At 60.1% G+C, this 68,048-nt stretch overlaps 1 protein-coding gene, 1 non-coding gene and 1 pseudogene across 2 annotated transcripts; 2 read left to right on the forward strand and 1 right to left on the reverse strand.

Moving 5' to 3' along the window:
* Window positions 1-18,703: 18,703 nt before the first annotated feature.
* LOC137442646 (ubiquitin carboxyl-terminal hydrolase 36-like) lies at window positions 18,704-23,944 on the reverse strand. The gene is made up of 12 exons (XM_068141645.1): window positions 23,695-23,944; window positions 23,403-23,624; window positions 22,594-22,704; window positions 22,175-22,277; window positions 21,516-21,583; window positions 21,282-21,352; window positions 20,836-20,918; window positions 20,412-20,523; window positions 19,971-20,111; window positions 19,565-19,668; window positions 19,190-19,277; window positions 18,704-18,760 (listed from the first exon to the last, which is right to left on the reverse strand). Exons 1-12 carry the CDS (start codon window positions 23,942-23,944, stop codon window positions 18,704-18,706), a joined length of 1,410 nt encoding a protein of 469 aa, XP_067997746.1.
* Window positions 23,945-24,876: 932 nt separating this feature from the next.
* LOC137442647 (kinesin-like protein KIF18B) lies at window positions 24,877-38,504 on the forward strand (annotated as a pseudogene).
* A 5,819-nt stretch (window positions 38,505-44,323) lies between these two features.
* On the forward strand, window positions 44,324-44,514 carry LOC137442696 (U2 spliceosomal RNA). Its single transcript, XR_010987749.1, has one exon. It is a non-coding gene; the product is annotated as a U2 spliceosomal RNA (small nuclear RNA).
* Window positions 44,515-68,048: the final 23,534 nt, after the last annotated feature.

Consider the following 68,048-nt stretch of genomic DNA (forward strand, 5'->3'; position numbering starts at 1 on the left):
TGGACACCACTACTAAGAGCCCAGCACCATTCTCTTGCCCCATCCTCTTGCCCCCAACCTTGCATCTCTTGCTGGGCACTGATAGATCCTCTGGGGCTGCTCTTCTCCAGGCTCTCAGCCCCAGGGCTCTCAGCCTTTCCTCCTCAGAGAGCTGCTCCAGGCCCCCTCCAGCATCTTTGTAGCCTCCCTGGGACTCTCTGCAGTAGGTCCCTGGCTCTCCTGAGCTGGGGAGCCAGCACTGGACACACTCTTGTGGGGGCAGTGGAGGTTCTTAGTACTGAACTGACAACAACTGGGGCTGGCAGGGAAGGCAGAGAGCTCACAACTTGTATCTGCTTGTCCCAGGGCCCAAGCAGGGCTTTGGAGCTCCAGGGACAAAGCAGGACTCGAGGTCATGGGCTGCAGGAAATGTCTCAGCACAAGAGGAGTTCCAGCCACCTACACTCATGCCTCTAGGAGCCTCCTAAGGCCAGGGGTGCTGGGCAGAGGAGACAAGCAAGCAGGATGCAGCAGAGAGCCTGCAGGAGCCTAAGGCTGGCTTTGAGTATGCACAGCCAGCCAGCAACCTCCAGGCTCCTGCTGCCCCTGCTACAGTGCCAAGGTGCTCAGGGGCCTGGAGCAGCTCTGTGAGGAGCTGAGAGCCCTGGGGCTGTTGATCCTGGAGAAGAGCAGCCCCAGAGGGGATCTGATCAATGCTCAGCAAGAGCTAAAGGGTGGGGGACAAGAGCTTGGGGCCACTCTCCTCAGTGGTGCCACACCAACAAGAGCAAAGCAGTGCTGCTGAGGCTGTTGCCAGCCCCAGGGCAGCCAAGAATGAGCTCAGTGCTGACAGCAAAAGCTTGGTCCTGCTGCAGTCAACAGCCAAAGCCCTGGGGACTCAGAGCAGCTCTCTTCCCTCCCCCTTCGAAGCCAAGCACAGCCACAGCTTCCAGCCAGCAGATCCAGGGCCAGGATGCCAGCCAGACACTCACCTGCTCCACCTGGAAAGTGATTGCTGTGGAGGACATCTGCAGGGCAGGAGCAATGCATTGGCAGCTGAGCTCCACCTGCAGGGTCTGGGTGCTCCTGGCCTCGCTGCCCACCGCGGCCTGGCACAGCAGCTGCTCCCTCACCGCCTGCAGGAGAAGCCACAGGGCACATGGGGGCTGCCAGCAGGGTGGCCAGAGGACAGCCTGCATCTGCCAGCCACCAGCCACGGCCCTGCCACTGCCCCCCTCACTGCTGGTTTCCCCTTGCCCTCCACAGCTTGTGCTGCATCCCCTTTCTCCTGCACTCCAGTGGCCATCAGGCTGCAGCCAACAGCCACAAACAGCTCTGGGGAGGCTTGTGCTGCCAGGGACAATCCCTGCCCCAAAGGGTTCTTCCTTTGATGTGCCCCAGTGCTGAGCACAGTGCTACAGAAAGCTGGAGGAGCTGATGGAATGAAGATGGAGATGGAACTGGGCAGAAAAACAGGAGACAGAAAGGCCAAGGGCAGTCAGCTCTGCCTTGGAAGCTCAGTGGAAATGATTCCTGAGGAGGAACAACCCCTGCCCCAGCACAGCTGAGGCCTTGGCCTGCTGGGAGCTTGCAGCTCTGCAGACAGGGACCTGGGAGTGCTGCTGGAGAGCAAGTTGCCCACGAGCCAGCAAGCTGCCCTTGTGTCCAAGGAGGCCAAGAGGATTCCTGAAGGAGACTGTGGCCAGCAGGCTCTCCTCCCCCTCCATCCTGCCCTGCTGAGGCCACAGCTGGGTCCAGTTTGGGGCTGCCCAGTTCAAAGTAGTCAGGGAACTACTGAAGAGAGCCCAGTGAAGACTACAAAGATGCTGAGGAGCCTGGAGCACCTCTCTGAGGAGGAAAGGCTGAGACCTGGAGCTGCTGAGCCTGGAGCATCACAGAATCACACAGAAGCACAGAAGGCTCTGAGCTGGAAGGGACCTCCACAGGTCTTCTAGTCCAACCCCCTCAAAAAGAAGAGCAGCCCCAGAGCAGATCTTCTTCATGCTCAGCAAGAGCTAAAGGGTGAGGGGCAAGAGGATGGAGCCTGTGACAGGACAAGGGGCACAAACTGGAGCCCAGGAAGCTCCATCTGAGCAGGAAGAGAAAATTCTTCTCAGCGAGGGTGCTGAGGCCTGGAGCAGCCTGCCCAGAGAGGTTGTGGAGTCTCCTTCTCTGCAGAGACTCCAAACACCCCCTGGACACTGGGAACCTGGCCAACCTGCTGTGGGTGCCCCTGCTTTAGCAGGGGGATTGGGCTGGATGATCCCCAGAGGTCCCTTCCAACCTCCCCCATGCTGGGATTCTGTGACCCACAGGAACCCCCCCCCAGGCAGATGCCTTCAGGTCAAGGAGGGATCACTCCCCACTAGGATGCCTCCTGCCCTCCTTCCCAGAGCTGCTTTGAAAAGAGACCTCCCCAGGACAGAGCTGCCTTGCATGTCCCAGCAGAGTCCTCTCTCAAGCTGGATGGGCTCACAGCCAAGCCTTGCTCTGGACAGCTCCTGGGATCACTTCTCCACTGCTCGCTCTTTCCTCTGCTGCAGCACCACAACCCAACTCCTCCCAGAGCTCTTGGCTCTGACTGCAGGGCCAGGCAGGCACAGCTGGCTGCACAGAGCCCCTGCCAGCTTTCCAGGGAGACATTCTCACCACTGCACTCAACATCTTGGTGCCTTTTGCTCCTCCTCAGCAAAACCTTTGGGCTCAGAACTGCATGGGGACAGCCCCAATACAGCCACCCAGGTGAGCAACGAAGTCTTCTTCAAGCCACTCTTGAGGCAAGCCTTTAGAACACCCTTCAAAACATGAACATCAGCAGGAGCTTCCTCTAGAGCTGTTCCACAGAGAATCATCTCATGGCTTGCCTTGGCTTGGCAGGGACCATTCAAGGTCATCCAGTCCAAGCCCTCTCCACTTCAACCTCTGTGGTCCTGGAGCTCAGCAATGCACATCAGGGTGCAGCTCCTCTGCAGAGCTGCATTCCCCTGGCAGAAGGCTCCAGGCAGGAGGAGGCCCAGTGACCCATCCAAGGGTGCTGGCAAGACCTGGCTGCCCTTGGCACAGCAGGGCTGGCTGGGAGCCTGGGGCAAGTGTCACTGTTCCCAGGAAAGCAAGTTAAGCTGCCAGTTGCAGTGGTGCCATGGGGATGAACACCCCTGATCAGCAGAGCTGGCACTGGGCTCCTTCCTCTCCTCCAGCACTTGGTGCCAGACAAGGCCTCTGCCCATCTTTGTCTGCAGAGGAGAAATGCTGCAGCTCCAGCCACTGCCTCCCCTGGTGGCTTCCCCCAGACACAGGAAACCTGCCCTCCTGCCTTCCTTTCTGCCTCTGCTCCCAGGCTGTGAGTCACTTCTTCTCTCTGCCCTTCCCTCCTGCCTCAGCACCTGGCACCTTGGCACCTGCCACAGCAGCAGCTGCCTTCAGCCCCTGCTTTGGTAGCAGCAAGTGCTGCAGGATGGAACACAGAGCAGCCCCAGCCACTGATGGTGGCCAGCAAGGAAAGCAGAGGGCTCTGGCAGGGGGAACCTGTGGCCTTCAAACAGTCTCTTGCTCACATTCTCAGGCCAGTGCCAGGGGGGGCTGCAGGACAAGTCCCAGGGGAGGTGATCTGATGGGGAAGGCTCAGCCCTTGTGAGGGACCTCACCTGGGGAGTGCTGGAGAAGCCTTCCAGCATCACCTCCATCGTTTGGCCTGGCCTCAGCTCCATCCTCTTGGGCCGAAGCTGAAACACAGGGCAGGCAGCAGGGGGGCTCTGGGAGGAAGCTTTGCCCTTGGTGCTGCTGAGGGAAGGCAGCCAACGGCGCTGGCCAGGCGGGGAGCAACCTCCCACGGTCCAGCGGAGCCGCTGGGTGCGGCGGCCTCGGTTGGTGACCCTGAGGCTGTAACAGCAGGGAGCCAGGCTGCAAGAGGAGCAGAGATGGAAAAGATCAGGAGAGCTGCTACTGCCCAGCACTCACCCAGCTGCTGCTGCTGCTGTCTGACCACACAGCTGGCAATGGAACCACCTCTGAACTGCTGCCCTAGCTCAAACCTTCAGCAGGAGCCAGCCCGTGCCTACCCCTGAGCTTCTCCCCACCCAGCAGCAGCTCTGGTTGTGCCCAGCCAGGGAAAGCTTCCTGAAGCACATCCTCTCAGCTGCTGTGGGCAGAGCAGCACCAGCCCCTGCTGCTTCACACTCAGCAGTGTTGTAGCAAAGGGCTGCCTGAGGCTCAGACTGGATCAGACCCTGAGCTGGCCTGACCTGGCTGCAAGCTCCTATGACAAGAGGGATCTGGAGGTGCTGGAAGGTGTCCAGGGAAGGGCCACAAGGATGAGCAGAGGGCTGGAGCACCTCTCCTATGAGGACAGACTGAAGGAGTTGGGGCTGTTCAGTCTGCAGAAGAGAAGGCTCCAAGGTGACCTCATTGTGGCCTTCCAGTATCTGAAGGGGGCTACAGGAAGGCTGGGGAGGGACTGCTCAGGATCTCAGGTAGTGATAGGACTAGGGGGAATGGAATGAAGCTGGAGGTGGGGAGATTCAGGCTGGATGTGAGGAGGAAGTTCTTCCCCATGAGAGTGGTGAAGCCCTGGAATGGGTTGTCCAGGGAGGTGGTTGGGGCCCTGTCCCTGGAGGTGTTTAAGCCCAGGCTGGATGAGGCTCTGTCCAGCCTGATCTAGTGTGGGGTGTCCCTGCCCATGGCAGGGGGTTGGAACTAGATGATCCTTGTGGTCCCTTCCTCGTGTCCAACCTAAACCTCCCCTGGAGCAACCTGAGGCCATCTTCTCTCCTCCTATCCCTTGTTCCTTGGGAGAAGAGACCAACCCCCACCTGGCTCCAGCCTCCTTCCAGGCTCTTGTAGACAGCACTGAGGTCTCCCCTCAGCCTCCTCTTCACCCCCAGTTCCCTCAGCTGCTCCTCCCCAGCCCTGTTCTCCAGACCCTTCCCCAGCTTTCTTGCCCTTCCCTGTGCACACTCCAGCCCCTCACTGCCCTTCCTGGAGCGAGGAGCCCAAACCTGAGCCCAGGGCTCCGACTGTATCCTCGGCGGTGCCCAGCACAGGGCACAAGCCCTGCCCTGCTCCTGCTGGGCTTCAGCCTGAAGAAGCCCTGGGGCTGCCCTGGAAGAGCCAGGAGCTTCTCCTGGCTGAGCCCCCGGCAGCAGCAGGAGCTGAGGGACACCTACCTGAAGCGAGTGCCCAGGCTGAGCTGCGCAGCCAAGGGCCTGTCCAGGACGATGCTGCTGCCGACGCCGAGCGCCCGCACGGGGATGCCGGAGCCACGGCTGTGCTCCCCCAGCAGCTGCACCTCGGCCTGCAACTGCCCCTGTGACAGACACAGACACCTGGCCCTCGGGGGGGATCGCTCCTCGGCTGGGCTCGACCCTCCAGCACCAGCCTCTGCCAGACTGCAAGGCAAGGCAGAGCCCAGCTGAGGCCAGGAGCCACAGCCCTCGGTCTCTTGTGGGCTGGAGGAGCAAGGATGTGAGGGCAACAAACCAGAAGGGCTTCCTTTGCCTGCAGCTGAGCTAGGGGGGCTGCAAGCAGCACCTCTGCAGGAGCTGACACCCCCCCTGTGCCACCCTCCTCTCACAGACTCCCCTCATTAGCCACCACCTCACCAGCCCCAGAGACACTCGGCCTCAAGAGAAGGTTGTTTCCTCCTCCAGCCTCCTTGCAGGGAGTGCTCCCTGGCCAGCAGGACATGCACTGGCATGCAGATCTGCAGCTCCCAAGGCTCCAGCGTGGGGGCAGTGGGACGTGCTCCACATTTCAGGGCTGTGCTTGGGACAACAGGCCCTGCTCAGCCCAAACCCTGCAGCATCCCTGGAGAGGTTTTTCCCTTTGGAACAGGAGGCAGCAATGTGCTGGCAGGCTGGGCACGAGCCAAGCACATTGCATTGGGCAGGAGCCAGGGGAAGGCAGCTGGAGTTTCCAGCCTGGCAGCCCTGAGCTCTCACAGGACAGCTGCTAGAAATCTCCCTCTCTGAGTTTCAAACTATCCCTCTTGGCCTCTCACGACAAGTCCTAGTCAACAGTCTGTCCCCAGCTTTCTTAGAGGCCTCTTTAAGTACTGACAAGCTGCAAGAAGTTGACTTTCCTCCAGCAAATCCCAGGGAGAAGATCAGAGAGTCACAGAATGCTTTGGCTTGGAAGGGACCTTCAACTAGTTCCAAGCTCCTGACCTGGGCAGGGACAGCTTCAACTAAACCAGCTTGCTCAAAGCCCTGTCCTCAGTTCAAAGCTGAGGGACCTGGCATTGCTTAGCCTGGAGAAAAGGAGGCTGAGGGGAGACCTTCTGGCTCTCTACACCTCCCTGAAAGGAGGCTGGAGCCAGGTGGGGTTCAGTCTCTCCTCCCAGGTACAAGCGACAGGACAAGAGGCAATGGCCTCCAGTTGCACCAGGGCAGGTTGAGGGTGGCCATGAGGAACAATTCCTTCCCTTGAGGGCTGCCAAGGCCTGGCCCAGGCTGCCCTAGGCAGGGGTGGAGTCCCCATCCCTGGAGGGATTTCAAAGCCTTGGAGCTGTGGTGCTGAGGGCCACGGTTCAGTGCTGAGCTGGCAGTGCTGGGCTAAGGCTTGGCCTGGAGGATCTGAAAGGTCTTTTCCAACCCAAGGCATTCTGTGATCCCAGAGCTCCAAACCCATGACTCCCACAGCCAGAGACCTTCCCCAAAGGAAAGGGAGAGCTTGGAAACAGGCTCCAGGCTCACTGCTGCTCAAACATCTCCTCAAGCTCTGGGCTCCTGAGGGCTGCCCCAGCTGAACCTGCCCCCACAGCCAGGCTCCTCTGGCCACCTTCTGATGGAAGATCTTGCTTGCTCTCTCAGGCAGCCAGCTGGAAAGGCTCCAGAGGAGAACTGAGCCCCGGGTGGCCACAGAGCAGCCATTGCCACTGGAAGCCTCTCCAGATACTCACCACCTCTGCCTGGAAGGCTGCAGGGATGGGGCTCTGATTGCAGAGCTGCAGACACCGGGAGGCCTCCTGCAGAACTTGGATGCTGCCAAAATCGAGCTGGCTGGGCTGCACAGAGACACCTGGGCCCTCTCCAGTGCTCACCAAAGAGACCTTCTGCTCCAGGGAGGAGAGAGGAAAACCACAATGGGGAAAGCTGGCAAGGGTCAGACAGCTCTGAGGCTGCTCCTGGATGGGGGAGAGCTCTGCCTGCTGGCAGTTGGCAGTGTTGGAAGCCTGAAGCAGGAGGCCTGCAGCAAGGGTGGGCTCTGGAGGGAGCCCAGCTGAAAGCCACAAGCTGCTGTTGTCAGGGGGAAAGAAAGCAGCCTGCCCAGGCTGCAGTCTCTCCAGCAGCTCTCCTTCCTCTGCCCTGTGCCTGCTCCCAGCCCTGCTGCTGCTCAGCCTTGCCCCAAACCACTCTCCCTGGCTTCTGCTGCTGCACAGCCAGGCTTGGGCAGCAGCTTTTGGAACACTCCCAAAGCTACCCCTTGACCAGCAGCCCTAGCTGGCACCAAGCTGGCTCTGCAGAGGAGAGATCATGGAAGCTGCTGCCCTGCTTTGTGCTCTGGGGTAATCCTGGCACCACCTGAAGAACAGAGCTGATGGCAGCACTCCAGCAGCCTTTTCATCTCTTGAGCCAAAGCAGTGTTCTTGCAGAAGCAGCAAAGAGCACTGGAGGTGGCAGCTGGATGCCTTTGCTGCAGCACCTTCTCACTCATTCCAGAGCCAGCCTTTGCTTCAGCAGCACTCTGGGCTGTCCCTGGGTGCTCCTCCCCAGGACCCCCAAGGAAGCAGCAGTTGCTGTTCCTCTCCTAAGAGCAGAGGAGGAGAGGCAGGGACAGTGCTGGCTCCTTCCCCCATCTGCCCTGTCCCCAGTGCACTGCTGTGGCACACACTCTGATCACCCTCCCAGAGGGCACCACGCTGCCTCTCCTCTCACCCTCACCCAGTGCCAGGGATCCCTGTGGTCCAAGCCCCCTGTGCCCTGCAAGAAGCCCTGTACACCTCAGGCTCCAGCAAGCCCTGTGGCACGGAGCAGGCCCCTCCAGCACTCACCAGGGGGTGTCCTGCACGCCCAAAGACGGCCACACGGGCAGGAGTGTGCTGCTCTCCTGGCACCTGGGCCTCCAGGGTCAGTGGCACCTCCACGGAGCTGTGAGGCTGAATGATCCCACAGGGCACGGGGCTGGAGTACAGCACAGCAGCATCCTCCTGGTGCTTCTGGAAGGGGCAGGGGCACAGAAGGGGCTGGGCTGAAAGGGATCTTTCAAGCTCCTCCAGTCCAAGCCCCCTGCACTGAGCAGGGACAGCTGCAGCTGGAGCAGACTGCTCAGCACCCCTGAGAGCCTGGCCTGGAAAGGTTCCAGGGAGGGGCATCTCTCACCTCTCTGGGCACCCTGGGCAGGCTCTCACCACCTTCAGAGTGAAAAAATGTCTTCCTCTTATCCAGTCTACATCTCCCTCTCCCAGTTCAAGCCATCCCCTCTCCCAACAGGCTCTGCTCAAAATCTGTCCCCAGCTTAAGCACTGAAAAGCCACCAGAAGCTCTCCCTGGAGCCTTCTCCTCTCCAGGCTGAGCAGCCCCAACTCACTCAGCCTGGCCTCACAGCAGAGGGCTCCCAGGCCTCCCAGCATTGCTGTGGCCTCCTCCAGCCCCACTCCAACAGGTCCCTGGCTGTGCTGAGGACTCCAGAGCTGCCCCAGCACTGCAGGGGGGGTCTCAGCAGAGCACAGCAGAGGGGCAGAATCTCCTCCCTGCCCCTGCTGCCCACTGCTGGGGACCAGCCCAGGGCACAGCTGGCTCTGGGCTGGTGCTGCACAATGCCAGCTCAGGAGCAGCTTTGCAGCCCTCAGTATCCTCAGGGGCTTCTCCATAGGGCTGCTCTCCAGCCTGGGTTGATCCTGGCAATCAAAGGTCACTGCAGAGGGAACTTGTAGAAAAATGTCAACCCTTAAGGTGTGCACAGCAGCAACTCTCAGAGAGTTTGAAATCCCTGGCAGGAAGGCACAGAATGAAAGGCAAGACTTGGATGGCCTCAGCATCCTCAGGGGGTCCCAAAGCTGCTGCACTCACAAATCTCAGTGCTTGGGCTGGCAGAGCAGCTTCTCACCACCCTCTGAGTTCTCCTGCATGACAGCACCCCAGAGCCAGAGCGCAAACTGCTTCCCAAAGAGCTGAAATTGCTGCCTAAAGTTGATCCTCAGGAAGGTTCCCATTCCCCTGCTTCCTGAGCTTACATTTGGGTGGCTGAGAGAGACTGAATCTTGTCTCTCTTGATGGGACTCAACAAAGGTAAAATCACCTTTGCTGCTTGCCCAGGCAATAGCTGATGTGTATTGGGAGCAGCCACTGGGATGCCTCTCAGGAAGGTGCAGAGATAAGCAGACTGCAGCTGTCCTGGAAAGGGGCAGAGGCCACTGCTATCCATACTCTCTGGAACACACACCTCTGAAAAGCTGTACAAAAGATCTGAGCAACTACTGGCTCAGGAGAAGGCCAAGACTGGAGAAGGCCAAGACAGGAGAAGGCAAAGACAGGAGAAGGCAAAGACAGGAGAAGGCAAAGACAGGAGAAGGCCAAGACAGGAGAAGGCCAAGGCAGGAGAAGGCCAAGACAGGAGAAGGCCAAGACAGGAGAAGGCCAAGACAGGAGAAGGCAAAGACAGGAGAAGGCAAAGACAGGAGAAGGCAAAGACAGGAGAAGGCCAACACAGGAGCAGGCCAACACAGGAGAAGGCAAACACAGCAGGCAGGACAATGCTGCTCTGAAGGAAAATGGAGAGCATACCAGGAGAGGAAAAATGACAGAGACCCTGGAAGAAGCAGACCAAAAGGAACCCTCTCTCCATGTCCTAAGTTCTGCCTGCTACAACTCATGGAGCTGAAGAGGCTGCTCAGAGGACAGCAATGACCTCTCCTCTCCAGCCAAAGCTGCAGCACCCTTCCTCCACAGACCCAAACTGTCTTGGGGGGTGAGGGGGGTGCTAATAGAATTCCTCTTCTCTCTCTCCCTCTCTGTTTTCTCTCTCTCTCCCCTTCTGATCCATCCACTTTATTTGTGTACTACATAGTCTAGCTGTTGATATTTTGGCCTCCTCTGTGCCTCTAATTTCATAAGACAGGAATATTCAAAGGAACTGAGGCTCTTTCCCTCTGCAGACCAAGACAGTGGGTTCCTGTTCCCAGCAAACCTGTAGGATGGACTGGAAAGCATCAAGGTCTCTCTCTCCCAAAGCCCTTTTCTCCCCAGCACAGCCTGGCTGAGCCCTGGGGGCAGGAGGTGGGTGGGGGTGATGCCAACCTGAGGCAGCAGTGCATAGCAGCCTGGCAGGTCGCTGTCCTTCCCCAGGGGCAGCAGCTGCTGGGCAGGGAGCTGCAGGTAGCAGCGGCCGAAGGTCACCACGGGCTTGGGCACTCGCAGAGCAGGAACCACACAGCTGGGCAGAGAGAGGGCCAGAGGCAATGGAGACACTGGCAGAGGAGAGGCTGCTTGACCCCTCATGTAGCATGGAAGGGAGCAGAACACAGCTGCCCAGAGCAGAGTGGCTGCAAAGTGCCACCAGCATCCTGGCACTTCAGCACCCCCACAGCTGCTCTCCTGCCATTCCCAGGCCATGGGAAGCAAGGGAGGACTTGGCCCTGGTGCTGCTCCATCTGCAGAGCACAGGCCCTGGCAGCACCACAAGGCTGCTGGCAAGAGCTGCTTGCAGAAGTGCCTGTGGCAGTTGCCAGGCCATGTGTGAGAGGAATGCAGGCCCCAGCAGGCTGCCACTCAGCACTGCATGGCCAGGGAACAGCAGCAGGGCAGGGCAGAGCTGCTGCCTCCAGCAGAACCACTCCAGCTGTGCAGGGGGAAGCTGCTGCAGAAGCTTGGCCCAGCAGAAGCTGCTCAGCTCACAGCCACCACAGCTTCTGCAGTCCCCCTGCAGAGCACTGCAGGGAATCCAACTCATCCTGCCCACAGCACAGGAGGGAGAAGAGCAGGCAGAGAAGCTAACTGCTTCCTACAGCCACATCTCTCCCTGCAGAGCCTCCTGCTGCCCTCAGCCTTCCTCTGCCCAGCTGCAGGCCAAGGAATCAGCCTAAGCAGCTCTGAAAGCCTCAGCAGTGGCTTCTGGCCTGGAGCCTGGGGGGCAGGAGCTGCAGCTTCTGCCTGCAGGCTCCAAAGGCTGCTCCTTCAGGCAAGTCCCAGAGCAGCACAGCTCCCAACAGCCCAGCCCTGCTGCAGGGCTCTGCCTGGCCTCCCCCTCCCAGCCAGCCAGCAGCACTGAAGCCCTCTCCCAGAGCAGGGCAGCCCCAGCTGCTGAAGCCCCTCTGGCCCCACTGCTCCCTACCTGGATGTCCTGGAAGCTCAGGGCAGGGATGGTGCCTCTGCCAGGGCTGATGGTGAACTCACAGGGCCTGAGGCACCTCCTGGCTCTCTTCTTCCAGGAGGGCAGAGAGGTGTCCAGCCCCTGGGCAGCGCTGGGCACGCTGGGCTCTGCCGCGCCGGCCCCGGGCAGGCGGAGGGCGAGGGCTAGGGGCAGCGGGGAGGGTTTGGGGAGGCCACAGGACAGGCTGTGAGGGAAGCCTAGGGGAAAGGACACAGCTCTGCACCTCTGCCTCCTGCTGCCCAGAGCTCTGTGCTGGCACTGCTGGGGGACAACAAGTTCCCCATCGGGCAGCCAGGGGCCCTCCTGGCCAAGAAGGCCAAGGCTGCTCTCAGCAGAGGGTGGCCAGCAGGGCACAGCAAGCACCAGGAGCCTTCTCCAGGCCAGCAGCTCCTCTTGGAGCCCAGGCTGCTGCCTGCTGGCATCCCTCTGGCTTTGTCTGCTCACAAGGAAGCCAAGAGACAGGGCAGGGATGGAGGGAGGGGAGGCTGCAGCTCAGCAAAGGCCAGCACTTCTCTTAGCCAAGTCCCTCAGCAGGAGGAAAACAGAGAGGCATCCTGGCCAGGCTGAGCAGAACTGGCTTCCCAGGCAGAGCTGAGAGCCCCTCAGGGAAAAGCCTTCTGGGAGCCTGAGCTGAAGCAGCAGAACCTGCAGCTCAGTGCTCAGGCAGCAGAGCTGGGCCTCTGCTGGGCAAGGAGAAGGAGCCCAGGGCTCTGAGCACACCAGGGCCTGAGGCAGAGCTGTTTCTTGGCCACATTCCCTGGCAGTGACAGCCAGTGCCCTCCCAGCACCAAGCAACATCTCACCCTGCAGCTCAGGGGGGAAATGGTCTCCAAGCCTGGCAACATTGACCCACAGCAGCTATGGGCTAGGCCAGAGCTTCAACTCCCTGCTCCTGCAGTCCCAGCCCCTGGGCCCTGCTGGGGCTCTCACAGCCATCCTGCTGCCAAGGACTGGCAGCCTGGGGCTGATCAGACCATCAGGGACCCCACAAGACCCTGCTCTGCCAGTCCTTTGGGCCTCTGTGCCCTCAGGATGGCAAAGCCCTGCCCAGGCAGCCTGCAGCCCTGCTTGAACCTGCTGAAGGCTGCTCTGGAGGGCCACCAGTGCTGGAGGCTCTGAGGCTGCACTCTGGGGCTGCAGAGCCCTCAGGCTGTGCTCCAAGGCCAGGCCACACTCACCCCAGGAGCCGTCCCCAAAGCGCAGGCAAGGGACATCCAAGTGCAGAGGGGGTGCAGAGACACAGCCCCTGGGGGGACACAGCAGAGGAGGCCTTGGCTTGGCTGCAGAGCACTGCAGAGCCTGCAGCTTGCACTGCTGCTGGCAGGCTGCAAAGCTGCTCTCACAGCACAGGGGGCTGCACTCAGCCTCTCACCTGACAGCCAAGGGCCCAGGCTCAGGGGATCCTTCCACACTGCACCTCAACTCCTCTCTCAAGTGCCCCAGGACAGGGGGACAGAAGCAGACCTGCAGGAGTTGGAACTCCTCTGGCCAAAGGAGGCCCTGGCAGGGGCAGGAGCTGAAGCAGGAGCCCAGAGCTGCAGCTGCAGGAGGCATGGATGGCTCCTGTCTTGTGCAGGATCACCTGCAAGACATCCCATGGCAAGCCCTGAGGAACCTTCTTTCCTTCCAGGAGGCTGATTTGTGTCCTGCCCAAGCACCTCCCTGCAGGGTTACACCCCCCTTGATGGGGGCTGAAAAGAGCCCAGCCCCAGCTGCTCTGGCTGGGCAGAGAGAGACTTGGCTTTCCCCCTCCCAGGAGGAGGGGTCCCCTGGCTCCAAGGGGCTCTGTGCCACTGCCCCTCCCTGCCCAGCAAGCCTTGCTAGGCAGGGCAGAGCTCTGCTCCTGCTCTCTCTTTCCCCTGCACAGCCACTGCTGCACAGAAGGCTCCCCAGGGCTGCTGCATCCCCCCCCTGCTGCTCCCTGCTGCATCCACACCCCCTGAAGAGCTGCAGCCACTGGCACCAAGGGAATCCAGTGCCAGCTGGGGCTGCCTTTGGATGCTTTGCCACCTGCCCTTCACCCTATCCCTTTGGAACCTGCCCTGGGACTGAGATCTACACAAAGAGAGTGGAACAAGGACCTTTTCTTCTGCCCAACAGATTCCAGACCATTTGCTGTCCTGATCCTACCTCTCCTTTCTCCTGCCTGATTTGCTTGACCTTCCCAGCCAAGGGAGAGGGGGAGGGAATCTCCATTAGCTTCCATTTGGGCTTTTGGCCTGCAGGTCCAGCCCAGAGCAGCACAAGCTGACAGCTGGCAAAGGCAGAGGATGCTGCCTGCTGCTGCTTGGCAGAAGCCAAAGGGAAGTTCAGCCTTTGGGGGTTTGATGCCAAGCAGCCAGGACTTCATAGAATGGCTCCTGGAGTGGCTTGGTTGGAAGGGACCTTCCAGCTCATCCAGTTCCAACCCCCCCACCAGAGGCAGAGACCCCTCCCACCAGCCCAGGCTGCTCCAGGCCTCATCCAGCCTGGCCCTCAGCACCTGCAGGGAGGAGGCAGCCACAGCCTCCCTGGGCAGCCTGTGCCAGGCTCTCCCTCCTCTCACTCTAAAGACTCTTCCTAAGCTCCAGGCTCAAGCTGCCCTCCCCAAGCTTCACCCCATTCCCTCTCCTCCTCTCCCCCAGCCCTTGGCCAAAGTCCCTCCCCAGCTCTCCTGGAGCTCCCCACAGCTCCTGCAAGGCTGCTCTGAGCTCTCCCTGGAGCCTTCTCTTCCCCAGCCTGAACAGCCCCAGCTCCCACAGCCTGTCTCCACAGTGGGACTTCCCCCCAGGCCCTGCCAGCCCCTGCTGCTCACCTCAGAGCTGTTGCTGGAGCCAACCAACAGCTGCCCAGGGTCCAGCTGCTCAAGGCTGAAGCAGAGCCAGGGCCCTCGGCCGTCCCCTTGGATGTGCAGAGGCAGCCTGGCCTCACAGCCTGGGGGGAGAGTTCCATTGCACTGACTCCTTGAGGCCTTGAGGTGGGAAGGGAGCTTCCAAGGGCAGCCAGCCCAAGCAGCAGCACTCAGCAGAAGAGCTGCAGGCAGAGCAGGTGGCTCTGAGCCCCAGGCAACCTGACCTGAAGTGGTGCCAGCAGTGGGGCACCTACCCCTCCCCGGGCAACTGGGGCCAGGCTCTCACCACCCTCAGTGTCAAACATGCTGGAGGTCTGAGGAGGTCAGCCAAGGGGCTTGGAGGAATCAAGGAGCAAGAGGAACTGACTGCCCACTTAAACATCCTGGGCTTCCTCTTCAAGCTCACAGGGACCTGGACTCTGGGCCAGTGTCTGCCCCGGGGGCACAGGGGATCCCCCCTGGGGGCACAGGGGGTCCCACCCCGGCAGAAGAGCCAAGGGCAGCCTCTGCTCATCTCACTTGTCAGCTGGAGCAGCACTTGGATCCTTTCTACAAGCTCCAGCCAGCTCCAGTGCTCACTGCAGGGCTGCAGCACCACAGCAGCACCCAGAGAGCACAGCAGGCTGCCCAGGAGCCAAGGGCAGCCCCAGGCACAAAGCAAAGCTCTGCTGCAGGCAGAGACAACACAGCCCCAGGGCACCTGTGAGCAAGGCTCTGCCTCAGCATCAGCTCTGCTGAGCCAAGGCTGTGGGCAGCATTTGGAGGTCACCTTGGCTCCCCACTTCCTCCTCAAGGGCCTGCTGAGGCTGACACTTCTCCTGGGGCCTGCTCTTGGCTTCTCCTGCCCCAGGAGGAGTTTGAGACCTCTCCAAGGAGGCAGCCAGCACTTCCTGCCCAAGCCCAGGAGCCTGAAGAGTCAGCAGAAGCAGAGAACCTTTCTGGCTGGAAGAGCTCTTTCAGCTCCAGTCCAACCATGCTCCCATTGCTAGGGCACCCCCAAACCATGGCCCTCAGCACCACACCAACCCCCCAGGGATGGGGACTCCACCACTGCCCTGGGCAGCCTGCACCAGGCCTTGACAACCCTCAAGGGCAAGAGATCCCAGCCTAGAAAGCAGCCAGGGACAAGCCAAGCCTGGCCTGAAGAGCAGAGCAGGATGCTGAGCTCCTCACCTCTGAGTGCTGAGGCTGTAGGGAGCCTCCTTGGCTCTCTTCCTGCCCTTGGCTCCTGCAGCTCCTCCCAGACTCTGCTCTCTGGGCAATCTCCGCCGGCTCTGGCCACTGGCCTGCCCCCTGCCCCCTCAGCCTGCTCAGGGCTATCTGAGGCAGCTCTCTAATTTGAGGAGTTGCTGAAGGAGCAGATTAACTTCTAAGCCTTCTTCTGAGGCTCTGTGAGCAGCACCACTCAGCCCTTTGCCTCTGCTGCCTGCTGCTCTGCCTCTGCATGTCTCGGCTTCTGCTTTGGCTTCTTTCTCCCTGCAGCTCCTCCTTTTCTTCCCCTCCTTCTCTTCGCCCTCTGACTTATCCTCAAGATGTCTTTTCAGCCTTGATTGCTGCTTGCTGACTTCAGACACCTTTGTGCTGTCCCTTGCCTGGGGGGCAGCACGCTGGGGAGGACTTGGGCAGGGTTGCTTCTCCTCAGCTTGCACAGCAGGCTGAGCAGGGCCTTTAGCTGCCAGATGAGCTGTGGCAGCCCTGTGCTGCTCAGCAGGGGCTGGAGCTGGAGCTGCAGGAGATGATCCTTGCTGAACACCCAGAGAGGCAGCCTGCAAGACAGACAAATCCACCACTGGGCTGCCTGGCACAGCTCTGACTCTGAGCTGCTCAGATCCTCCCTGCAAACCAAAGCCACCACCAGAAGTGTCTTGAAAGCTGTGAGGCTCAGCCCCTGCCCTGCTAAGGAGCCCTGCACTGCTCATCAGCAGCACTGCAGCCATGGAGCCCCCTTACAAAAGATCCAATTCAAGCCCAGTGCAGAATCAGGGCTCCAGAGCAGCACTGCAAGCTGTGGCCCTTCACACAGGGCCTCACTGCAGCCTTCCTGCTTCTCCCCAGCCCTCCTGCTCAAGGCCACTCAGCTGCCCAGCCCCTGAGACACTTTCCCTCTTTTGGCCCTTCTGAGGTGCTTGGCTTTGCCTCCAGCTGCCAGCACAGCAAACTTTCAATGGCAAAGGCAAAGCCCTGCAGCTTAGCTGCCATCTTCAGAGGCTGGCATCCAACCAGCCTGGCCTGAGGAGCAATGGATGTGATTGCCAGCAGCCAGGCCTCCTTGTCCTTCCACAGAGCAGAGCTTTGAGGAAGCCTGGCTTGCTGTGAGCCACAAGAAGGGCTGGAAGAGGAGGATCACAGGCAGGGATCATTGGGGAGGGAAACTCAGGACCTTTTTTTGCCTCCCTTTTGAGTGCAAGTCTTAGTGTTGAGGTCACCACGTCCTGCCCAAGCCCCCCAGATGAACTGGCACTGCTCCACTCCTCACAGAGCTCTGCTTCCCAGGCAGCAGCACCAGCTGAGGGCTGGCAGCTCCCAGCACAGCCAAGGACTGTCCCCAAGAGCCTGAGCCCCCCCCAGCAAAGTGTCACCACCTGTCCTGCTCACCTGTGCTTGGGCCTGCTCCAGCTCTGAGAGCTTCTGCCGCAGCTCCAGCAGCTCCTTTTCCTTCTCAAGCACTTGCTGCCTCAGCAGCTGCTCCTGGCTCAAAGGCTGTGCTGGAGGAGCAGAGGCAGCAGCCCTGGCACAGGCAGGGGCAGTGGATTCCTCTGCCTAGAAACAGAACAGAACCTGTGACACTGCACATCCTGAGGGAGCCAGGGAGCCCTGGAGCTGCTTTGCTTAGAACAAGGTCACCCAGCCCCAGCCTCAACCTAACACCCCCACGGCCCCCATGCTCAGCTCACTCCAGCTCCCTTCCCTGCTGCCACCCTCCAGCACTGGAGCTCACTCTCTGCAGCTGTTAGGAGCTGCACTCTTCAGGCACAATGGAACCAAACTCATTTGAAACCTTTGCCCCCACTCCAATTTGCTGCTGTGACAGGGGGACGTCGCCTAACAGCAGTTCCTCCATGGCCACCCTCCAGAGCACAGGTTTGACACAGGCAAAGCAAGCCCCCCCAGCGCTCTGCATTCAGGAGTGCCTCTGCCCTGCCTCCACAGCCCAGGCCCTGCACTCCTGAGGCACTGCACTCTCACCCAGCAGCCTACAAACAAGGATGGCTGCTCTGGGACCCTCTGTCCGTACAGCAGGCACACACACTGACCGAGGGAGCTGCAGGCTGAGGGCTCACAGGGCTGCCAGCAGCACTCCCAGCTGCAGGCAGAGGCTTCACTGGCCAAGCAGGATCTAAGGACTTGACTCTGACATCCAGGGCATGCAGCTTCTCCGGGGGGAAAACCCTGTCCCACGTCGAGCGCAAGAGGAATAAACTCTTGCGAGTCTCTGTGTCCCCCTGCAGCAACAAAACCACCCCAGGGCTCCCTCAGCTTCTGCCACACACAGCCTGCAGCTTTGCTGCCAGAAGGAAGGCTGCATGGCTGTCCTGTTGCTCTCAGCACTTGGCATCTCAACACACTGGCCTGGCTGTGCAGCAGCTCTCAGCAGAGCAGCTCACACTCCCATGCCAAGGGAATCAGGCAACAGCCTCTGAGGCAAGCAATGAGCCCAGGGGCTTGTGCTCAGCTCTCCAGCCCCTGAAGGACTTTGCCCCAGCAGATGCCAGAGCAGGGCTAGCACTTCCAATTCAGGCAGTTCTGCTTCAGCTCAGCTGCACCCTCAGACCCATCTGGGAGACACAGATCCAACCTCCTTGGAGGCTCAGGGCCCACTTGATTGCTTCAAACCACCAGCAGGGACCATGGCCCTCAGTGCAGAGCCAGGACAGAGATGCAGAAAAGCCAAGCACTTGGTGTGCTTCACCACCCAAGCAAAGCCACCCCTGGGCACAGGATTCACTGCCCAGCCACAGCTTTGGCCTACAGAACTCTTCTGAGGTGCAGAGACCTTCTCAAAGACGGAGAGAAAGGTTTCCACCAGGTTTGGGGCAAAAGCCTGCAGGTATGCTCCTCCCACGTTCTTGATGATGGAGTCCAGCAGGTAGAGAGCAGGGAGCTTCTGTGCTGGAGGAGCCTGGAATCATGAGAAGAGAGGGAGGAGTTGAGAGAACCAAAGCACCTCTGAAGCATTGCAAACCCAGGGATTGCCAGGCTCAGACACCTCAGAGCCAGCACTTCAGCAGGGTTGGAACACTGAGGTTTGCTCTTGCAGGCCAAACCTGCCCCTGGGACAGGCTTGCAGACAGCTTTTAACCCCCAGGCTTCTGGGCAGGCTGGAAAGCAGCCCTCGGCCCCCTGCTGCCCTGCTCTGCCCCTCTCCTGCCTCACAGCAGGACATCTCCCCAGGCCCTCCTCGCCCTCCAGGCCCCCCCAGCCCGCTGGCTCCAGCTGCTCCCCCCAGCAGCACAGCTAGGAGCAGCAGGCAGTGGAACTTCCAAACCTTGGCCGCTTGTGCCTCCACCAGGGCGGCAATGCTGCTGGCAAAGGCCACCTTCTGCTGGGCCAGGACGGTCAGCTTGCTGATGTAGGACTTGCTGCTGCGTGTCAGGCCCTGCAGCTGTGCCCAATAATCCTGGCACACAGCTGGCACCTCTCTCCTGGCTGCTGGGCACTCAGCAGGCAGCTCTGGCAGGCTGGTTCCGCTCAGCAGCTCCGACCCCATCCCAAAGGCGCTGTGGGCTGCAGGGTCTCCCACCTCCTCCAGCCCAGGCAGCTGCTTCCCTGGCAGCAGCTCTGCTCTCTAGACAGGGAGAGCAGTTCAGTGACAAGTCCAGGAGCCAAGGACACGCAGACCCTGCCCTCCCCAGCCCTCCCCAGCCCCACACAGGCCTTGGCTCTGCAGGATGCCTCCTGCAAACCCTCCTGCCCTGCGCCTGCCTCCCTGCCAGGCTGCAGCCCCCCTGCCCTGGCAGAGCAGACAGAGGGGCAGCAGCTCCCAGCACCCAGGAGCACTGGCCAAGAGCAGCCTCCAGGGCTCCCCTGGCCCACCCCTGCTGAAGACAGGAGCCCCCTGCTCGCAGCTTTCCTGACCTCCTCTGGGACGCTGCCAGTGCTTCCGGGCAGGCTGGAGGCAGCCTTGGCAATGGGCCCCTGCCAGCTCTTCCTGAGGCTGGGGATCCTGGGGAAGGCAGAGAAGGGCTGGCATCAACTGCCAGGGGCTGAGCCTCTCTCAGAGATGCAGAGGAGAAAGAGGAGCCAAAGCTCTGAGGGCATGAGGTGCTCTTGAGGGAGAGTGAAACCGTGACAAGGGGCTGGGCCCCTCCCTGCCACCCTCCTCCCAGCCAGGGCATGCACAGGGCATTGGGGTACCCGGGCCAAGCTCCTGCCCACAGCCAGCCCTGTGCCAGCCCTGTGCCAAGTGCTGGGAGCAGGGGGCAGAGGGGCCAGCAGGCAGCAGACACTCACCTCTGGTAGAAGAGCAGGTAGGCCTGCTGCTGCTGCAGGACCTCTTGGGGGGCTGCGGAGCCGACCCGCTCGTCGTCCGCTCGATACCACTGCCCATCGCTGGCCTGCAGCAGGAGAAGAGAGAGCAGGGCTGGGCTGTGCCCAGGCACCTTCCTGGCAGCAGCAGCAGCAGGAGCAGCGCCCGTGGGCACAGCTCCTCTCCCCACGAGGCAGAGGAGGCCCAGGGCAGGCCAGGGGGCTCTGCCAGAGCTGAACCTTCCCCCCTCCTGCGGCACGGCACAGCCTGCACCCCGCAGCCAGTGCTCCCCACCACGCACATCTGCTGAGCACCCTCCTTGCTGGGCCTACAGGGACCCCCCAGCACCCCCCAGCCCTGAGGGGGTGGCACCACAGCTCCTGGGCTCACCTTCACGTAGCAGTAGTAGTGCCCTGCGTGGCAGCTGTGCCCAGAGTGCAGCAGCACCGCATAGAGGCTGTACAGGACGGGGTCCCTGCGCCGCACAGACATGTAGGGGCGGAGGTTCAGCAGCATGGGGTACCGCACCTCCTGCAGAGACAGGAGCGCTCAGCAGCCTGCACAGGCCATGGCTTTTGTGCTGGGGCAAGAGCAGCACAGCTCTCCCAGCAGGGCCACCTCTCCAGAGAAGGGCACTCAGCCTCCTGGTGCAGAGGGGGTGCTGAGGAAGGCGGCAGGAGGAGCCGAACTCCGCCTGCAGCGCACAGCGGGGGAAGGGCTGCAGGAGCGCGGCACAGCTCCCGCTGGCCACAGCAGCACCTCCCGGCCCGCTCTGGGCAGCAGCACCTGGGGCCAGGAGAGAGCCTCAGCCCCGGGCTGCCAAGCGCTCACCTTGGTGATCCTCCCTGCGGCGTAGGGGGCAAAGCGCTTCAGTGCCACCGTGAGGACGTTGGGGGCTCGGTGGATGCTGAAGCGTTTGCTGGCCGACACCTCCTGCTGGCACCTGCACAGGCAGAGCTCCAGCTCTTCAAGCTGCTGCGCCAGCCAGCTGCCTGCCAGCCCTGGCCGGGCAGCAAAGCCCTTGGCACCGACCCTGCTGACAGCAGCCGCTGCTCCAGGGCCCCTGCTCACGGCCACGGCTGCCGGCCCAGCTCCTCCTCACCACAGGAGGCAGCCTTCGCGGCAGGCTTCCACGGCCACGGCCCTCAGGGCTGAGCCGCGGAGCAGGCAGTGAAGCCCTCCCGCAGCCAGCAGGGGGCACAGCTGCTTGCCCCCAGCGCAGCGCCCCCCGGCCGCCCGCAGCCCCCAGCCTCACCTGCCACACTTGTAGGCGTTCTCCCCGCACAGCAGCTCTGCCTGCACAAACTGCCCCAGCGCCTGCACCACGCTCCTGGCCTCCTGCAAGGACAGAGCAGAGCTCAGGCCACCAGTGGCCTGTCCACGCCACAGCCCCGAGAGAGCACACCCAGCGTGGGCACAGGGCCACAGGCTGCAGCAAACCCCTCAGCCCCACCAGCTGGCAGTGCCCAGCACCACGAGGGGCAGCTGCAGGGGCCCCAGCACCACGCAGCCTCACGCCCAGGCACCGGGCACTGCCCTGCCAGACACAGCAGGCAGCTCAACAAGGCAGCGGCTTCCCTCTTGCCTGGGCTGTGCCTTGGCACCGGCAGGCTCAGGAGCCCTGAGGGCAGCGATGCTGCAGCTGCAGGAACAGCCCCAGGAGAGCAGAGCTCCTCCCCAGCCCCCACCCTGCCGCCCTACCCCGATCTCCAGCGCCAGGTCCAGGCAAGGCTCGTAGCTGTCCGAGGTGCTCTTGCACTCCAAGCACGTCACTGCCAGAGAAAGAGCACTGAGCACAGCCTGCCATGGCCCTGCACCCACCCCAGCAGCTGCAGCTGGGCATCTTCTGCACACGCTCAGCAGTGCTCCCAAATGATTCCTCCTGCCGGGCAGCCCTGAGAGGCCCAGGCCCAGGAGCTGGCAGCCAACACTCACCACGGGACCGCAGGGAGCCGCCGAAGATCTGCTGAACCAGCGTCGGGGCCTGGCTCTGGCCATCCAACCTAGGCACAGGAGCAGCAGGGCTCACACCGCCCCTCCCCCACGGCCACCCCCGAGGGCCCCCTCCCCGTGTCCTCAGCACAGCTCCCCCCGCTGCGCTCTGCCCAGCGCACAGGCTGCAGAGCTCCAGAGGCAGAGGGAAGTCGCAGCCTCTGCCAGGCTGCTCTCCCAGGGCCACAGCTCCAGGGCTGGCACCAGGCTCCCAGGGGCACCTTCCTCCAGAAGGAGCAGAAGCTGCCGGCCGCAGCTCAGAGCTGTGCGCTGCAGACTGAGGCAGCGCAGGGCCCAGAGGAAAGCTGCTCACCCACAGCCACAGAGCTGCACCTGAGCCAGCTGCACCCCGGGTTCCTGGGCAGCTGGCACAGGATCCAGAACCACAGCAGCCTCAGGAGCGGGGGAGAGGGCCACAGCTAGGCTGGGGCAGAGGAGCCGGGAGAAGGGGGACTGTGGCACAGAGGGGCAGAGAGCTGGGCCATCCAGTGCGGCCCCTGCACTCAGTGCCTCCCTCTGGGAGTTCAGCCTGGGGCACGGGGTTAGCCCTCCCACGGGCACGGGGCACTGGTGAGGGCACAGGGCAGGAGGGCCACACATACTGGGCACAGCCGTTCCTGCAGGCCTGCTGCATGGCGTCGATGCTGTAGCGCAGGAACTCGTGGGCATCCTGCTGCTGCCGCAAGCAGAGGTGCTGGGCAATGTCTGCAGGAGGGGCAGCAACCAGCCTCAGCATCTGCTGCAACAGATGCAGCTCCTCCCTCCCTCCCTGCTCCCCCGCAGCCCAAACCTGCTGTCAGACTCACGGCCACGGGAGAAGCCCCCCGCAGCCCACGGAGCCCCCAGCCCCTGGCAGGCTCCCTGAGTCACCTCAGGAGAGCTGTCTGCCAAGAGCTGCTCCCAGCCCACAGCTTCTGCTCCAGCATCAGTCCCTGCTCCCCTGCAGGGCAGGGCAGGGCAGGGCAGGGCAGGGCAGGGCAGGGCAGGGCAAGGCAGGGCAGGGCAGGGCAGCCTCCCTTACTCTTGAGGTTCCGGATGAAGGACACCGGCTTTATGGCCTGCCCACTGCTGGCAAACGCCTGCCCCACGTGGTCCTGCATCAGGCACAGCATGCAGAAGCCTTCTTGGCGACCTGGAGCAGCAGAGCAGAGGACAGGACATCAAGGACAAAGCCAGGAGAGATGGAGGCAGGACAGAGGCTGCAGGGATCTCTCTTCCAACAGAGCTCAGCCACGCTCAGTGGTCCCTAGGAGCTCTGTGCTGCAGCACAGCTCTTGGGCATCCTGGGTACACAGGGGCCAGCAGACCTCACCCTGGCTGATGCCATCCCACTCACAGTACCACTGCAACAGCCCTCCCCCTCGCCCCCCCCCAGAGGAGAGAGCGTCCATGGGGATGGAAAACAGCCACAGGCACTCTCCGGAGGAGGGCACAGGTTGGCCCTGAGGGGCAGATCCCAGCAGAGCCCTACAGACAGGGCTGTGAGCCCTGAGAGCTCCCCCTGCTCCCAGCTGCGAGCCTCCCACAGCAGCTGCTGCCCGCAGGCAGCCTCCTGCCCTGCCCTGGCTGCAGCCAGCAGAGGCAGCACCTCGCCGGTGCCAGGCTGCAGAGCTGGGGAGCACCGCTAGGGCCAGGAGAAGACAGGAACAGCCTCTGGTGGAGACAGGGGCAGCAGGGACAGAGAGGGCACAGCCCAACACTCGCAGCCCCTGCCAGGGCCACCTGCAGAGGTGCCGAGCGCAGGACAGGCAGGCAGCTCCCGCTCCCCACGGGCACCCTGGCACTGCCAGCCTGGCACCGCCAGCCGCCCGGCCCAGGCTCCCCACTCACAGCTGCGGCCGTGCTCCTCGGAGAGCAGGTAGTTGGCGAGCGGCGCCGTGTGGCTCAGGCACTGCAGCGTGGCGTTGAGGAAGCAGCTGCGCCCCAGGTTGTGCAGCCCAGCGCCGACCCCGCAGAGCCGCTCCCACCGCAGGGACAGGCGCCCCACGGGGAAGGGCAGCTGCTGGGGCACGGGGACCCCGTCCCCTCCTGCTGCTGGGGCTTGCTCACCGCCTGCAGGGAGAGAGGCGCTGAGCCCCAGGGCTCAGGAGCACCAGCAGCCCCCTCGGCCCTCTCTACCTACCCTGCTTGCTGGTCAGCTCCTCCTTGGGGCTGCCGCGGTGGCTGCCAGCCTCGACCCAGGGCTCCAGCTGCTTCCCCCCGGGCTGATCCCCCTTGCCACGACCGGCACGCTCAGACTCTGCCTCCTGCTGCCACAGCTCCTTGGGCGAGGCAGCCGGCGGCCAGCCCGGAGCCCCTTCCTCACCCAGCCCCAGCCGGCGCCTCTTGGCTGCCGGCGCCAGCCCCTCCTCCAGCTCCTTCAGCCTCCGCATGCTGTGCACCATGGAGCCACGCTCGCTGGCCTCGACTCAGCCGTCCCAGCCCACTGAGCTCCTTCCTCCTCCTCCTCCTCCTCCTCCTCCTCCTCCTCCTCCTCGTCCTCCTCCTCCTCGTCCTCGTGTCCCTCGCGCTCGGTGTCCAGGCAACAGGCTGAGGCGGAGCGGCGCTGCTGATTGGCTGCAGTGCCAAGGGGGGGCGGGACTTGTCAGGGCGTGGTCGTCGGGCTCGGCGATGCCCATTGTGTGCTGGCACCGCGGCGCAGCCGGGGGGGGCCTGGCCCTGTCCTGCTCCAGCCCCTGGCCCTGTCAGGTGCTGAGGGCAGTGGCACCAGGAGGGATCTGAAGGTGGCCTCGCAGCAGCTCCTCTCCTCCCCTCCTCCTCTCTTCCCCTCCATTCCCGGGGGCCCAGGGGATCCCTCCCTGGCTGAGGAGGGCTGCTGCAGACCCCAGCTAGTAGCTTCCCCTGCTCCTTGACCAGTGGGGTTCTTGTGCTGGTTTTCAGTTGTGAATATATCTCAACACTGTAACTCCTGGAGAGTTTGTACATATTCCTTGCATCCCATTGCAGATTTCCCTTTGCCTATAAATACAGCTTTCATTTGCTTCCAGCTGGGCTGGGCTGGCAAAGGTAATGTTGGGGGGGAATTTCAACCACAGGGAAGAAGGAGCAAAGATCATTGTCACATTTGATGCTCAGAGTTTACATCTGACTGGAGGGGAACAAGCCTTTGGCTGTCAAAGATCCTTCCAGACTTGCATTCCCAGTTACAGCTCTCCTTCGAAGTAAGCACAAGCTGTTCTCCAGGGCAGTATCAAAGCTAGGAGGAGAATCCAGGTGTGTTCCTGAACACCTCCTGAAGTCCATTCAAGCCAGCAGCTGGAAAACCAGCAGGGAAATCCAGCTTCTGGGTGATAAAAATGCCACCATGGGTCTGTTAAGGAAGCACAATCCACAGCACCCTCTGCCCTTGCCAGGCTGTGTCCCTCTGCCTAGATCTGCAGTTGAATTCATTTCTGACTCAGCAGTGGGGTTTTGTTTGCACTCTGCTGTTCCCTGCTCTGCAGAGGAGTTGGGGGTTTTGTTGCAGACAAATGACTTGCATGTGCCTAAACAAAAGCAGGAACCACTCCCAGAAGTTTGCTTCTGTCTGCTGGTTTTTAAGGCACTGATTTGATTTGGGTTAAGCTAACCAGGCAGGAATTACAACAAGAGACTTCTCTTTATTCCCCCCTCCCGCCCCCCCAAGATTAGGTATTACACTTATTAGATTGTGGACAGGTTCTGTTTGCTTGCAAATTCCCCCAGGATGCTCCTGGGCAGCTTGGGTGCAGTGTAGAGCATTCAGAAAATGGAAAAGGCTAAACCACGAAACAGCTTCACCCCACGGATCAAATCAGAGGCCAGGCAGGAGCTTAGGGAGAGCCAAGGAGAGCGCAGGTTGTGCTCCCGGGGATGGAGCAGGAATTGGGAGATGCTCCCTAGGTCTCTGGTCGGCAGCAGGCTCCAGAGCTGCCGGTTTGTAATCTGATTTGCGGATGGTGTGGCACAGCCCAAAGGGAAAGGACCTGCCAGAACCAAAGTGTCCTCAGGCACGGCTGCCACGAGGCCAAGCTCCTGCGGCAGCCCTGTCGGAAGGGTGCGAGACAGCCGCAGCTTGCCGGCAGGCAGCCAGGGAGCAGGGCCCCAGGGCAGGCAGGGCCAGGGAGAAGCCAGGACCCAGGGCTGGTGTCTGCAATGCTGCCGCGAAGGCAGCGAGGCCAAGAGGAAAGCAGAACATAGGAGTGAGCAAGAGGAAGGCAAGAGCAAGAGAGCCCCCACAGCCTTCTGCTCACCCTGGTTAAGCTGTTCAGAGACAATGTGTCCCAGGCCAAGGCACACTGGGTGCCAAGCACCCTGCTAATCATAGTGCCAAACCCAAGCGGACTTCCCCCTCCAGCAGCCTTGACCTGTCCCAGGGGAAGGCAATTTCCTGCCTTTGTCTTTCCCCATTCAGACCTCCACTAGTGGAGATGGGGGAAGGAGGGTTTGGAGCACACTGTAACAGCCACATCTGAGCAAACTCCTTTTAGGTGCAGTGGGGCTTAAACCCGAGATCCAGCTATAGATTGGCCTAGTGACAGAATGGTGTCAAAGCAGCTGCTCTGCTGCATAAGCAGAGGAAGGCACATTTTCCCCTGGGTGACATGTGTAGACCTCTAGCAAGACAGTTCCAGGGCCTCAAAATGCCAGAAGAGGTGAAGAGAGCTTATTCTGTGAGCCCCACCTGCATCTGTCACAATCCCCTCCCTGAGCAACCTGAGAGGGCCAGTGCTGACCTGGAGATGTCACCTGAGGGCTGTGGGGGCAGGCAGGGCCCAGGCCAGCAAGAAGAGAGCAGAGACAAGCCCAGATGAGTGTGGAGTCCTGCCTGTGGGGTGGCATCAGCTGGGAGCCCTGTGCAGGCTGGGGAGCAGCCTGGTGCAGAGGGCCCTGGGGGTCCTGCTGGACAGGATGTGAGTGGGAGGCAGCAGTGCCCCATAGCAGGAGCTGGGTTTGGGGCTGTGTCCCCAGGGGCATTTCCAGCTGAGGCAGAGCTGGGAGCATCCCCCCAGTGCTGCTGTCGATGGAGGCTGCTCTCAGGGCTCCTCCCTTTCTCCTCCCAGTGTTTGCCTACGGAGCAACAGGAGCAGGGAAAACCTACACCACGCTGGGCTCAGAGAAGAGCCCTGGCATCATCTACCTCACCATGGAGGAGCTGTACAGGAGGCTGGAGGCTAGGAAGGAGCAGAAGAGCTACCAGGTCCTGGTCTCCTACCTGGAGGTAGGCTGTGCCCAGCTGTGCCCCTCCTGCTGCCAGGCCACCATCTCCAAGGTCTGGACTTGTAGTGCCAGGGCTACCCCTGTGCTGCCAGCTGTGCCCAGTGGCCAGGACAGCCCCAGACTGGAAGCAGGCTGCCCCTACCCAGTCTGCTGAGCTGGTGCTGCTGGTCTGCCCCCTCTGGAGCTGGGGGCCACAGGGCACAGGGCAATGAGGTCTTCCTGGCTGCAAGGGCTTTGGAGGAGCAATGGCTCAGTGCCTCACTGGTGAAGCCTCCTGAGCTGTCCTCTGCCTTTAAGGCACCTTCAGCTGCTCCTGCTGGCACCAGGTGCCAGAGGTGCTGTTGGGTGGGCAGCAGGCCCTGGGGTCCAGAGCTGCTCTGCCTGCTGCCCTTTGGGGCCCCAAGCCTCAGCCCGAGCTGGAGCTGCCTGCTGCAGGTCTACAACGAGCAGATCCGTGACCTGCTGGAGCCCAAGGGCCCTCTGCCCATCCGGGAGGATCCTGAGAGAGGAGCTGTGGTTCAGGGTCTCTCCATCCAGCAGGTGGGGGTGGAAGCAGGCACAAGGTGTGGGCAGCGCTGCGCCTGCCCCAGGGGTGCCAGCGGGCACTGGGGGACCTGGAGGGGGGAGGGGAGGGCTGTGGGGACCCGGGGCAGGGGCTGTGGGGACCCGGGAGTGCCAGCTGGCTGGGTGCTGGCTGGCAGCAGCGCTGAGCCCGAGGCCAGAGGAGACCTGCAGAGCCGCAGGAGGCCTCAGCCTGTGTGCCTGTGGGCGCTCGGTGCCCGTGCCGGGGCTGCGCTGATCCCTGCCCTCTGCCTGCTCCCCGCCAGCCCAGCTCGGCAGAGCAGCTCCTGCAGATGCTGCTCGGGGGCAGCAGGAACCGCACGCAGCATCCCACCGATGCCAACGCCTCCTCCTCCCGCTCCCACGCCGTGCTGCAGGTGAGGGGTGGTGCTTGGGGCAGCCCTTGGCACCGCTGCCCGGAAGGGAGCAGGCGGCGATGCTGTGCCAGGGCCGGCGTGCCAGGGCTGCCGCGGCTGCGAGCGGCGAGCTGGAGCGCCCTGCGGAGCTGCAGCCTGCCCTGCCTGTGCCCTGCCAGGTACAGGTGAAGCAGCAGGACCGCGCCGGGGGCCTCGCTGGGGCCGTGCGGGTGGCCAAGATGAGCTTGGTCGACCTGGCCGGCTCGGAGCGAGCCGCGGTGGCCAAGAGCAGGGGCGAGCGGCTGCGGGAGGGAGCCAGCATCAACCGCTCGCTGCTGGCCCTGCTCAGCGTCAGCCAGGCGCTGGCTGGGGCCAAGGGAAGGCTGCCGCCGAGGGGCCCTGAGCGCCGTCCCCAGGGCAGAGCTGCCGTGGGCTGAGCGTGGCCAGGGCTGGGAGCCGAGGGCCAGCCCCTGAGCGGAGCCTCGCTGTGCCGGGCAGGGCAAGCAGAGCCACGTCCCGTAGCGGGACAGCAAGCTGAGGCGGCTGCTGAAGGACTCCATCGGCCGCACCCTGATGCTGGCTGCCCTCAGCCCCTCGCCGCTCTGCTGCCAGGACACCCTCAACACCCTCAGGTGTGCCAGCAGGGCCAAGGAGATCCAGGTCTCGGTGAGCCCCTCGCCCCGCGGCCGGCAGTTGCTGGGGCTGGCTGGGAAGGAGCCTGGGGCAGGCTGCTGCCTCCCTGCCGCCTCCCTGCTGCAGCCGGGCTGCCTCTGGAGCCCCTCTCAGAGTCAGCTGCAGCCGCCCGGGCCCCACCAGCCCAGAGGAGGCTGAGGAGCTGCCCCGCTGCCGCCTCAGCAGAGGGGAAGGAGCTGTCCCGGTGCTGCTCTCAGCTCCGCTCCTCCCTCCCTGCAGCTCAAGAGCAACCTGCTCAGCCTGGACTCCCACGTCTGTCAGTATGTTGTGCTGTGTGCGCAGCTGAGAGCGGAGGTGAGCTGCTGGGCGCAGGGCTGGGCTCTGTCTGCAGCTCTGCTTTGCCTGGCACCCAGCCTGCTGAGCTGCTGGGGCTCAGGGCATGCTCTGAGCCAGGGCTGCCCCTTGCTCACAGGTGGCAGAGCTGCAGGCCAAGCTCCGTGCCTGTGAGGATGCTGCCCGGGGGGCACAGAGCCAGGCGCCAGTGCTGCTGCCTGCCCTCAGCTCCAGCCTGCTGCAGCTGCCCAGGTGAGGCTTCTGGGCAGGAGGGATGGAGCCTGGGCTGGCATCTTGGGGTCCCCCATGGCCAGGAGCTTGCAGAGTTTGGCTGCTGGCTGCAGCCCAAGTGGCTGCCAGGACGCAGCTGAGCTGCTCTGCTGCTGTGCCACAGCCTCTCCGCTGCCCAGCTGGAGTGAGGAGCCTGGCAGCCCCCAGAGCTGGGGGACAAAGGCCAAAGCTTCCTTGGGCTCCATCCCAAACCTTGGTAGGCCAAGGGATGGCTTCCCCAGAGACTCTTCCCTGGCTCAGGGGCTGCTGCTGTGACTCCTGCAGGTTGGAGGAGGCTGTGCCCAAGGTGTGCCTGGACCTCACTGGTGGGGAGAGGGCTGGAGAGCAGCAGCAGCAGCTGGCAGCTGGGTGTCCTGTTCCCTTGCAGCTGGCCTTGGAGGAGGTGAGAGGAGGGCTTGGCCTGGTGAGTGGGACCCAGCAGGCAGCTCAGGTACCTTGCTGGGCTGCACTGGGCAAGCTGGGAGCTGAGCTGCTCTGGGAGGTCTTGGCTCAGCAGGTGCTGGGCTGTGGAGTGCTGGAGAAAGCTCTGAGCCTGGCAGGGAAGGGGCAGCTGGGGGCCCAGGCTCAGCTCAGCTCTGGCCTAATGCTGCTCTGGGGGCTTGCTGCAGGCTGCAGAGGAAAGGTCTGCCCCAGCCAGCCAGCAGGCAGATGTGCAGCAGGAAGCAAAGGAAGCAGCCCTCCTCCTGCAGGGCTTGACTGCCAGCCAGCCAGAGGGGTGAGTGTCCTTGTGCCCCCTCCCTGTGCCACTTCCTCCTGGCTGCTCAGAGAGTTTCAACCTTCCTGGGGTGTGCAGCCCCCCTGAGGGTGCTGGAGGTGGGGGAGGGCCCAGGCCTTGGCTTACAGAGCAGTGCCTGCCCTCTGAAGTGGGCTTTGGCTCCTAGAGGGCCAGTCCCAGGGGAGAAGCTCCCCTGGAAGGGTCAGCAGGGAAGGTTTCCAGGCACAGCAGCTGAGAGCCTTCAGTGCCTCTTGCCAGGCCTGGAGCTGCCTCCCCCAGGGCTCTGCTGCTGCCTCTGCTCCCCGAGGTGCTGCCCTGGCAGGGCTGCCCTGGCACCACCTGCTGCTGTCTCTGCCCCAATGTCCTGGCAGAAGGAAGCTCCTGGGGAAGGTCTCCCGAGGGAGGCTGCCTGTGCTGTGTGCCTGAGGCCCAGCACAGATCTGGGGCTGCTGTTGGGTGCCCTGCAGCCAAGAGGTGACCTCCCAGCCCAGCTTCTGCAGTCCCAGCCTGGGGATCCCTCAGCCTCAAAGCTTGCCTGGCCCAGAGCTCCCCCCAGGCTGTGCCCCAGCTGAGGAGGGGGCTCAGAGGTGCTGCTGGTGGTGCTGAGCCTGTCTTGGGTGCCAGGGGCTGAGGTTCAGCCCCTGACTGCTCCTTGGCTCTGTCTCTCTCTGCCCCAGGGCTGCAGCTGCTGCCAGGAGCTCCTCCCCAGAGCAGCAGTCCCTGCCCCAGGCTGGCAGCTTCCTTGCTGCTGCTGTGGCCTCTGAGGCACTGCAGCCCCTGGCCCCTCAGGAGGCTGCTGCCAGCCAGGAGCAGGCCTCCTCCCCAGGGAGGGCTGCAGAGGCCAGCAGGGCCAGCCCAGCCCAGAGGAGCCAGCAGGGCTGTGCTGCTGAGGATCCAGGTTTGTGCTCTCCCCTCTGCCCCAGGCTCTGCTGCAGGGCTGGGGGGCAGCTGCCAGCTGTGGGCACAGGGCAGGGGCAGAAGTTTCTCCTGCCCTGGCACCCAGTGGGGTCTGAGCCTGCCTTTATCTCCTGTGGGTGACTGCTCTGGGGGGCATCTGCCCCACTCAGCCCAGCTGTGGCCTGGCTGCTGGCAGCCTGTGTCTGGGCAGGGCTGAGCTCTTCCTCCTCATCCTCAGTGCCAATGCATGACCCAGCCGCAGAGCCTGGCTCTGCAGAGGCTGCTGCTGGGCACAGGCCAGGCCCTGCCACGGGGCACTTGCTCTGGGCCCAGGATTGTTTGTGCTGGCTCTTGTCCTTGGCTTTGGTGTGGTTTGGGGCAGCCCCAGCAAAGAGCTGGGGGGGGGGGGGCAGAGGGGGACCCCTGGGGCTTGGGGGTGCCTGGGAGCTGCAGCCAGGGAGCTGACTCGGTCTCTGCTCTGCTCCTTGAGCCGAGACCTCTGTGGCTGTGCCTGGCACCCTGTGATGAGCTCTCCCCTGCCGGGCTGCCAGCACCTGGCTGCGCTCAGCAGTGCCAGGCTGCTGGCCCTCAGCCCCATCGGGAAGAGGAGGAGGTCCCTGAGATGCCAACTGCTCCCCAGCCAGCCTCTGCCTGCAGCCTCTCCCCGCGGCCCAAACGCCGGCGGAGCAGTGGGAAGCCAGCAGAGGCTGCCAGGGCGGCACAGAGCGCCCCCAGCCCCTGCCCCCCAGCCCCTGTGGCGCTGCCAGCCTGGCCCTGCAGCTCCAGGCTGTGCCCGGGGAGGCTGCCCCGGAGCCGCCTGCCCCTGGCAGCTCCCCAGGGCTGTGCCCTGCCCCGGCCCCCAGGCCCTGCCCTCGATGGCACCTCCCAGGTGTGCAGGCTGCCAGCCTCAGCCAGCAGCCCTGCAGCCCCCCGGCCAGGACCTCCTCCAGCAGCAGGATGCCCTCTTGGTGCCCAAGTGAGTGCTGCCCTGGCCCAGCTGCCCCCCAGCCCCGTGCCAGGGGCAGTCAGGATCCCCCCTGGCACTAACCATCCCTGCCCTGGCTGCAGGCCCTGCATGCTGGCCTGTGCCACACAGGCACCCTCTGTGCCCAGGCTGCCTGTGGGCTGCAGAGCCTCTGCCCTGAAGCAGAAGGCAGCTGAGAGGTGAGAGAGCTGCCAGGGGCTGCCTGTGCTCCCCACTGTGGGGCCAGCCCCATGGCTGCAGCTGCACCTTGCCAGTGCCCTCTGGGCCGCAGGGAGGCCTCTGCCCCGAGCCTGGCTGGGTGCCAATGGCCTCTCTGCCTTCCTCAGAGCCCTTTGCCCCCCCGGGGGTGGGCAGCGGAGCTGCATCCCCCAGCTGCGCAGCAGGCACCGAGCTGCCAAGGCCTCTGCAGCCCAGGTGAGGCTGCCCTGGGAGCCACTCTGCCAGGAGTGAGCCCTGCCCCGGGGCAGGCTGCAGCCTGCTGCTGTGCCAGCCCCGTGCCAGCTGCGAGGCAGAGCCCTGCCATGGGGATGGTTGGTGCTGGGGGGTGGCTGCAGCCTGCTGCTGTGCCAGCCCCGTGCCAGCTGCGAGGCAGAGCCCTGCCATGGGGATGGTTGGTGCTGGGGGGTGGCTGCAGCCTGCTGCTGTGCCAGCTGCGAGGCAGAGCCCTGCCATGGGGATGGTTGGTGCTGGGGGGTGGCTGCAGCCTGCTGCTGTGCCAGCCCCGTGCCAGCTGCGAGGCAGAGCCCTGCCATGGGGATGGTTGGTGCTGGGGGGGATGGCTGCAGCCTGCTGCTGTGCCAGCCCCGTGCCAGCTGCGAGGCAGAGCCCTGCCATGGGGATGGTTGGTGCTGGGGGGTGGCTGCAGCCTGCTGCTGTGCCAGCCCCGTGCCAGCTGCGAGGCAGAGCCCTGCCATGGGGATGGTTGGTGCTGGGGGGTGGCTGCAGCCTGCTGCTGTGCCAGCCCCGTGCCAGCTGCGAGGCAGAGCCCTGCCATGGGGATGGTTGGTGCTGGGGGGTGGCTGCAGCCTGCTGCTGTGCCAGCCCCGTGCCAGCTGCGAGGCAGAGCCCTGCCATGGGGATGGTTGGTGCTGGGGGTGGCTGCAGCCCCAGCTGAGGGGAGGGCAAGAGAGCAGGGAGCTGCCAGTGCCTGGATGTGCCCCAGAGCTGCCTCATGCCCCTCTCTCCTCTCTCTGCAGCCCCAGAGCATCCTTCAGGCCCTCTGAGCAGCAGCACAGCAGGAGGAGCCCCAGAGTGCTCCCAGCCCTTGGCAGCAGACTCCCTGCTTCCAGCTCCCAGCCAGTGAAGCTCTTAAGGTGAAGACTTCAGCAGCCAGGAGCCCAGCCCAAGCTCCCAGCGCTGCTTCCACCTTCTCCCTTGGTGTGGGAGCTCTTCTTCGTCCCTTGCTCTGTGTCCGTTCCCCCCTCAGCACTGTAACGCCCGCTCCCGTCCTCGGCGCCGCTCTCCCCCGGCCCCAGCCCCTTTTGCGGCTCGCTTCCCCCTACCCCACTTCGCGGTTCCCATCCCTTTCCCCTCCCCTCTGCGGCCCGGCTCCCCCCCTCTCTGTGTTGTTCACTAAAGGTTCGGGGTTTTGGCTCTTCAGACCTCCTCTGGCTGCCTCTTGACCCCTTGGGGGACCCTGGGGCTGGGGCTCCCTCGGGGGGCGCCTGGGCCAGGCCCTTCCTCCCGGGACGGGCTCCAGTCTGCCTTCCCCCTCTCTGCCATCATCGCAGGGGCTCTGGGGCTCTTGTTCTTAGCCTCTGTGGATCAGGCAGCCCCACTCAGCTTCAGAGGGGGAAGGTGGAACCAAAGGGCTCTCTTCTTTCTTCCCCAAGCTCCACTCCCTCACCTTGGTGTTTGTCTGCAGCTGTGGCATGAACTGAGGCCACTCTGCTTCCCCTTTCCTACAGCCCTTGAGGCTGGAAAAGACTTCTGAGCCCATGGAGTCCAACCATCACCAACAGAGCATTTCCCCAAGGGCCATGGCCACACATTTCCTGAGCCCCTCCAGGCGTGGGGACTCCACCACCTCCCTGGGCAGCCTCTTCCACTGCCTGACCACTCTAGCTGTAAGAAATTCTTCCTAGTATCCAAGCTAAGCCTTCCCTAGCACAGCTTGAGCCCATGACCTCTTGTCCTGTCATCAGGGAAAAGTTGTCCTCTCAGCATCCTCCTCTTCAATAGCTTCTGCCTTGTGCAGGAATCTTCCAGCCCCAGCTAGAGCAGGAGCAGAGAATCCAGCTCAGGTCACCCAGGAACACATCCAGACCGGGCTGGAAAGGCTCCAGAGAAGGAGACTCCACAACCTCTCTGGGCAGCCTGCTTCAGGGCTCTGGGACCCTCACAGTCAAGAAGTTCTTCCTCCTGTTGAGGTGGAGCCTCCTGTGCTGCAGTTTCCATCCACTGCCCCTTGGCCTATCCCAGGGCACAGTGAGCAGAGGCTGTCCCTGTCCCTGTCCCTGTCCCTGTCCCTTCCTTCCTGACCCCCAGCCCTCAGCTCTTGAGAGACACTGATCAGATCCCCCTCAGCCTTCTCCTCTCCAGACTGAACAGCCCCAGGGCTCTCAGCCTCTCCTCCCCAGGCAGTGCTGCAGTCCCTTCGGCATCCTTGGAGCCCTCCCTTGGACTCTCTCCAGCAGATCCCTGTCCCTCCTGAGCTGGGGAGCCCAGAGCTGGATGCAATATTCCAGGGGAGGTCTCAGCAGGGCAGAGCAGAGGGGGAGGAGAACCTCCCTGGCTCTGCTGGCCACACTCCTCTGAATGCCCCCCAGGACCCCCTTGGCCTTCTTGGCCCCCAGGGCACACTGCTGTCCCATGCAGAGCTTGTTGCCCACCAGCACTCCCAGGTCCTGTTTCAACCTCTTCAAGGATGTGCTGCCTGTGGGAGCCTGGATGCTGCTCCTGCTTCCTGTGAGGAGCTCAGACAATGAAATATTCTCTTAACTCCTTTTGCTCCCCTGTTCCAAACCATTTCACCTTGTGCCTTGCACCAAGCCCCTTTGAGAACCTCTCCAACTGCCAGCCACACAAGGTGAGTTTCTCACATCAGCCTTCATGCTACCTGTGCTTGCAGACAGGGCAAGATCCAACTCAGAGTCCTCAGGGAAAGGGAAAACCAAGCCAAGGTTCTTGTGAGAGCTTCAGAATGCCAAATCATTTATTGCTCAGGGGTTAAGCACCTGGGTTTCACAAATCATTTGGAATTCTTAGGAGTTGCTGCAGTCAGAACTAGGGGCTGGGGGTGGCTGACACCCCTCAGGCTGTGCTGTCATCCAGTGAGAGCTGGAAGAGCTGAGAGCTGGCTGCAGGCAACCCTCCTGCAGTTCAACAAGGACAAGGGCAGGGTCCTGCATCTGGGGAGGAGTAACAGCAGGCACCAGGACGGGTTAGGAGCTGCCCTGCTGGAGAGCAGCTCCATGGAGTCTTAGTGCACAAGTTCTGCATGGGACAGCAATGTGCCCTGGTGGCCAAGAGAGCCAATGGGGTCCTGGGGTGCAGCAAGGAAAGTGTGGCCAGCAGAGCTGGGCAGGATCTGCTCCCCCTCTGCTCTGCCCTGCTGAGACCACAGCTGCAATCCTGGGTCCAGTTCTGGGCTCCCCAGCTCAAGGGAGACAGAGAGCTGCTGGGGACAGTCCAAGGGAGAGCCAGGAGGATGCTTAGGGGACTTGAGCATCTCCCCTGGGAAGAGAGGCTGAGAGCCCTGGGGCTGTTTAGTCTGGAGAAGAGAAGGCTGAGAGGGATCTGATCAATGTCTATTGATAGCTGAGGGCTGGGGGGCAAGGGGAGGGGGCCAAGCTCTTGTGGGTGGTGCACAGCAATCAGCCAAGGAACAGTGGAGACAAACTGGGACAGAGAAGGTTTCAGCTCAACAGGAGGAGAAACTTCTTTGGTGTGAGGCTGCTGGAGCCCTGGAGCAGGCTGCCCAGAGAGGTTGTGGAGTCTCCTGCTCTGGAGCCTTCCCAAGCCCTGCATCCTGGATGCATTCCTGTGCAGACTGCCCTGGGTGCTGCTGCTCTGGCAGCCACTCACCCCTAGATCTATGAATACAGTCTCACAGTCTCACAGTCTCGCCAAGGTTGGAAGAGACCTCGAGGATCATGGAGTCCAGCCTGCCACCACAGACCCGTGACTAGAGCATGTCTCCAAGTGCCACGTCCAATCTCCGCTTGAACACCTCGAGGGACGGGGACTCCACCACCTCCCTGGGCAGCACATCCCAGTGATGAATGACTCTCTTGGTGAAGAATTTTCTCCTCACCTCCAGCCTAAACCTCCCCTGGTGCAGCTTGAGACTGTGTCCCCTTGTTCTGGTGCCGGTTGCCTGGGAGAAGAGCCCAACCCCCACTGGCTACAGCCTCCCTTCAGGGAGCTGCAGAGGTATTGAAAGGATTTTTGAAGAGTAGCAAAGATTTCAATAAAACACAACTGAAGTTTCTCCCTTCAGGCACTCAAGAATTGCTAGGGCTACACATGGAAGGTTACTTGTCAAAACTGCTTTGGTTTGTGTTGCAAGAAGGGGCCGCTCTACGACCAATGTGATCAGCGGAATCCAACTTTATTGAGCATCAGACACATCTTATATACAGTTTGCTATAATTATGTCCACTTGGCAACATATTATTGGTTGCTCTCTAAAAGGTTACATCATTGTTTTCACAGCTCTGTGGAATTCTTCTATCCGGCCTAATTGCTCTCTTTCCCAGATCTCGCCTCCTCCTTATCTTGCTTGCCTCCCTTCTCAGGGGCAGCTGGACTTCAGCATACCAAGCAATCAGCACTTTCTCACAGCTCCTACTCCACCACTATATTATCAACAGAGAATTCTTCAAGGCCTGAATTGCACAGGCGTTCCTGGGACCCAAGGCCCCTCTTGCTCAAAACAATCCCCAACAATTCCCCCGTTTTTCTTTTGTGCAAGTAAGGCCTTGGAGGTTATTCTTTGAACACTTTGCATAATACAATTATAAACAAGTTTAACAATAATCAAAATGAGTACAATAATGCCTAAGAACATTAAAGCTTACTACTATAATTAACAAACATATTTACATCAAATCTGGGTATTCCTGTCAGACACGTCTGAAAAGGTTCACCCACAGTCTGAAGGCTCAATCAAAATTCATTATTGCCTGTTATGTTGGGCCATGTTACCTATACAAGGCACAAAGCTTAAGTTGAACTAGATAGAATGCTCTAACAGAGCTGGCATAATACATGGTCAAAGATAGCAGACATTGTAAAAAAGGAATTTAGAGCTTAATAGTTCTGATCTTTACATTTCACTCCTCTTATTATCAAAAAGTACGTGATTATGCCTGAACGCATTACAAAGATTAAAACATAAATGCAATCCTTAGCACTGTCTTTTACAATCTGCTTTAGGGTTATGTTGCATCTTTATTTTCTCTAGGATGGTCAAAAAGCATAAACTGTTTAATAGTAGCAAGATTTCTTTAATCTGTAAAGGTAGATCTGGCCAGGCTCTAGCTTCACAGACAGAAAACTTGCAGGCAATCAGCAAGAGCAAAAGAGCTTCACTGCATTGCCCAATATAAAATTACACTGGATAATGTGTTTTTGCTCATCCTAGTAATATTGATCTCTTATTGGTACCATTAAAAAACCTTTTTATTTTTGCTATGGGGTATTCTCTTTCCCCTCCCCCCCCTTTTTTGTTTGTTTGTTTGTTGATGTTTTCAACCGAAAATGAAAATGCATGTTGTGTTGTTATGAATTTTGATTTTCCCTCTAGGTGTGTAAAATTATAGCAAACTGGTGAGATAACATATAAGTCCCTATGAACATTTTCTCTAATCACACAACAATCAGCCAACCATAATATTCAGTCCTAATTCACATGATGCTGTGTTACATTCTTCGGATTGATGCTTTTGACCCCAGATTATCATAACAGTTATTGTGATCGACGTTCGACTGCATGGGAAATGCTGTTTCCTCTTAGTCTTGATTCTTCTGCACATTAGTGAAGGAATAGTTGTTAAAATTAATACCTATTTACTACAAACCTTAACTTATGCTAATACCAAAAATCCTTAAAGCCTTAAAAGACTATGTTAAAATTAATCCAGCAAATCAGTGTCTAAAAAGAAATAAAATTGTTACATTAACTAAAAAACACTTTCCAAAGTTAAAACCTGTTTATACATTCCTTAACTATATTACACGGAGCGCCTTTGAAATGCCTATAGGCACACAATTAAAAAGGTTCGAACCAAAAGAAAATCATACAATGTGAATTCATTACAAAGTACCTTACACCGTACTGCAATTACTATGTACCAAGTACTTATAAATACCAAATGCTTACTTATTCATTATGCTTATTAGAAAAACTTAACAAAACTCTAAATAACAAATCTCTGAAAGACAACATAATCAGAAATGACAAAATGAGTACTGTTGCTTTAAATCAGAACAGAGCCATGGTCGACAGTAGCCGTACCAGAAACCGCTGCGGGGGGTGTGGTGTGTGTGTGTGTGTGCTGAGGTTAAGAGCACACCCAATTGCTGCATCGCATCCCGGCCCACCAAAGCATTGATTCCATTAGGCAATGGCATAACTGTAACTGTAATTAAGGCCTGTTTTCCTTCAATCTTCACTACAATTTTGTGACTACTCTGCATTACTGCTTGAGCTCCTCCAACACCTTCTACTTCTCCTATTGCTGGCTCTAAAGGCCAGTGTCTCGGCCAGTGTGCATGACTCATGATTGTGATGTCAGCACCAGTATCTAGCAGGCAAATTAATTTCACGTGCTGAGACCCGTACCAAAATTCAACACCAGCGACTGGTCGTCTTCCCATTGGTATAGTTAAGAGAGCCAGTCCCCCTGTGGATCCAAAGCCTTTGTCACCTCGTACAGGCTGATCGCATGCCATTTCCACATCACAACACAAATAACACCACTGTAATCCGCATCAATTACCCCTGGCAATACCATTACCCCTTTAACACCCATAGATGATCGACCCATTAACAATGCTCCTACAGGCTGACCATTGATGTATATAGGTCCCTTTACATTTGTTTCCACTTTAATGGGCCGATTATCTATTAAGGTAGCATCTACTGCTGTTGCCACGTCCAAGCCGATGCTCCCTCTGGTTGCTGCTTGTAAGGCTGAGGTGTCGCTTTCATTTCTGCGTCCTGCTGGTAATAGACTGGAGCTGCCACTTGTGTCCCGGCGCGGCGGCTCTTCGCGCTGCTCTGGCCGTTTCCCGAACTTTGACATGCGTTGGTGGAATGAGAATTACTTTTACAATTATCACACCATACAAATTTCACTCTACATTGTGATCGGATATGCCCTTCTTTACCACACTTATAACATCGTATCTTCCTTTGAAAAACATCCCTTTGTTGCCCCCTCGTATTAGCCTTTAAAGGAGCTAAGGCTGCCAATATTTGGGTTTGTGACTCTGCAGCCTCTTCCAATTTCAGTGATTGTTCAGCCAATTTGTGCATAGTATCTATGAGAAAAGCCTGTGGACCAGAAGGTATGTTAGCTGCTCTTTCCGGCATCTCAATTGTGGTCCCCTGTGGTAAATTTACCAAGACTGATTTTGGTTTTGTATTAGCTCCTTCAAAAGCTACATTTTTTAACATATAACCCTTTAAATAGTCAGGAACATCCGAATTACTCATTGCCTCACATACACAATCTACAAATTCTGCAAACGACTCTTCTGGCTTTTGTCTTAAAGACATATAGTGCGGCCTTTTAGGGTCTGCTTGTACTCTTTTTAATGCCTTTTGGGCACATTCCATTGATTCCTGAAAGACCGCAGGACCACTTCGAACTTGTCGTACAACACCAAACCATTGTCCTGTTCCCATTAATTGTTGTGCTGTGACTCCAGCCAGAGGATCCCCCTGCTGCCGTTGTGTATTCTCTGAGAGCTGACAAAACTGACCCCAAAACTTATCAAACATGATCATTTGAGAAGGAGTCCAAATCATTCTCATCAGTGTCTTAATGTCCTCTGGAACCAACAAATCACTACCCCAGATATACTGCAGCATTTGTCGGGCAGGCTCGCTATGTAGCCTGCTTTTAGCTACCGTTGCTCTCAATCGCTGCAAAATCTTCCAGTCCAAAACCTGATAGTGTCCTTGATTGTGATCAATATCATACGTTACAGGAAAACACAGTACCTTAGACAACTCAGCAGCCACATCGTAACATCCATTTTTCATAGCCTCCTGAGCAATCGCTTTCCAGTCAATTTGCACAACCGCTCCCGAGCTAGGTTTCTTCTCCGTTGTATTTCCTAAGAGCATTTCTTTTCCCTGGGAACTTTCTAAAATCAGTTTTTGACACATGTGCTCCACCAACTTTTCTAACTGAGCCGGAGAAATAGATAACGGTGTCTCCCTCTGATTTACTGCCTCAGTTTGTGATTCTACGCTGTCGTTCAGTTCAGCCAAAGCCCCCACTCCCTTAGCCAGGCAGGCTATGCCTGGGGCTAGGTCATTAGGCGCCTCGCTGAATTCCGTCGGTGGGGGTGGAGGTGGAAATTCAGGTCTTGCAGGGCACGGTAGTGGTATTGTGCTCTGTGCCGGAGGCGGCCACGGCCGGTATTTTTCAAACACCTCCTTCGGTCGCAATTCAGATACAACTGGCGCTGCATCCCGTTCTGACAAATTCGCAGTATCTGCAGCAGCCATTCGCTGTTCCAGTTCAGAGGTTTTAACACAGTTCATGCATTCTCGCCACGACTTTTGCAGCTTTATAGCAGTTTTATCACTATCAATTACCATGTCCCACAACTTGTTCCTGTATTCTCTCCAACAAGCTTCATCAAAATAACTATCTCCGCTAGGGAAATGCCCTAAAGCGGATCCATGGGCCAAAAGTCCAGGCATTACTTTAGACGATATCTCCGCCTTACGCTTTTCTAAAAAGCACTTAAATAAATCATACGCCGCCTGCCTATCCATTACTATCTATTATGCGGTAATACCTGTGCGCACAGACTACTCAGAGCAGTATCGGCTTACGGCGTCTTCGGTCTCTGCTGCTTCCTCCGCCTCTCTGTGGGTCGGTAAACACAGCACCAGTACTGCTATCCTGGACCGGAATACTTCTTGCTTTCCGCACTTTCGAACCCTGGTAGTCCTCTTCGGAACGGCACGGCTCCCTTCTTCGCCGCGACTCCTTTCGGAGATTTGCAGAACCCTCCTTTTTGGGTTCAGGACCCACTCTGTGGGGTCCCTGTTCGGGCGCCACTGTTGCAAGAAGGGGCCGCTATACGATCACTGTGATCAGCGGAATCCAACTTTATTGAGCATCAGACACATCTTATATTCAGTTTGCTATAATTATGCCCACTTGTCAACATACTATTGGTTATTCTCTAAAAGGTTACATCATTGTTTTCGCAGCTCTGTGGAATTCTTCTATCCAGTCTAATTGCTCTCTTTCCCAGATCTCTCCTCCTCCTTATCTTGCTTGCCTCCCTTCTCAGGGGCAGCTGGACTTCAGCATACCAAGCAATCAACACTTTCTCACAGCTCCTACTCCAGCACTATATTATCAACAGAGAATTCTTCAAGGCCTGAATTGCACAGGTGTTCCTGGGACCCATCTCCCCTCTTGCTCAAAACAAACCCCAACAACAGAAGACGTGAACACAAGAGACAATTGTGAGAATCACAAGAACCTATGTGCAACCCATCCCTGGGAAGGACGTTGATTGTAACAGCAGAGCTAAAAAGATACAGTCACAAGGACTTAGCACACAACCCACCGGCCGTGCTGACCAGAAGATTACATCATTGAAAGACCAGCAGAAGGACAAACTAATTTAAATAAACCCACCTTTATATGCATATGTATTAAGAGTAGAATATTAAAAGGGGAGTTAGGAAGTGATTAGTGTGCACTGTGGACGCAGCGCTGTTTTGCATGTCTCTTGTTGCCTTAAGATTGCTCCTTTTGAATTAAAACTATATTCAGTCGACTTCAATTGGCTCAGTCATTTATAACAACTCTAATCCTCCTAAGATACCTCAAACCCTTCTTAGATCATTCTCACCCTCCCTAACAGCCCTCAGATCCTCCCTGTACTTCCTTAACCCCTCCTAGAAATCATAGAATCAATAAGGTTGGAAAAGACCTCAAAGATCATCAAGTCCAACCTGTCTCCCAACACCTCATGACTACTAAACCATGGCTCCAAGTGCCACATCCAATCCCCTCTTGAAGACCTCCAGGGATGGTGACTCCACCACCTCCCTGGGCAGCACATTGCAATGGCAAATTACTCTCTCTGGGAAGAACTTTCTCCTCACCACCAACCTAAACTTCCCCTGGCACAGCTTGAGACTGTGTCCTCTTGTTCTGGTGCTGCTTGCCTGGGAGAAGAGACCAACTCCCACCTGGCTACAACCTCCCTTCAGGTAGCTGGAGAGAGCAAGAAGGTCTCCCCTGAGCCTCCTCTTCTCCAGGCTAAGCAACCCCAGCTCCCTCAGCCTCTCCTCACAGGGCTGTGCTCCAGACCCTTCCTCAGCTTCGTTGCCCTTCTCTGGACACGTTCAAGTGTCTCAATGTCCTTCTTAAACTGAGGAGCCCAGAACTGGACACAGGACTCAAGGTGTGGCCTAACAACATCCTTAAGTGTTTCAGGAGTTGCCTCCCCTCTTACCAAAGGTGATACAGCCTCTTTTTTTCCCTTAATCCCTTCAGAAGCTGCTTGCCCATCCAGGCCCAGAGCCTTGCCCTCGGCTCATCTTTCGGCACGTGGGCGCAGCCTGTTCCTGTGCCTTCAAGAGCTCCTGTTTGAAGTAGGTCCAACCCTCCTGGGCCCCTTGGTTCTTGAGGGCTGCTGCCCAGGGGACTCTCCAAATTAGTTGCTTAAACAAGGTGAAATCTTCCATCTGGAAGTCCAAAGTGAGGGTTCTGTTACTGCTGCTCCTTATTTCTCTGCATATTGAAAACTCCACTAGCTCATGGTGGCTGCACCGTAGGCAGCCTCCTACCATCACATCTCCCACCAGCCCTTCTCTGTTTGACACCAGCAGGTCAAGCAGAGCCTGACCCCTGGGACGCTCACTTAATGGCTGCATTGGGAAGCTGGGAATGAGGGAAGAGCCTGGAAATGGTGAGGCAGCAATTAGGCCTTGTCCCCCCAATAAAGGGGACTGGATACAAGGTTGCTGTGGTGGCTCAGGCTGGTTGCATCCCCTCCGATGCCACCACACAAGCCACAGCCGCGGTGTCCCAAGGGTGCAGCCCAGTGGGTGGACAGGGAAGCTACGAACCTCATCCCATAATGCCCTGCTCCCTTATAAAACCATCAGCAAGGGACCTGTACTTCCTCTTTCTTCCCTAACCATTTCTATGGAGATTGGTTCCTATCTGGTAATGGGGGATGGGGGGGGAGGGGAGGGCTCATCTCACGGCCTTTTGGGCCTGGCTAGCCCAAGGCTGGGGGAAGGGCAGTTTCATATCTGGCTAGCTCAGATTAGCCTAACAGTGGAGGAGGGGGCAGGGAAGAAAGAGCCCTGGTGGGTTTGGATGCACCCTCAGGTGGGGGTGGGATGCTTTGGGTATGCTTTGGGATCTCTCTTTTGTCACGGTGTTTGTGCTTCTCTGTAAAATTTTCACTGCTTTTCCATTTAAACTTTCGACCACCTTTGCAATCCGATTGTCGGAGTCTCATTTTTCGCCCATGGTGGGAGGATCGGCCCTTCAACCCACCACAGTTGCTAGGAGATTTTAAGTTGTTTTCATGGAGTTTCCAGAGGTCTTGAACAGTATTGGAAAGATTTGTTGACTTTTGACGACGTTTCCAGGAGGTTTGAGGACACTTGCATGACCTTTCAGCCACATTTGAGTATTTGTGAGAACCAAAGGCTTGCTAAAGTCTCACCAACACGCTTAATGTGATGCCTCAATAGGTGGCTTGGGGGAACTCCAGGAGATGTTAATAGATCTTAATGAGTCTTTAGGTGTCCTGAAGAGTGCAAAGGGATGTTGATGATTTTTCTGTGTTCTTCAGCATTTTTGAAGGCAGATGAACACTCACAACACTGTTGAACACTCACCATATCTCTCCAGAATTAGTTTCTAGGAGTTTGTACAGAGATTTTAATGACATTTGAAGAGATTTGTACTATCTTTGGGCAGGTGTGTCAAAGAGATGGGAGTGCCAAAAGGTTTAACATCTGCGAGTTTTAAAGAAGAGATTAGGATGCCTCTTTAGGCGGTTTTAGGAGTTTCTGGGAGTTATGAAAAGTTTTTAAGGAGATTTTAGGGACCTTGAAGAGGTTTAAAGAGATGCTGATGATTTTGACAGCGAGGAGCTATCCCTGCCGGCCGCGGCCGCCGTGGCTCCTGCCCCATAGGGAGCGGCAGCGGTGCCGGAGCGCGGGAGAAGCGCTGCAAGGGCTGGTGAGCGGCCGCCGGGCGGCAGGGGCTGAGGGGGACGCCGGGAGGCCGCTCTGAGCCCTGCCAATCAGGAGGGTGGGACGGGGGAGGGGCTGTGCCTGCAGCCACAGGGGCGGATCCTGCGATGCTATTGGCCGGGAGGCAGGAGAAGGGCGGGGCGGATACAGAACGTGGTCGGGGTTATGGTAATAAGGGGCGCGAGGCATGGCGGGACTCCGGGCGCGGGGGCAGTCCGGCGGGGCTTGAACGGAGCTGGGTGTCCGCGAGAGCAAGCGGGCCCGTGCGGAACTGTCGGGGAGCGGAGCGGGGAGGCGGCTGCGGGCGGCAGGGCGGTGCGCGTGAGCTAGGGGAGCGGGGCGGGGCATGGGTGGGTGTGCTGGGGGTTGTTGTGTATCGCTTCTCGGCCTTTTGGCTAAGATCAAGTGTAGTATCTGTTCTTATCAGTTTAATATCTGATACGTCCTCGATGAGAGGACTTTATATTAAACGGATTTTTGGGCGTGGGAGTTGGATTCGGAGCTTGCTCCCTCCGCTCCGCGCATCGTCCTGGTATTGCAGTGCCTCCGGGAACGGTGCACCCCTCCCTGGGGATCTTTCGTCGGTTAACAACAGATCTCAACCCATTTCTTCCTTGTTCTGCTTTGGCTTTTCTGCAGCTCTTCCCAACTGCTCCGAAGGGTTTTTGATCACAGCCTGTGCTGCGCAGCCTGCAGCTCCTAAGAAGCTTTTACAGGTGCTCTCCCTGCCCTGCACAGCGGACACTTTACAAGGCATTACAAATCTTCTTTGCATCTCAGAACCAGAACCCCAGAGCCTGACACATCCCTCGCTGATTCTCTAGGCAGGGCTATGCTCCCCCCACACTTGGCTCCCTACCATGGATGCTTCCTGGCCCCAAGCTCGCACTCTGGCTAGGACCCAGCGGCCGGAAGATCTCGCGCTGCATGGGAAGCTGGGGCCCCGCTCCTGATAGCCAATAGCGTTCAGCTGACGGTGCCAGCAGCCGGCAGTGACGCACACCTCAGCTACATAGTGCTGCGTCGCTCACTGACAAAGGCCATTTGCCCTCCACACGTTGGTGTCTGCGAGCCGATGGAGCCTGGGGTTGGTCCTGAACCAGGTCGCCGCGCCTACGACAGGCAACCGAGCTGAATGGAGAACAGAAAGCAGGACAAGGAGGGCTGCTTTGGAACTGGAGAAGGCAGAGTCAGGCTCAGGGAAGGGAGACACTTGGGATGCTGAGAGTGCTGAGCCCCTGGCCCAGGTTGCCCCACGGGGGAGATGCCCCACAGCAGCACAGGACTTTGCCTTGCGTTTTGGAGAGGGAACCTGGAGCAAAGAGCTGCTCAGCATAGCCCAGGGCCCTTTGATCCCCCAGGAGCCAGGTGGGAGAGCTGCTGCTAGCCCAGGCTGGGCTGGGCAGAGGGACTCCCCAAAGGACTGGCCCTGCCAGGAGAGCAGAGCAGGCTGCTGGCTCAGGAGTCCTGCTGCCAGCAGCTGAACCTCTCCCTGCTCTCTCTGCACCTCCTGCTCTCCTCAGCTGCCCTGGAGCAGAGCTCCTTGGAGCCTGCCCCATCAGAGGAGGTCTTTCAGCACTCCCTCTCCCAGCAGCTCCACAGAAGGCTGCTGGCTCTGTGGAGCAAGGGCAGGGGGAGTGCTGGAGCACGGAGCTGTAACGTTTGCCCTCTGCAGGCTGCTGGCAATCTGCCTCTTGTGAGCAGCAGGAGTGCCCAGAGGTGGGAGATGCCCCATCCCTGGCACCACTCCTGGGGCAGTGCAGTGCTCAGCAGAAAGGTCTGCAGGCTTGTGGTGCCCAGACACAGCCCTGGCACCACTGTGGCAGGCAAGGAGCAGCTGAACAAGAGGGGCAGAGGAGCTCTCCCTGGCCAGACAGGAGGGGAGTCCTCTGCTCAGGGCTTGGCTCCCCAAGCCCCCTCTGCAGAGGCTGCAGCAGGGGAAGCTGAGCGTGCAGCAAGCTGCCCGTGGGGGCAGGGCTCAGCTCCTGCTCCCAGCCTGGGCTCTCCTGCCCACACTACCCTGCCAGACCTCCTGGGGGGGACACCAGCCCAGCTCACCTCTTCCACGGGGCAAAACCTGACTCGCAGGTTGCACCACTGCCCAGGGGCCAGGACTCCAGCTGAGGGAAGCACCTCAAAGACAGAGGCCTTGGCCTTCAGCTCCTGCAGCAGCTTCTGACGCCTGCTGGCTGGCAAAGCTTTGTCCACCTGAGCACAAAACCAGGGGGCTGAGGTCTCCTTGCTGTGGCAGGACACAGCTGGCTTCCTGCAGTGCTGGCACTCGTGGCCTCAGAGCACCCATCCCAATCAGATGGGCCCAGCCCTGGCCTAGAACTGGTGGCCAAAGACAGAGGCAGGACAGGCAGCTGGGGAGGCTGCTCCTGACGAGAGGAGCAAGGGCTGAAGGTGGCAGAGAAGGGAAGCAGCAGCTGCTCAACAGGCCCAGGGCACCCTCCAAAGCCTCCTCAGCCCAGCTGGAGCCCAAGTGCTGAAGCAGCCAGAGGAGCAGAGGAGGCAAGAGAGAAGCAGGAAAGGCAGCCCAGAAGATGCAAGTGGCAGAGTGTCTGTGGTTTACCTTCTGAGCAGGCTCCTCCCTGCTGAGGAACCACTGACAGGGCACTGGCAGCTGGTTGTAGAGCCGAGTGGTCTCCTCCTGGCACTGCCCACACTGGAGAGGGGAGAACTCCAGCCTGGCCCTGGAGAGGCAGAGGGAGGGCACAACCCCCCTGGCACGCAGGAGCAGAGGAACCGTGGGGCCTCCTGTCACCTGGTGAGGCACAGAGCAGCCAGGTGAGCTCCAGCTGGCCTCTGCTGCTGGCCCCAGCCTGCCCCCGCAGGGGGTGAGGGCAGAGGGAGGGGAGGAGGCACAGGGCACCTGGATGGGCAGCAGCAGGGCCGCCTGGCCCAGCGGCAGGGTGGCACTCTGGGGCTGCAGGCACACGGTGAAGCTCCTGCTCTGGGAGCAGGGCAGCTGCTCCACGCGCTCCAGCTCCACGCTGAAGCCTTCAAGAGATGGACAGGAAGCAGCTGAGGCACAGGGGACAGCAGCTGGGGCACCAGCAGCCTAGGGCCACCTGAGTGTCCTGGCTGGCAGCCCTGGCAAGGACTCTGCCTCTCCAGAGCAGCTGCTGCTGCTCCTTCTCCCCTGGCACCGCTGCAGGCCCAAAGCTTGGCACAGCCAGAGCCCAGGCCCCAAGGGGGGAAAGGAAAAGGTTTCAGCTGAGGAGCTGCAGCAAGGCCAGGGAAGGACACTCAGACCTCTTCAAAGGAGAATTGCCAGCTAAGATTTGCCCATGCCCTGCTGCTGCCTAGAAACAACTGAGGGAGGCCTCTGGGCACCCTGCAGACACAGCAGGGCAGCGCTTGGTGCTGCTGCAGCCTTGCCTCAAGGGCCGCTCCAGAGGCCTGTCTGGACACACCACAGCCCCTGCCAGGCTGTCTCCTCAGCCAGGGCTGAGCACAAGTGCCACGACCTCAGGAACTTCACACCAAGCAGCTCAGCAGCACCCAGGCTCCAGCTCCTTGCAACACGAGGCCAGAGAGCACCCAGAGAAGCTCAGCTGCTGCTGCTGGCAGCCAAGAGCAGAAGGTGCTGAGAGGTGCCCAAGGTGAGCAGCCCACCCAGCCCCTGCAGGGCAGGGTTAGGGCAGCCACAGGCAGGCCAGGCCCCTGGGCACTGCTGGCCAGGAGAGCTCAGGCTCCAAAGCAGCAGGTCCCCAGCAGGACAAAGCTCCCCAAGAGCTCTCCGTGGCAGTGGCTCAGGCTGAGCTGCCACAGGCAGCTCTTGCAAGGCCACAGGAAGGGTCCCCAGCACTGCCTACCTGTGCCACACAGGAGCTGCCCAGGCACTTGGAAGGACACAGGGAAGTGCCCCAGGCTGGTGACCTTCACGGTGCGCCTGTGGATGCCACCCAGCCCCACGCAGCCAAAGTCCAGGATGTGCTCAGGCAGCTCAGCTCTGCAGGGAGGAGGGAGGGCACTCCTGACCCCACAGCCTGGCCACGTTGCCATGGCATGGGAGGTGCAACTCCAGGGCAGCAACTCAGCTCAAGCCCCTGGAGCCCAACACCTGAGCAGCTGGTGCCAAGACTCTGGCCGGTGCCAGGGAAGGCAGGGCCCAGCTTCTAGCAGCTCCCAGGGGCACCTTCAAGCACAGCTGGCTGCCAGTGGGCACTGCCCACAGCTCCTGGGCCACTGCACACAAGTCCACTGCACCTCCACTGCTCTCAGTGCAGCTGCTGAGCCTGGCCTACAGCCCACCCCTGAAACTGCTTCAGGACCTTGTCAGCAGAGTTCTCCCTCCCCCTCCCCCCCAGGAAATCTTCACCACTCTGCACCCAGCTCTGTCCCCAGAGCCCCAGGGGCCACAGCCACCAACCCCTGTGAGAGCCACAGGAAGGTCCTGTCCAGAGCCATCCCACGGGGAAAACACAGCCAGGATCTGTTCTGCACAGCACCTTCTGCCTGAGCTGGAGCCTGCTGCTCCCACTGCTCAGCATCAAGGAGCAGAGGGAAGGACCAAGCGACCCAGGGGAGCCCTGCAGTCCCCCCAGCAGCCAAGGTCCCTGAGGGAGACTTTGCCAACCTGCTCTTGGGGTCAGATGTGGCCTGGTGGCACCAGGAAGCCAGCTCTGAGCTGCCTTTTTCAGGGCTGCTCAGCAGGGATGGTGTTTGGGCTGCCTGGAGGGGCCTCATGGTCTGCACTGGGTCCCCTCAGCTCTAGGCACAGAGCCCAGCATCTGTGGGGAGCTGAGCACCCCCAAAGCTCAGGGAAGTGAGGACACTCAGCTGCTCCCAGGCAGCAGGGCACAGCTCTCAGGAGCAAAGCCTTTGTGCTGCCCACAGCTGTGGCCAGCTCTGCAGAGCCCAGCAGCTCTCAGCAGCAGGGCTGCACTGCTGGCTGTCACCCCCAGAGCACCTGCAGGTGGCTGTGGAGGTCTCTACTCACTTGAGAAGCCTGCGGCGAGCCTGCAGCCTCAAGGCAGCTTCCTCTGGGGCACTGCAGGCCACAGCTGCCTGCTGCTCCAGGGTGTGCTCCTTGAGCAGGATGTCCTCCAGCTGCACCTGCAGCCCAGTGTCCAGCTGAGGCAAGGAAAGACAGGGGCTGCTTAGCCAAGGTCCTTCCCAGGGCATGGGCTTGGCTCTGAAAGAGGATCCCATCCTGCTCTTCTCGAGGGGGTGATGGAGTCCTCTTGTCTCACTGCTCAGTGCCTGGGACACCTCCAGCTCTCTTGGGCAGCACCTTCTCTCCAGAGCTACCAGCTCCAGCACCCTCACCTGCCCAGACACTGCCTTCAAAGCTATGCCAGACACAGATGGACAAGGCAGGAACTTCTCAGAGCTCCAGGGATTTGCCTGCCCACAGGGAGTGCCGAAGCAAGCTGGACAAAAGCCCTCTGGAGCAGGAGACCAGGAGAGAGCTGCTGCCTCTTGCAGATGAGAGCTGAGCACAGTCCCAGGGCCAGCCCAGGCTGCTGCTCTCAAGCTCTGCAAACCTGGCAGGGCTTGGCCTGGGAGGAACAAACAGCCCAGGGATGGGGCCCCACCAATTCACCCCCATGAGCATGGCCTGCAGGATCTCAGCCAGCTGCCAGGAAGCTCCTCCAGCTCCAGCAGGGACAACCTCCAGGGGTGGACAGCCCCTGGGGCAGCACTCAGCTGATGAGTAATGGCTGAGTGTGAGCAGGGAGGTCCCACCTGCTAGCAGGGCCCCAAGAAGCCTGTTGTGGGGTACAAGGGGATGCAGTGACACAAGGGGGAGAGGCTGGCTCCTGCCACACAGGGCAGCAGCTGTTCTCACCGTGGCAGCCAAGTCATCTGGGGGTGGTTCTGTGGCTGCAGCCTCCCCCAGGACATCTGCTCTCTCTCTCTCATTGTCCTGGGCCAGCTCCCCTCTCAGCTCCTTGAGAATCTTCTCCCATCTCTTGTCTCCTGAGGGCAGAAACCCCCCCTCAGGTGGCAGCGTGGGCATCTCGGCTGGGCAGCCCCCTCCCCACAGCGCCTCTCCCAGCAACGCTCCTCCAGCAGCTCTGGGCAGTGGGAGCTGCTCCTCCTGCCTGCAGCCTGAGCTTCAGCCCTGCCCAGCTCCCTCCCCCAGAGCAGCAGCTCAGCCCCTGCCAGCTGATGCCCATCCAAGCCTGCCCAAAGCCCTGCCTGCGTCTCGCCCGGCAGCTCGGCAGGGCTGCAGCAGGGAGTCTGCCGGGACACAGCCCCCAGGGACTGCCAGAGACTCAGGAAGCAACCAGTGCTGCTCTGAGAGCCCTGCAGCCTCCAGGCTTGGCTGTGGGAGATGGGGGAAGAGGCAGGGGAGCATCATGAGGAGCAGCCAGGCAGTGCTTGCCTTGGATGTTCCTGGGCAGGTGCAGGCAGAGCCTGGGAAAGCTTCCCTCTCCTCTCAGGCAGATCTCCTCTGGTTGCAGGTGACCCACTTGGAGCTGGAAAGCCTTGCAGAAGGCCCCAGGCACTTCTGGCAGGTAAGAGACTTTCAGCACCTGCTGCTGGCCAGCTCCAAGGCAGCCCTGCAGGGAGAGGAGGGAGGGAATGCAGCAGAAAGGCTTGGCTGGAGCTGAGGCACAGCTGGCCTGGAGGGTCTGAAAGGCCTCTTCCAAGCCCAAGGATCCTGTGAGTCCATCCCCCTCAGCAGAGGCAGCTCCCAGCCCTGGCTGCTGCTGGGGGATCTTCCTCTCCTCTTCTCTTTCTCCCCATTTGTTCCCTCCAAGCCCAGCCAGGGCAGGCTGGCACAGGCACAGGCACAGTCCCTTGTGCTGCCCCCATCCTCACCGTGCTGGGCACCACCAGGGGCACGCCGGGCAGGGGGCTGCGGGCAGTGCCCGTGCCAGGGCTCAGCACCACGAAGGGGAAGGGCAGCTTCCCACTGTTCTGCAGGGTCAGCTCCACCTCTGTGACCACGTCCCACAGCTGCAGAGAGGAGAGAGGAGTGGGCAGTTAGAGACAGGCCTGGCACTGGGCATCTCCTGCAGCTGGCACTGGCACAAGAGCCAAGGCAGGCAGCACAGCAGAGCAGCAGGAGAGGAGGGCACTTGGCTCTGCCAGCTTCACCTGGGGACCCCCAGCCACAAGGGAGCTCTGGGCCCTGCACAGGAGCTGAGCTTGGGGGCACCCTGCAGAGGCACAGCACCAAGCACCCAGAGATCAGGCATGGAAGCAGAGAGGAGCTGAGCTCTCTGCACCTGGAGGGGCCCTCAAACCCTTGGCTGGAGCAAAGCAGCTGGCATCAACACATGACAGAGGCAAAGGCACCTGCAGAGCTGGCAGTGACACAGGGCAGACAGAGCACCAAGCACAGGGCCAACAGCTGGAAACAGCTGGGGGGGAACTGAAAAGGGAAGTGGGGGTGACTCTGGGACATTCCCCCCAGGATGGGGACTGGCAAGCCCAAGGGGGCTTCCTCTTGGCTTTCTGTTGTTGATGACCCCAGAGCATTACAGCAGCCTCTTCCTGCAGCTCAGGCTTGAGCAGCAGCTCAGCAGCTGCTGTCTGGAGAACACAGCCCTCTGGAGGGCAGCGCTGGCCTCCTGCCCACCCCAGGAGGCACCTCCAGGTGCCTTGGAGAGGAGAACTTCCCAGCTGAGGTGGGGTGGAGCTTGGCAGCAGGATGCATCACTCCGAGGTGGTGCTGCCAAGCCCTGGAGCCAACACAGCAGCTGGCCCTAGCCCTAGGCAGGCAGCCCCCAGCAGCCAGGGCTGCAGGCAAGGAGAAGCCTGCGGTACCTGCAGCCCCACGTCCAGCTCCGTGGTGTCCAGCAGGTAGCTGATGAGTGAGGCCTCCCCACGCAGCCTGAGCTCGTAGCTGGGGCCTCCCTGCACCCTGCAGAGAGCCCTGGCACAGGCCACAGTGTTAGGGTGGCCAAAGAAGCTGAAGGTGACCTGCTGGCTCTGGCCTGGCTGCAGCAGCCCCTGCAGCGGCAGCACATCGAACACCTGGGGAGGGAGGAGAGGTGGAGAGGCTGAGCAGGGGAGAGGCTGAGTGGGGGGAGAGGCTGAGCAGGGGAGGGGGCTGAGCATTTTGATTGGGAAGAACTTAATCAATGCACCACACTAAAGTCATTTGGGAGGGATCCTGGCAGCAAGAAATTCTCCCTGCTGCACAACTTGGCTTTCCAACCTTCCTCACTGGCTGGAGGATCACACCAGGTGCTAAGCTGAGAGGCCTTGCAGCCAGGGGGGCCTCCAGCCCAGCTCCTCTGCCTCCTGCTGCTCCTCACTCTCTGATCTGCACTCTGCTGTCTCTCCAGATGCTACAGCAGCTGCTGGCAAATGTCCTCTCCAGCACTTGCTTAGTGACAAGGTGAATAGGATGTGCAGCTTGTGGCCAGCAGGCCAGGGGACATTCTCCTGCCCCTCTCCTCTGTCCTGGGGAGGCTACCTCTGGAGTCCTGGCTCCAGTGCTGGGCTCCCCACTTCCAGAGAGACAGGGAACTGCTGGAGAGGGTCCAGTGGAGGCTGCAGAGATGCTGAGGGGCCTGGAGCAGCTCTGGGAGGAGCCCTGGGGCTGAGAGCCTGCAGAAGAGCAGCCCCAGAGGGCAGCTGAGCAATGCTCAGCAAGAGACAAAGGAGCTGTGGGGGGCAAGAGGCTGGGGCCAGGCTCTTGCCAGTGGTGCCCAGGGACAGGAGAAGGGGCAGTGGGCACAAAGTGGACCCCAGGAGGTTCCATGTGAAGAGGAGGAGAAAGTTGTTTGCTGTGAGGGTGCTGGAGGCCTGTCCCAGGCTGCCCAGAGAGGTTGTGGAGTCTCCTGGTGTGGAGAGCTTCCAACCCCCCCTGGGCACTGTGCTGCTGGGCAAGCTGCTGTGGGTGCCCTGCTGGGGCAGAGGCTTGGACTGATGATGCCCAGAGGTCCCTTCCAACCCCTCCATGCTGGGGTGCTGTGAATGCCCCCAGAGCTGCTGCACAAGGAGTGTTTTGGCTCAGCCCTACACCATGGCCTGCATGGCCTCTCCATGCCCAGCTGCCTGGAGGGATGTGAGGCCACTCTGTGAGCAGTGCTGAGGGCCAGCAGTGGCAGTCCCAGCTGTGGAACTGCTTCTCCCACTGCAAGGCTGGAAGCCAGGCAGCTTCCCACTTACCTCCTCCAATCCCAGCCTGTGGGGCTCTGTCTCCTTCAGCTTCATCAGCTGCCTCATCCCAGCTGGGCTGGGAGCTTCCACAGCACCTCCCAGGGCACCTTCCTGCTGCACAGCACCTCCCAGGGCCCCCTCCTGCTGCACAGCACCTTCCAGGGCCCCCTCCTGCTGCACAGCACCTTCCAGGGCCCCCTCCTGCTGCACAGCACCTTCCAGGGCCCCCTCCTGCTGCACAGCACCTTCCAGGGCCCCCTCCTGCTGCACAGCACCTTCCAGGGCACCCTCCTGCTGCACAGCACCTTCCAGGGCACCCTCCAAGGCGCCCTCCTGCTCCGTGGCACCGGACAGCAGCTGCAAAGCAAGCCCCAAGGGCTGCAGTGAGCAAGTGGCTGCTCTGGGGGAGAGCACTCTGCTGCAGGCTCCAGCACCTCATCAAGCCAGGGGCAGCTGAGATGGGAGCTGGGAGCAAATCAAGTCTGGCTGTGCCCATGGCATCTGCTGAGTGTGGCTCCAAGCCCAGCCACAGGTCAGGCCTGGGCTCCAGCTTCACTTCCTACACACAAGCTTGCAGGAGCAAGCTGAGAGGCCTGGCAGAAACTTTGAGGGGGCATTTTGCACCCTGGTGCCAGTCCAGCTCTGCTCCCTCCTGCCCAAAGAACATGTTGAGAGCCTCATGCCTGGACAGCTTAGGGTCTCCAGGACCAAACCAGGGACACAGCTGCCAGTCAGACTCCCAAACAGGCAAAGGACAACTGAGGAAGTGCTTGGCCCAGCTCTCCAGTGGTGCTTTGGTTTCATCCTGTGCCCTCATGGCTGCTGGAGAGCTGAGGATCTCCCCCAGGCCATTATTCCCAGGACACCTTCCTGAAGAAGGCAGCTGAGATGCTTTCCTGCCTGGCAGCAGTTGGGAGCTCATCTTTAACCTCAGAGGTGCCACCTTGCCAGAGGAGCCTTGGCTCTGGCCTTCTGAGCCCTGCTTCTGAGAGAGGCTTCTGGGCTTGCTCCTCCAGCTCCAGAGGCTCTGCTGCTTCAGGAAGCTGCAGTGCTTTGTGCTGGGGCCTGGCCACCAGCAGGCTCTGCAGGAATGGTGCTGGGACATCCTTGGGCCTAAGCAGAGCTCCATCTCCCTGATGGATGAAGCACCAGGCAGGGCTGAGTCTTCTGTGCCAGTGCCCCTCCTGCCAGCTCCCTGGCTGGCTCTGCAATCCCAGCCCTTGGCTGAGGCTGGGAGGGGCAAAGGAGTGGGGCTGAGCAGCTGGCCCATGGGGCTGAGGGCTTGGCTTGGCACAGAAGGAAGCTCAAAGCCTTCCCAGCAGCAAGCCTCATTCCACCCTGCAGAGCAGCCCAAAGGCAGGAGCCCTGTGTCCAGCTGCCAGCTGCTGCCCCTCCTGCTCTCAGGGCAGTGGCTGCAGGGCTGTGAGAAGGGAGGGTGGCAGCAGCAGGGCTCTGCTGGCAAACTGGGAGGCAGGAGGAGCAGCAGGTGTCCCAGAAAATCTACCTCTGCCTCCAGGGAGTCCTTGGCATCTGCTGGCTCCTGGGCAGGATCCCCAGCTGCTCCCAGGGCCTGGGCTGGCTCCTCCACACCCCCAGCCCTGGAGCTGCTCCCTGCAGAGGCCCAAGGCTGCCAGCAGGCTCCCTCCTCCTGCACTGCCTGGGCTGGGAGGCTGCACCTGGAACAGAACAGCCCTGTGAGCAGGGACTGCAGGGGCAGGCAGGGGAGACTGCCCCAGCAGCTCCCCACTGGGCTCTGCTGCTCTGAGCTCAGCAAGGGCTCTGCCCCAGCAGCTCCACACCAGCAGGGAGCAGGGCAAGGCTCAGGGCTGCCCAGGGAGGAGGTTGGCACAGCAGAGCTGTGGGCACCTGGCTGCTGGCAGAGAGAAGAGGCCAGGGCTGGGTGCCCTGTGGGGAGGCAGGAAGGGCACCACAAGGGAAACCAGACACACACTGTAGGAGTGGGAGGGAGGCTGAAGAACCAAAGGGGCAGAGCCCAGCAGAGACCTTCCAGTGGCCTACAAGGAAGCTGGGGACAGCCTTTGGAGCAGGGCTTGTTGTGACAGGCCAAGGGGGGGTGGGGGTGAACTCAAAGAGAGAGAGTCAGAGCAGATGTAAGGAAGACATTTGTGGTGCTGAGGAGAGTGAGCCACTGGCCCAGGCTGCCTGAGGAGGGGGCAGATGCCCCATCCCTGGCACCACTCCAGGGCAGGTGAAGGTGGAACAAAAAGAAGCTACCAGGCAGCTTGCAATCAGGAACTGCCTGAGCCCTCAACCTGTCCCTGCAGCAGCCCTAGGAGCTGGGGCTTTGTCTCTAAAGAGGCAAGGTGAGAGCAGGGGCTGAGAGCCCTGGGGCTGTGGAGCCTGGGGCAGGGCAGCCCCAGAGGGGATCTGCTCAACACTCAGTGAGAGCTAAAGGCTGGGGGGCAAGAGGACACCTGTGCTTTGGCAGCAGCAGAGCAGCTGTGCTTGGGGGGACAGGGGAGTGGCCTCTGCTTGCCTGAAGGGGGAGGCTCTGGGAGCAGGGGCTGGGTGCCAGGCAGGCCTCACCTCTGAGGTGCCAATCCAGCACCTTCCCATCAAGGAAGTTTCTCCTCCAGGTCAGATGGAAGCTCCAGGCTTCAGCAGGCCCTTGTCCTGTCACTGGACACCACTACTAAGAGCCCAGCACCATTCTCTTGCCCCATCCTCTTGCCCCCAACCTTGCATCTCTTGCTGGGCACTGATCAGATCCTCTGGGGCTGCTCTTCTCCAGGCTCTCAGCCCCAGGGCTCTCAGCCTTTCCTCCTCAGAGAGCTGCTCCAGGCCCCCTCCAGCATCTTTGTAGCCTCCCTGGGACTCTCTGCAGTAGGTCCCTGGCTCTCCTGAGCTGGGGAGCCAGCACTGGACACACTCTTGTGGGGGCAGTGGAGGTTCTTAGTACTGAACTGACAACAAGTGGGGCTGGCAGGGAAGGCAGAGAGCTCACAACTTGTATCTGCTTGTCCCAGGGCCCAAGCAGGGCTTTGGAGCTCCAGGGACAAAGCAGGACTCGAGGTCATGGGCTGCAGGAAAAGTGTTGGCAATGTCTTATAGTCTTGGCTGGGCTGCAGAACAGTCCCCTGCCCATCCCCAGAGTGCTGGAGGACACCTGAGCACCCAGCCTGGCCACAGCTGGAGGGCTTGCTCCTGCCAGGCCAAGGGGAAAGCAGTTGGTCAGAGCCCAGGGAAACCACCTTGGTCTCTGCAAAGCACAAGCAGCAGGACAGCAGGAAGCAGAAGAGCTGCAAGGAGAGGGCAGAGGTGGCCATACCTCAGCTGGCTGCCCTGGCTGGCTGGCAGCAGCTGCCAGCAGTAGGAGACAGGCAGCTGGCTGCAGTTGGTCATCTCCAGGCTCTGCACAGCTCCAGTGCCATTCAGGATGCAGCCAAAGTCCACAGCCATGGTCTGGAAGTGCAGGTTGGGGCAGCAGACTTCTCCCCGCAGCAGGACCTGCTCCTCATGAGGGTGCTCCAGGAACTGGATCCTCAGAGCCTGCTCCACTTGCCAGGAGTGCAAACCCTCTTCATGAGCAGGGTTAAAGCTGATGCAGAGGGGAAGTTCCTGCCCTGCTTCCAGCTTCATGGGCTGCAAGGAGAGGAAGAGCATCCAGCAGCTGTGGGAGGCCATCCCCAGGGCTCACAACCATGGCAGTGCCCAAGTGTGGCTCCAGCAGGGCCTGCCTGTGCCAGCCCCACCCCACTGCTGGCCCAGCCCAGCTCAGGCTTCTGCAGAGGCACCAAAGCCCCCCCCAGAGCAGCACCCTGGCAGGCCAAGGCCGTTTGCACTCTCTGCTCCTCCCAGCACTGCAGCCTGGCCCTGGCAGGGCTGAGCACCGGCACAGAATCACAGAAGGTTAGGACTTGGAAGGGGCCTCAAAAGGTCATCAGTCCAACCCCCCTGCCAGGGCTGCACAGGAGTGGTGCCCATGCCCACATCACCACGTGCCTGGCAGAGCCTGTGCCCAGCACCTGCCACTGGCACAGGGCTCAGGCAGTGGCTGGAGGAGCACCCTCAGCCTTCTCAAAGGCAGGGCTGCCCTTGAAGGCAGCAAGCTGCTCCTGAGGAGCAGACAGACAGCTGAGGAGGGCTGCTGGGATGGCTTCCAGGAGACAGCTTCACTAGATGGCTTGCCCACAAGTTGTTTGATCCCTTCTCTTCATGTCCTAGAGCCAGGACTCTGAAGGAGGTTGGAGCAAGGAGCAAGCAAAGGACAAGCCACAGGGCAAGAGGAAAGGGCCTCAAGCTGCCCCAGGGGAGGTTTAGGTTGGACAGGAGGAACAATTTCTTCCTCACAAGGGCTGTCAAGGCCTAGCCCAGGCCTGCCCAGGGCAGTGGTGAGTCCCCATCCCTGGAGGGAGTGCAAAGTCATGGAGATCTGGTGCTGAGGGCCATGATCTAGTAGTGAGCTGGCAGTGAGGAGTTCACAGTTGGCCTTGATGATCTGAAAGGTCTCTTCCAGCCCAAACCATCCCATGGCTCTCTTCCCAATCCAGATGATGCCTTGTTTCCTCCAGCAACTCATTTCCAACCTGGTTCAGCTCAGGCTCACTGCTGGCTCTGCAGAAGCTTCTCTCCTGGAGGCCCTCCCAGCAGGAGCACACCACCACACTGCTCCCTCTTCACACTCCAGCAGCAGCAAGGCCCAGGGCTGCTCACCTGAGCATCTGCAGGCAGGGGCTGCTGCTCCACATCACAGAGAGAGAAGGGCTGCCCTAAGGCCAGGACCATGCTGAGTGGCAGGGGGCAGATATTCTTCAAAGACAGAGGCTGGGCCAGAGGAGTTAGGACATCCCCTGCTTGCTGCAAGCACAGGAGAGAAGCATCACTCACCCCCAAGTGCCCAGGGCCCTCCTTCCCCACCCGCTGCCTTTCCAAACCCTTCAGCCCCCAGAGCTCCCAACAGCTCCTCTGGACTCTTTGGAGAGGTTTCTCCCCTTCTGGAAGGGCTTTCTCCAAGCACAGCAGATGCTGCTGCTGGCTGCAAACCACAGCATTGCCCAGGGGGAACAGCCTCAGGAATGTGCAGGGAACAGGCCCCTGAGAGGAGGCAGCTGCTGCTAAGAGATCCAGCCCATCTGATTGCAGTGGCCTGTCCTCTCCTGGGGACAGCAGCACAAGAGGAGTTCCAGTCACCTACACTCATGCCTCTAGGAGCCTCCTAAGGCCAGGGATGCTGGGCAGAGGAGACAAGCAAGCAGGATGCAGCAGAGAGCCTGCAGGAGCCTAAGGCTGGCTTTGAGTATGCACAGCCAGCCAGCAACCTCCAGGCTCCTGCTGCCCCTGCTACAGTGCCAAGGTGCTCAGGGGCCTGGAGCAGCTCTGTGAGGAGCTGAGAGCCCTGGGGCTGTTGATCCTGGAGAAGAGCAGCCCCAGAGGGGATCTGGTCAATGCTCAGCAAGAGCTAAAGGGTGGGGGACAAGAGCTTGGGGCCACTCTCCTCAGTGGTGCCACACCAACAAGAGCAAAGCAGTGCTGCTGAGGCTGTTGCCAGCCCCAGGGCAGCCAAGAATGAGCTCAGTGCTAACAGCAAAAGCTTGGTCCTGCTGCAGTCAACAGCCAAAGCCCTGGGGACTCAGAGCAGCTCTCTTCCCTCCTCCTTTGAAGCCAAGCACAGCCACAGCTTCCAGCCAGCAGATCCAGGGCCAGGATGCCAGCCAGACACTCACCTGCTCCACCTGGAAAGTGATTGCTGTGGAGGACATCTGCAGGGCAGGAGCAATGCCTTGGCAGCTGAGCTCCACCTGCAGGGTCTGGGTGCTCCTGGCCTCGCTGCCCACCGCGGCCTGGCACAGCAGCTGCTCCCTCACCGCCTGCAGGAGAAGCCACAGGGCACATGGGGGCTGCCAGCAGGGTGGCCAGAGGACAGCCTGCCTCTGCCAGCCACCAGCCACGGCCCTGCCACTGCCCCCCTCACTGCTGGTTTCCCCTTGCCCTCCACAGCTTGTGCTGCATCCCCTTTCTCCTGCACTCCAGTGGCCATCAGGCTGCAGCCAACAGCCACAAACAGCTCTGGGGAGGCTTGTGCTGCCAGGGACAATCCCTGCCCCAAAGGGTTCTTCCTTTGATGTGCCCCAGTGCTGAGCACAGTGCTACAGAAAGCTGGAGGAGCTGATGGAATGAAGATGGAGATGGAACTGGGCAGAAAAACAGGAGACAGAAAGGCCAAGGGCAGTCAGCTCTGCCTTGGAAGCTCAGTGGAAATGATTCCTGAGGAGGAACAACCCCTGCCCCAGCACAGCTGAGGCCTTGGCCTGCTGGGAGCTTGCAGCTCTGCAGACAGGGACCTGGGAGTGCTGCTGGAGAGCAAGTGGCCCACGAGCCAGCAAGCTGCCCTTGTGTCCAAGAAGGCCAAGAGGATTCCTGAAGGAGACTGTGGCCAGCAGGCTCTCCTCCCCCTCCATCCTGCCCTGCTGAGGCCACAGCTGGGTCCAGTTTGGGGCTGCCCAGTTCAAAGTAGTCAGGGAACTACTGAAGAGAGCCCAGTGAAGACTACAAAGATGCTGAGGAGCCTGGAGCACCTCTCTGAGGAGGAAAGGCTGAGACCTGGAGCTGCTGAGCCTGGAGCATCACAGAATCACACAGAAGCACAGAAGGCTCTGAGCTGGAAGGGACCTCCACAGGTCTTCTAGTCCAACCCCCTCAAAAAGAAGAGCAGCCCCAGAGCAGATCTTCTTCATGCTCAGCAAGAGCTAAAGGGTGAGGGGCAAGAGGAGGGAGCCTGTGACAGGACAAGGGGCACAAACTGGAACCCAGGAAGCTCCATTTGAGCAGGAAGAGAAAATTCTTCTCAGCGAGGGTGCTGAGGCCTGGAGCAGCCTGCCCAGAGAGGTTGTGGAGTCTCCTTCTCTGCAGAGACTCCAAACACCCCCTGGACACTGGGAACCTGGCCAACCTGCTGTGGGTGCCCCTGCTTTAGCAGGGGGATTGGGCTGGATGATCCCCAGAGGTCCCTTCCAACCTCCCCCATGCTGGGATTCTGTGACCCACAGGAACCCCCCCCCAGGCAGATGCCTTCAGGTCAAGGAGGGATCACTCCCCACTAGGATGCCTCCTGCCCTCCTTCCCAGAGCTGCTTTGAAAAGAGACCTCCCCAGGACAGAGCTGCTTTGCATGTCCCAGCAAAGTCCTCTCTCAAGCTGGATGGGCTCACAGCCAAGCCTTGCTCTGGACAGCTCCTGGGATCACTTCTCCACTGCTCGCTCTTTCCTCTGCTGCAGCACCACAACCCAACTCCTCCCAGAGCTCTTGGCTCTGACTGCAGGGCCAGGCAGGCACAGCTGGCTGCACAGAGCCCCTGCCAGCTTTCCAGGGAGACATTCTCACCACTGCAGTCAACATCTTGGTGCCTTTTGCTCCTCCTCAGCAAAACCTTTGGGCTCAGAACTGCATGGAGACAGCCCCAATACAGCCACCTAGGTGAGCAACGAAGTCTTCTTCAAGCCACTCTTGAGGCAACCCTTTAGAACACCCTTCAAAACATGAACATCAGCAGGAGCTTCCTCTAGAGCTGTTCCACAGAGAATCATCTCATGGCTTGGCTTGGCTTGGCAGGGACCATTCAAGGTCATCCAGTCCAAGCCCTCTCCACTCCAACCTCTGTGGTCCTGGAGCTCAGCAGTGCACATCAGGGTGCAGCTCCTCTGCAGAGCTGCATTCCCCTGGCAGAAGGCTGCAGGCAGGAGGAGGCCCAGTGACCCATCCAAGGGTGCTGGCAAGACCTGGCTGCCCTTGGCACAGCAGGGCTGGCTGGGAGCCTGGGGCAAGTGTCACTGTTCCCAGGAAAGCAAGTTAAGCTGCCAGTTGCAGTGGTGCCATGGGGATGAACACCCCTGATCAGCAGAGCTGGCACTGGGCTCCTTCCTCTCCTCCAGCACTTGGTGCCAGACAAGGCCTCTGCCCATCTTTGTCTGCAGAGGAGAAATGCTGCAGCTCCAGCCACTGCCTCCCCTGGTGGCTTCCCCCAGACACAGGAAACCTGCCCTCCTGCCTTCCTTCCTGCCTCTGCTCCCAGGCTGTGAGTCACTTCTTCTCTCTGCCCTTCCCTCCTGCCTCAGCACCTGGCACCTTGGCACCTGCCACAGCAGCAGCTGCCTTCAGCCCCTGCTTTGGTAGCAGCAAGTGCTGCAGGATGGAACACAGAGCAGCCCCAGCCACTGATGGTGGCCAGCAAGGAAAGCAGAGGGCTCTGGCAGGGGGAACCTGTGGCCTTCAAACACTCTCTTGCTCACATTCTCAGGCCAGTGCCAGGGGGCTGCAGGACAAGTCCCGGGGGAGGTGATCTGATGGGGAAGGCTCAGCCCTTGTGAGGGACCTCACCTGGGGAGTGCTGGAGAAGCCTTCCAGCATCACCTCCATCGTTTGGCCTGGCCTCAGCTCCATCCTCTTGGGCCGAAGCTGAAACACAGGGCAGGCAGCAGGGGGGCTCTGGGAGGAAGCTTTGCCCTTGGTGCTGCTGAGGGAAGGCAGCCAACGGCGCTGGCCAGGCGGGGAGCAACCTCCCACGGTCCAGCGGAGCCGCTGGGTGCGGCGGCCTCGGTTGGTGACCCTGAGGCTGTAACAGCAGGGAGCCAGGCTGCAAGAGGAGCAGAGATGGAAAAGATCAGGAGAGCTGCTACTGCCCAGCACTCACCCAGCTGCTGCTGCTGCTGTCTGACCACACAGCTGGCAATGGAACCACCTCTGAACTGCTGCCCTAGCTCAAACCTTCAGCAGGAGCCAGCCCGTGCCTACCCCTGAGCTTCTCCCCACCCAGCAGCAGCTCTGGTTGTGCCCAGCCAGGGAAAGCTTCCTGAAGCACATCCTCTCAGCTGCTGTGGGCAGAGCAGCACCAGCCCCTGCTGCTTCACACTCAGCAGTGGTGTAGCAAAGGGCTGCCTGAGGCTCAGACTGGATCAGACCCTGAGCTGGCCTGACCTGGCTGCAAGCCCCTATGACAGGAGGGATGTGGAGGTGCTGGAAGGTGTCCAGGGAAGGGCCACGAGGATGATCAGAGGGCTGGAGCACCTCTCCTATGAGGACAGACTGAAGGAGTTGGGGCTGTTCAGTCTGGAGAAGAGAAGGCTCCCAGGTGACCTAATTGTGGCCTTCCAGGATCTGAAGGGGGCTACAGGAAGGCTGGGGAGGGACTGCTCAGGATCTCAGGGAGTGATAGGACTAGGGGGGATGGAATGAAGCTGGAGGTGGGGAGATTCAGGCTGGAGGTGAGGAGGAGGTTCTTCACCATGAGAGTGGTGAAGCCCTGGAATGGGTTGTCCAGGGAGGTGGTTGGGGCCCTGTCCCTGGAGGTGTTTAAGGCCAGGCTGGATGAGGCTCTGGGCAGCCTGATCTAGTGTGGGGTGTCCCTGCCCATGGCAGGGGTTTGGAACTAGATGATCCTTGTGGTCCCTTCCAACCCTGACTGATACTATGATACTATGATACTAAGCAGATGGAGGAAGAGCTCCAGGCCACTGCAGCTTCCCCTTGGCAGCTGCTGCCTCAGTTGGCTTCCTCTGCAGATGCCAGTGGGGAGCTGCAGGGTGTGGACTCCTCAGGGCCCGCCCATGGCAGGAGGGTTGGAACCAGATGGTCCCTTCCAAACCAAACCATTCTAGGATCCTGTCTGGTGGTCAGGGCACCACTGGCTTCGCTGGTGGGGGGCCCTGGCATCCCTTTCATGCCTCCATCCTTTAGGAAGCATCCAGCCCTCATCAGCCTCTGCTGACCAGAGCAGCTGGGGCTGTGTTTTAGACAGAGCACTGAGCCTAAGAACATGGATCAGCAGGAGTGTGGCTGAGAGGAGCAGGGCAGCCAGCCCAGCTCTGGCTGCTGAGGAAACAGAGCCACAGCCAGAGATGATCAGCCAGAGCCAGACAGAAACCCAAGGGAATGTCCCATGGGAATGGAAGTTCCTTCATGGAAAGAAAGCCCAAGTGCAGCTGGGCAGACATGGCCACCCTTTGCTCCAGGAAACCCCTCCAGGGATGGGGACTCCAGCACTGCCCTGGGCAGCCTGGGCCAGGCCTTGACCCTTAGGGGAAGAATTTGTTCCTCGTGTCCAACCTAAACCTCCCCTGGAGCAACCTGAGGCCATCTTCTCTCCTCCTATCACTTGTTCCTTGGGAGAAGAGACCAACCCCCACCTGGCTCCAGCCTCCTTCCAGGCTCTTGTAGACAGCACTGAGGTCTCCCCTCAGCCTCCTCTTCACCCCCAGTTCCCTCAGCTGCTCCTCCCCAGCCCTGTTCTCCAGACCCTTCCCCAGCTTTCTTGCCCTTCCCTGTGCACGCTCCAGCCCCTCACTGCCCTTCCTGGAGCGAGGAGCCCAAACCTGAGCCCAGGGCTCCGACTGTATCCTCGGCGGTGCCCAGCACAGGGCACAAGCCCTGCCCTGCTCCTGCTGGGCTTCAGCCTGAAGAATCCCTGGGGCTGCCCTGGAAGAGCCAGGAGCTTCTCCTGGCTGAGCCCCCGGCAGCAGCAGGAGCTGAGGGACACCTACCTGAAGCGAGTGCCCAGGCTGAGCTGCGCAGCCAAGGGCCTGTCCAGGACGATGCTGCTGCCGACGCCGAGCGCCCGCACGGGGATGCCGGAGCCACGGCTGTGCTCCCCCAGCAGCTGCACCTCGGCCTGCAACTGCCCCTGTGACAGACACAGACACCTGGCCCTCGGGGGGGATCGCTCCTCGGCTGGGCTCGACCCTCCAGCACCAGCCTCTGCCAGACTGCAAGGCAAGGCAGAGCCCGGCTGAGGCCAGGAGCCACAGCCCTTGGTCTCTTGTGGGCTGGAGGAGCAAGGATGTGAGGGCAACAAAGCAGAAGGGCTTCCTTTGCCTGCAGCTGAGCCAGGGGGGCTGCAGACAGCACCTCTGCAGGAGCTGACACCCCCCTGTGCCACCCTCCTCTCACAGACTCCCCTCATTAGCCACCACCTCACCAGCCCCAGAGACACTCGGCCTCAAGAGAAGGTTGTTTCCTCCTCCAGCCTCCTTGCAGGGAGTGCTCCCTGGCCAGCAGGACATGCACTGGCATGCAGATCTGCAGCTCCCAAGGCTCCAGCGTGGGGGCAGTGGGACGTGCTCCACATTTCAGGGCTGTGCTTGGGACAACAGGCCCTGCTCAGCCCAAACCCTGCAGCATCCCTGGAGAGGTTTTGCCCTTTGGAAGAGGAGGCAGCAATGTGCTGGCAGGCTGGGCACGAGCCAAGCACATTGCATTGGGCAGGAGCCAGGGGAAGGCAGCTGGAGTTTCCAGCCTGGCAGCCCTGAGCTCTCACAGGACAGCTGCTAGAAATCTCCCTCTCTGAGTTTCAAACTATCCCTCTTGGCCTGTCACGACAAGTCCTAGTCAACAGTCTGTCCCCAGCTTTCTTAGAGGCCTCTTTAAGTACTGACAAGCTGCAAGAAGTTGACTTTCCTCCAGCAAATCCCAGGGAGAAGATCAGAGAGTCACAGAATGCTTTGGCTTGGAAGGGACCTTCAACTAGTTCCAAGCCCCTGACCTGGGCAGGGACAGCTTCAACTAAAGCAGCTTGCTCAAAGCCCTGTCCTCAGTTCAAAGCTGAGGGACCTGGCATTGCTTAGCCTGGAGAAAAGGAGGCTGAGGGGAGACCTTCTGGCTCTCTACACCTCCCTGAAAGGAGGCTGGAGCCAGGTGGGGTTCAGTCTCTCCTCCCAGGTACAAGCGATAGGACAAGAGGCAATGGCCTCCAGTTGCACCAGGGCAGGTTGAGGGTGGCCATGAGGAACAATTCCTTCCCTTGAGGGCTGCCAAGGCCTGGCCCAGGCTGCCCTAGGCAGGGGTGGAGTCCCCATCCCTGGAGGGATTTCAAAGCCTTGGAGCTGTGGTGCTGAGGGCCACGGTTCAGTGCTGAGCTGGCAGTGCTGGGCTAAGGCTTGGCCTGGAGGATCTGAAAGGTCTTTTCCAACCCAAGGCATTCTGTGATCCCAGAGCTCCAAAGCCATGACTCCCACAGCCAGAGACCTTCCCCAGAGGAAAGGGAGAGCTTGGAAACAGGCTCCAGGCTCACTGCTGCTCAAACATCTCCTCAAGCTCTGGGCTCCTGAGGGCTGCCCCAGCTGAACCTGCCCCCACAGCCAGGCTCCTCTGGCCACCTTCTGATGGAAGATCTTGCTTGCTCTCTCAGGCAGCCAGCTGGAAAGGCTCCAGAGGAGAACTGAGCCCCGGGTGGCCACAGAGCAGCCATTGCCACTGGAAGCCTCTCCAGATACTCAGCACCTCTGCCTGGAAGGCTGCAGGGATGGGGCTCTGATTGCAGAGCTGCAGACACCGGGAGGCCTCCTGCAGAACTTGGATGCTGCCAAAATCGAGCTGGCTGGGCTGCACAGAGACACCTGGGCCCTCTCCAGTGCTCACCAAAGAGACCTTCTGCTCCAGGGAGGAGAGAGGAAAACCACAATGGGGAAAGCTGGCAAGGGTCAGACAGCTCTGAGGCTGCTCCTGGATGGGGGAGAGCTCTGCCTGCTGGCAGTTGGCAGTGTTGGAAGCCTGAAGCAGGAGGCCTGCAGCAAGGGTGGGCTCTGGAGGGAGCCCAGCTGAAAGCCACAAGCTGCTGTTGTCAGGGGGAAAGAAAGCAGCCTGCCCAGGCTGCAGTCTCTCCAGCAGCTCTCCTTCCTCTGCCCTGTGCCTGCTCCCAGCCCTGCTGCTGCTCAGCCTTGCCCCAAACCACTCTCCCTGGCTTCTGCTGCTGCACAGCCAGGCTTGGGCAGCAGCTTTTGGAACACTCCCAAAGCTACCCCTTGACCAGCAGCCCTAGCTGGCACCAAGCTGGCTCTGCAGAGGAGAGATCATGGAAGCTGCTGCTCTGCTTTGTGCTCTGGGGTAATCCTGGCACCACCTGAGGAACAGAGCTGATGGCAGCACTCCAGCAGCCTTTTCATCTCTTGAGCCAAAGCAGTGTTCTTGCAGAAGCAGCAAAGAGCACTGGAGGTGGCAGCTGGATGCCTTTGCTGCAGCACCTTCTCACTCATTCCAGAGCCAGCCTTTGCTTCAGCAGCACTCTGGGCTGTCCCTGGCTGCTCCTCCCCAAGACCCCCAAGGAAGCAGCAGTTGCTGTTCCTCTCCTAAGAGCAGAGGAGGAGAGGCAGGGACAGTGCTGGCTCCTTCCCCCATCTGCCCTGTCCCCAGTGCACTGCTGTGGCACACACTCTGATCACCCTCCCAGAGGGCACCACGCTGCCTCTCCTCTCACCCTCACCCAGTGCCAGGGATCCCTGTGGTCCAAGCCCCCTGTGCCCTGCAAGAAGCCCTGTACACCTCAGGCTCCAGCAAGCCCTGTGGCACGGAGCAGGCCCCTCCAGCACTCACCAGGGGGTGTCCTGCACGCCCAAAGACGGCCACACGGGCAGGAGTGTGCTGCTCTCCTGGCACCTGGGCCTCCAGGCTCAGTGGCACCTCCACGGAGCTGTGAGGCTGAATGATCCCACAGGGCACGGGGCTGGAGTACAGCACAGCAGCATCCTCCTGGTGCTTCTGGAAGGGGCAGGGGCACAGAAGGGGCTGGGCTGAAAGGGATCTTTCAAGCTCCTCCAGTCCAAGCCCCCTGCACTGAGCAGGGACAGCTGCAGCTGGAGCAGACTGCTCAGCACCCCTGAGAGCCTGGCCTGGAAAGGTTCCAGGGAGGGGCATCTCTCACCTCTCTGGGCACCCTGGGCAGGCTCTCACCACCCTCAGAGTGAAAAAATGTCTTCCTCTTATCCAGTCTAGATCTCCCTCTCTCAGTTCAAGCCATCCCCTCTCCCAACAGGCTCTGCTCAAAATCTGTCCCCAGCTTAAGCACTGAAAAGCCACCAGAAGCTCTCCCTGGAGCCTTCTCCTCTCCAGGCTGAGCAGCCCCAACTCACTCAGCCTGGCCTCACAGCAGAGGGCTCCCAGGCCTCCCAGCATTGCTGTGGCCTCCTCCAGCCCCACTCCAACAGGTCCCTGGCTGTGCTGAGGACTCCAGAGCTGCCCCAGCACTGCAGGGGGGGTCTCAGCAGAGCACAGCAGAGGGGCAGAATCTCCTCCCTGCCCCTGCTGCCCACTGCTGGGGACCAGCCCAGGGCACAGCTGGCTCTGGGCTGGTGCTGCACAATGCCAGCTCAGGAGCAGCTTTGCAGCCCTCAGTATCCTCAGGGGCTTCTCCATAGGGCTGCTCTCCAGCCTGGGTTGATCCTGGCAATCAAAGGTCACTGCAGAGGGAACTTGTAGAAAAATGTCAACCCTTAAGGTGTCCACAGCAGCAACTCTCAGAGAGTTTGAAATCCCTGGCAGGAAGGCACAGAATGAAAGGCAAGACTTGGATGGCCTCAGCATCCTCAGGGGGTCCCAAAGCTGCTGCACTCACAAATCTCCATGCTTGGGCTGGCAGAGCAGCTTCTCACCACCCTCTGAGTTCTCCTGCATGACAGCACCCCAGAGCCAGAGCGCAAACTGCTTCCCAAAGAGCTGAAATTGCTGCCTAAAGTTGATCCTCAGGAAGGTTCCCATTCCCCTGCTTCCTGAGCTTACATTTGGGTGGCTGAGAGAGACTGAATCTTGTCTCTCTTGATGGGACTCAACAAAGGTAAAATCACCTTTGCTGCTTGCCCAGGCAATAGCTGATGTGTATTGGGAGCAGCCACTGGGATGCCTCTCAGGAAGGTGCAGAGATAAGCAGACTGCAGCTGTCCTGGAAACGGGCAGAGGCCACTGCTATCCATACTCTCTGGAACACACACCTCTGAAAAGCTGTTCAACAGATCTGAGCAACTACTGGCTCAGGAGAAGGCCAAGACAGGAGAAGGCCAACACAGGAGAAGGCCAACACAGGAGCAGGCAAACACAGCAGGCAGGACAATGCTGCTCTGAAGGAAAATGGAGAGCATACCAGGAGAGGAAAAATGACAGAGACCCTGGAAGAAGCAGACCAAAAGGAACCCTCTCTCCATGTCCTAAGTTCTGCCTGCTACAACTCATGGAGCTGAAGAGGCTGCTCAGAGGACAGCAATGACCTCTCCTCTCCAGCCAAAGCTGCAGCACCCTTCCTCCACAGACC

This window comes from Melanerpes formicivorus, unplaced genomic scaffold (assembly GCF_026170545.1).
Source record: "Melanerpes formicivorus ecotype bairdi unplaced genomic scaffold, bMelFor1.0.p_v2 SCAF_7, whole genome shotgun sequence".
Classification (NCBI taxonomy): Eukaryota; Metazoa; Chordata; class Aves; order Piciformes; family Picidae; genus Melanerpes; species Melanerpes formicivorus.

Coding starts and splice junctions, on each gene's coding strand:
- LOC137442646 (XM_068141645.1), bottom strand. CDS start 23,944: ATGCGGAGGCTGAAGGAGCTGGAGGAGGGGCTGGCGCCGGCAGCCAAG. Junction 19,669..19,970: donor ACTACTACTGCTACGTGAAG/GTGAGCCCAGGA, acceptor CTCCTGCTGCAG/GCCAGCGATGGGCAGTGGTA. Junction 19,278..19,564: donor TACCTGCTCTTCTACCAGAG/GTGAGTGTCTGC, acceptor TGCCTTCCCCAG/GATCCCCAGCCTCAGGAAGA.